This window comes from Adiantum capillus-veneris, chromosome 11 (assembly GCF_014529385.1).
Source record: "Adiantum capillus-veneris isolate H3 chromosome 11, ASM1452938v2, whole genome shotgun sequence".
Lineage (NCBI taxonomy): Eukaryota > Viridiplantae > Streptophyta > Polypodiopsida > Polypodiales > Pteridaceae > Adiantum > Adiantum capillus-veneris.
Window position 1 is genome coordinate 157,570,623 of NC_140941.1, and position 72,089 is coordinate 157,642,711.

The following is a 72,089-nucleotide window of genomic DNA, read 5'->3' on the forward strand; positions in this document are numbered from 1 at the left end:
GATCTGCTTAGTGAAGCAACCATGTCAAGCGGGCATGCTCGACCTCATTGCACGTGCAACGGTCTTAAAGAAGACCAGGGTTTTTGAGCCTCAAATGTTGATGGAATTTAAAGAGATATATCCATCAGCAATACTAGTTACTTCATGGGATAAATGTAAGTCTCATTATAACATTACAGATGAGATTTACAAATCTCTCTTCACGAGTTATACGCAATGGCTAAATCTCCTACTACAAAAAGGAAAGGAGAAAGATCCAATTCCTGCGATCACTAGGGGATATGTGCAGTAGATCATTGCACAAAATAATGGCACTTCTAGTTTGCAATTCATTCTACCATGGGCAATCAAGTGTGCTGGAAAGAATTTGGAAAGCATTGAGTTTCTCTACAGTGAGAATAGCTCTAAAATTCGTGTTGATGTTTGCATCATAGACACAACACACAAAAGTCTTACATCTAGTGGTTGGAGTGTTGCCCAATTTGGTAAAGTAATTGATGGAGTATGTGGGGTAGCACATCAACCATAAGAGTTTTTAATTGCCGGCTTAGTCAAGTATCAGCATGCTGCTTCCCTAGAGAAGGCAATTTCTGAAAAAGCTAAATGGTATGAAATGCATGTTCTACCTTTGAGCTCCTTAATGGGATCAGAGACCATCCAAACATGTGCTCTTCGCAAAGTAATTTTTGGGGTTTGGCATTTTTCAGTCAAGGAGAGCAGTACACCAACTACTCTAGTGTTAAAGAGTCACTCTCGGAGCCAATGCATACTCTCTGCATCAATGACGACGAGTATGATGCTATGACCACGGCCAAATCCTTTTTTGTACGTCGTGCAATCAAATGCATCTGTCTCAAAGAAGATGATCAAGTGATAGACATCTTCTCATTAGGCTATGGGACTAAAGAGGCACTACAACAATAGAGAAAGGTGATATCAGTTGCATGTAGTAGTGATCAAATGACGCAATTGGAATCTCTTTGCCATTCCATAGTGGAAGAAGACCTTGATCTTAGAAGGTGGGCACATGTGGATAACACAGAGAAAGTCAATGCCAAGGATTCAGAGGAAGAAGAATTGAAGAACCATTGGATGCAAGTGCTGAGGCCATTCTAGAAATTCTACAGGAAACAGGTTAAGCTATCCACCCATGATATTACATTACTGATATTTAGATTATTATTGTTGTCATTTTATTTTATTTGTCCCATCTCAAATCTGTCCATGATTTTAAAAACATTGATGTTTGGCTCGTTATTTTTCTCAATTTATTTTCTTTGAAAAAATGTGAACTTGTGAGTTTGAGTTTTTTCACAATAAATGAATTAGATTCAAGTGTATGATATTATATGGACATGTTGTGGTAAATAGAATTCTACATTTATATATGGTCATAAGATATATATTATGCATAAGATATATATTATGTAATACTTTAAAGTTAATTGATCATATGAGGTTTGGGAAGAATACCCTATGACTTGAGGATCATAGAGTTCTTTGTAGACATGACACCCTATGGCCCTAGGGCCATAGAATCCCCCAAAAGAAAATGGGATACCCTACAGCCTTACGGATGTAGGGTGATTACACCGAGTCTCTAAAAGGGCACATAAGCATCTGGGTTACTCTATAGCCTTAGGCCCATAGGGTGTCAACATAGAATCCCCCAAAAGCATTTGGCTACCCTACAATCTTACGGATATAGGGTGATTACATAGAGTCTTTAAAAGGGAACATAAGCATTTGGGCTAGTCTACAGCCTTAAAGCCATAGGGTGTCAACACAGCTATCCTACAATCTTATGTATATAGAGTGATTACATAAAGTCTCTAAATGGACACATGAGTATTTGGGCTATTCTATAAGGAAACATAAGTTATCCAAGAGCATTTGGGATACCCTAAGGCCTTAGGGCCATAGGGTGGTGACACAGAATCTCCATAGGGGCACTTAAACCACCCCATGGATGCAAATCACCTAGCTCTTATGGACACATCTTATAAAACATCACATGACACTCTATGGCCTTTAGACCATAGGTTGGTTATTCTAAGGTCACCTAAAGACTCTTTAAGTGTTTCAAGAACATTTTTCTTTGGCCTTATATCTTGTGTCCATATACATTAGGGACACATATTTCTTATCTTGTAATTAAGGTTTAATATTCTATTGAGAATGAAATAAGCTAGAAAAAACTAAAAAGTATTTAGTTCTCAAAATTCCAAAATGAGAGTTTGAACAATTGATGTATGATCATTTTTTGTTGGGTGTAAGTTCTTCTATTGTGAATTGATGGTGTAAGCGTTTGAATTGTTGGGTGTAAGTTCTTCTATTGTGAATTGATGGTGTAAGCGTTTGAAATAATTATTTTTGTATTGCAACTAACTAGATTAACATATTCTCTTTGAAATAATTATCTTTGTATTGCAACTAATTAGATTAAACATATATTCGACATTTTGTTGTAAATTCCAATTATTTGCTTAGATAGTAAACATTGAATATAAATGGTTATTGAAGCATTTGTCCTTTGGATTATGTGAAGATCTAGTTCAAAGATTTTATTCAAAGATATAAAGTGCAGGTATTTCGTTCCAAACTATGATTTTGTTTCTCTTCTAGATGATGCAGAGAATTGGAATTTATATCTTGATTTTTTGTCAATAGAGGGAAGCTAGGACTAGTAGAATTTTTTAGCGTGTCATGTAGCAATCGGAACATTGTATCAAGGTTTATTGCAAAGAAATGATTGTATAATATATAACCATTGTTTAAATTTGTAAATTGGAAGTAGAAGGCAATGCAAGTTCCAAAACATGTGCAGTGCTATAAGGAGAATCCAGCACAAATACTTTTGCCCCTCAGGATTTGTAAATCAAAGTGCATGGTGAGCCAGACCTTCCATCCACCAACAAATCAATACATTTGTGAATTAAAGTACTTGCAAATTTGATTTAAATGTTTGAATATTATGATGATATTTGAAAGCAAAGACCCCTTCAACTGTGTGGCAAAGCAACAAATGTATGATGTATGATAATGATTCAATTTTGTATATTGGATTGCATATTTATCACAGTATTAACTTACACATTTTTCTAGCATAGAGGACACCCTATGGCCCTAGGACCATAGGATGCCATCATATCCATGTAAAATTTCTCTTTTACCATAGAGAACATCTTATGGATCTAGGGTCATAAGACGCCAACATAGTGCATAAATGGCTTCTTATAAGTATACACGTAAACATAGTGCATAGAGGGAATTTTACTAGCATAAAGACCGCCCTATGGCCTTGGGGCCATAGGGTGCCAGAATTCTCACACACATGATACCTTGGTCACTATCTGGCCCTTGGACCATATGATAGTAGCATAGAGGACACCCTATAGCCCTAGGGTTTCCTTCTATCCCTAGGGCCATACACTGCCAACATATAGTATACATGGTTTCTTCATAGAGCAAACCTTTTAGCCCTAGGCAATAGAGTGGAAACCTAGACCATATAATGTATCCTACTAGCATAGAAGGCACCCTATGACCTTGAGGCCAAAGAGTACCAATTTAGGGCATAAAGGGTCTCTTCCTAGGTTGAAGGGCACCTTGTGGCCCTAGGGAGCACCCTATGGCCCTAGGGCCATAGGGTGTCAACATAGTCAAATGGGGTGTAAACTTAGAGCATAGAGGGTTTCTTACTATCATGGAGGACACCCTGTGTCCTTGGTGCCATAGGGTGCAAAAATATAGCATGGAGGGTTCTTGCTAGCATAGAGAGCACCCTATGGCCTTGGGGCCATATGATTCCAACAAAGAGCACAAACAGTTCTTTGATAGCATAGAGGATATCTTATTTCCCTGGGGCCATATGATACAAAAATAAAAGAGTCTTAAGAAGGGCACCTAGGCCACTGAATCACCATGGGGCCATAAGGTGGTCTTTGTCCGGAATGCTCCTAAAGGGTTCCTTGGCTATCCTATGGCCTTTGGGCCATAGGTTACCAACATAGAGTTTAGATGGTTTCTTACTAACATAGAGTTCACCTTGTGGCCTACGGTCTTTAGATGCTAATATAGAGTTTCAATGGTTTCATACTAAGTGTAAGGTGCACCTTATGGCCTTGGGGCCATAGAGTGTCAATGTAGAGCGCAGAGGTTTCCTTTCTAGCATAGAGGGCACCATGTGGCCTAGGAGCCATTTGATGCACCCTATGGCCCGAGGGCTGTAGGTTGCCAATGTAGACCATAGAGGTTTTCTTTCTAGCATAGAGGGAACCTTGTGGCGTAGGGGCTATTTGGTGCTCCCCTAGAGCATACAAGGTTTCTTAGTAGCATTATAAAGGGTACCTTGTGGCCCTCAAGTCTCCATAGGGTGCCAACATAGAGCATATAGGGTTTTTCTTACTAGCATAGAGGACATCCTATGGCCCCAAGGCCAAAGGGTTTCAATATTGAGCATAGAGGATTTCTTACTAGCATAGAGGGTACCTTGTGGCCCTATGTCCATAGGGTGCAAACATAGAGAATAGAGGATTTCATAATGTCATAGAGGGTATCTTGTGGCCCTAGGTCCATAGGGTGCAAACATAGAGCATAGAGGATTTGTTACTAGCACAGAGGGCACCCTATGGATAGAGTGACAATATGCAGCATAAAGGGTTTCTTACTAGTGCTCATAGAGGGCATCTTGTGTCCCTATGACAACCCATGGCCTTAGGGCCATAGGGTGACACATAAATAAAGTACCATATGGCTTTGAAGCCATATATCTATTTATATGTTGAGACCTCCCAACAATCCTAACCCTATGTCCTTGAGGCCATAAAGAGACATATTTTGGATTATCTTAAAGTCATAGAGATATCTACAAAGAGAACTGTATGGCCTGAAGGCCATAAGAAACTTAGTCAAGGAAATCATCCAATGCAAGAAGATCATGGCAATAGAAAATGAGACTTGTGCTCTAGAGCTTAAAGGCATAAATGTTTCTCCAAGTATACTTCTAGGCACCACCATCATGGACAAAGAACTAATGTAGCTAGATAAAGATTAGGAGTCTCTAGACAATAAGGAGCATAAAAATAAATTCATTGTAGATGTGTTGTCAGTTACTAAATTTGCTATTTGGGATTAGTTTTTTCTAAGAGTGTGACAAAAAAGAGTAATCAAAATGTAGATACTTTGGAATCTAAAATTAGGTGTTCTTTAAACTTGCAGTCCTTCAACAAGATATTGCGGCTGACAAAGTTTTACTCGAGATTGTTGGTATAGAGGATGCTAATGTCATTGACCCTACTGAGAAAGATTCTATCAATCTCCATGTCAACCAAAGCATTTCTGACGAAGATGACAAGAATCTACAAGCCTTTGAAGGTCAACTGCTACAACAACTGGAGATAAATTTAAAGAGTAATACAATGGAAGAAGACAGTGAAAGTTTCAGAACTTGTGCAAGGGAAGAAGAAGAATCCAATGAAAATATTCTAGTAGCCCAAGAGTTGGGAATTGGATTGCATGACACCACAATGGAAGTAGAAGGCAATGGAAGTTCCAGAACATGTGCAACGCCAGAAGGAGAATCCAACACAAATATTTTAGCACCCCAGGGTTTGGAAATCGAAGTGCATGGGAAGTCAGACCTTCCATCCACCAACAAACCAATGCTGACTATAATAGTGAGCATGTGTGGATTGTTCATGAGGAGATGCTGGCAAAAATCCAAGAAAATGAAGAGCTTAAAGTTTGGACATGAGTATATTGTTCTTAATCCAGGATGCATTGAGTTTTTAAAGGCTCTACTTAGCAATTTCAATGTAGGGATATGGTCAGCTGCTAATGACATGCATGTTGTGGACATCATCAAGATTTTAGAAAAGGAAGCTAAAGAAAAATTTCCATTCTTTATGATCTGGGAGCAAATCCAATGTCAACCATGTGTAGAATCAAGGATCACTCGCTTAGATAATCTAGGAGTAGAAGCACTTTTCAAACCGTTGGCTATTGCATCATCAAAATTTGGGCTTGATGCAAGAAGATTGCTTCTTGTAGATGATGAACCATTAAAGGGATGTGTGAATGCTGCATTGAATTGTATTTTTCCACCATCATTTAATGTTGGTGATGAAGAGTATAATATCCTCCTTGGGGAGCTGCTACCATATATCAAAGCTCTCAATCATGTTAATGACATTCGCACAGTTACAGGGTCTCATTTATATGGACAAGCACCCATTGCTCAAGGTCATGAGCTTTATAACCGTATACACAAGTTTGTTGCAGAGTGGGAGGAGAGAAATCTAATTTTTCTAGGAAAAACCTACTCCATGGGAAGGCTACCAGAAGTTTCTCGTCCTCTTCACAATGAGAAAGTTACAACATCTAGCACTAGTGGAATGTCCACTCGAAGTCAAGACAAAAAACTTTCAGCATGTGATCGAGAAAAAGTAAGGGTCTTAAAGAATATCAAATCATTATCAGCCTTGAAAGGTACAGAAGCAATCATGCTTGCCTAAAAATTGGGATACAAGGAGCCTGTGGATCAAAGTACATGAAGCCAGGAATTATATAAAGCATCTAAAAATTCAGTATGATCTCAAATAGCCCTATATCAAGAAATGATGGAGCAATGTTTTGTAACATTTTGTCATTTACAAAGATCTTTATGTACTCAGAGACTTTGTTAGAGTACTTAGGGTTTCAAGATATATGAAGATGTAAATAATTAATAGTTTTTTAAATTGTCTTTCAATACTATAAGTAACTTTTGAGTTTCATGTGCCAAATGCTCTTTTTTTAAAAAGCTTTTATAGTTGTTTGCTTTGAAATTTGAGTTCACTGTGCCATCAAGGACAATCTACATGCTCATAAGGTCAAATCTTGCTCTATAACCTTGGGGGAATTTCACTTTATGGTCTCAACACCCTATGACTCTAAGGCCATAGGGTCATAGTTTGGCATGTGTTCTTGCATAGGACTTACTAAGCGTAACCACAAATTAGCACCCTATGTCCCTAGGTCTTCAACACACTTAAGATCTCTATATTAACTTCTTTTTTTAATCATTCCAGGGCTTCTAAGAAAAAATGTTTTGCTATTAGATTATCACAAAATAGAAGGGCTCCCTTTCATATTACATCAAATATCACATTCAAACCAAGAGCAATGGTTTCATTATCTACCAACATCTTTCAAACAGGACAAAAGAACGCTTATCTTGGATTTAGAGGGTGTGCTTCTTGAAACATTTGAGCTTCAATCAAGGCCAACCTAGACCAAGTACATGTGCATTGTAGAAGATAACAATGAGGTGTATGCGGTGCGTCCAGATGCAGAGTATTTCTTAAGATTTTGCTTTGAGTTCTTTGAGGTTTGGATTTGGAGCTGCCATCGTTTACAAAAAGCTCAACACATAATCAAGACCTGTTTTCCTACACAAAGTCACAAATTCAAGATGATTATGGATAACCGGTGCTGCCAAAATTCAAATTTCATGATCGGTTACAAAAGAGCCTATCACAAAAATCTTTCGACCATGTGGAAGCTATTTGATCATTTAGATGGGGGCAACACTATAATATTTGATGATAGTCTATATCGAGTGATGTGGAATATACAAGGAACTTATATGATTTTTCCAAAGTTTTGGAACCAACCTATTGAATTGCTTCAAAGTTTTTTCAAAGATGAAATTGTTCCATGGTTATGTGGATGGTTGTATGCTAAAGACAAGAGAGACTATACCATAAGAAATTTTTTAATGTTCCATCCTGATCCTAAGACTCACTATGTAATGCAATGTTATATGTCTCAAAGGACTCAAAATCTCAAGAGAAGGAGGCCATTTTAAGTGTACTAGTTAAGTATTCTAAATAGCATCTACCAAGTATTTGGCATTGTGTACTTTTCAAAATTTAAACTTGATGGAATGTTGTGGGATATCTTGAAACATCTTTAAACTATTTTTTTAATGAAGTGCATCCTATTGTGAGGAGACTTCTCTCATTCAAGTTCTTTGGTTTCATTGTTGTGATGCTTATATGGTATTGCTAACTTTTTCTTCTTATTAATTGTCTTTATTAAGTGATCCAAACAATCAGAATGTTCTTGACATTTGGTAGTGTTACAAAACGGTGTTTTTTGAACACCCTCAATCTTGGAGATATCATAATCTTTCTAGTTAGTAATTTTTTGTACATGTGATGAAGACCATCATTTTTATGCAGCTGTCAAGTCGGTGGTAATCTTTATCTCTATACTTTATACTATTTTGACATAATCAATGTATACAATTCGTATTATTCACATCAAATGGTGTTTTTAAACACCTCCTTTTTTTGAGACACCATCTCAAAAACCTTTGAGTGAAGTTTTAAAGCATGTACTTGATGTAAAAAATCTTCATCTTAACATTGATTCTTTGGCACAAACATATATTAGGAGCTTTTATATTGTAGTTTTATGTTAAGAAATAAATTCAAAGTTAGAATTATGATGGTTTACCTAAGTAAGTGCCTCATTTAACTTTGTATAGTTAAATAAAATACCAAATGGAATTATAGGTGAAATAGATGATATCTTATGGTCTTAGGGCCACAGGATACTCTATAGTATTGTTTAGATTTTTTAATTGTTTGTGAACATAGATCATAGAGGGTTTTTCTCACTACCATAGAGGATATCCTATGGATTTGGGGCCACATGGTCTCAATATTGAGCGTAGAGGATTTCTTACTGGCATAGAGGGTACCTTGTGGCCCTAGGTCCATAGGGTGCAAACACAGAGTATAGAGGATTTCTTACTAGCACAAAGGGCACCCTATGGTCTAAGGCCATATGGTGACAACATATAGAATAAAGGGTTTCTAACTAGCATACGAGGCACACCTTGTGCGCCTGGGGACATAGAGTGCCAACATAGAGCATAGAAGGGTTTCTTATTGGCATAAACAACATCTTGTGGCCCTAAGACAACCTACAGCGTTAGGGACATAGGGTGGCACATAAATAAAGTCCCATATGGCTTTGAAGGACTGGATCTCTTTATACGTTGGGACCAGCTAACAATCCTAACCCTATGGCCTTGAGGTCATAAAGAGACATATTAAAGTCATAGACATGTCTACAGAGAGCACCATATGGCCTTAAGGCCATAGGTGCAATAGATGGCATCTCATGGTCTTATAGCCATAGGATACTATATAGTATTGTTTTGACTTTTTAAGTGTGAAATATTAGTTTGAATGTTGTTTAAATTATCGTGTATTTAAAACTTGATAGCATCCTACAAAACCATGACCAAGTATTTTGTTATACATGGATTAAGGTCACCAAATTATGGCAAGAGTGTTTAATAGTATTTTCCTTTACATATTATCTTTTTTAATTGATGTAATCAATCTATATGCTGCTTTAAAATCATATCAATTGGTTTTTTTGACACCTCATTTTTTGAGAAGCTACTTCTAGAAGCATTTGTTGAATTTTGAAAAGCACTGATGTCATACAAATCCTCTTTCCAAAAACTATAGTGGAGGTTTATTCTTAAATTTTATAGTAGAGAAATTAAAATAGACTCATACAATTATGATAATTTATCTAAATTAAAGGCAACTAGAGCTTAGAAATCATAAAATAACACAATCATAGCATACACATTTAGAATTTGGGAAATGGGATTTTCCCAAATTATCTAAAATGGTGTTACTATGTCAATCATCACAAAACCCTGCAAAACTTGCATCAAGTTGGGCGCCCTGGCCTTGAGAAAGTTCTCCTTCATGCTCGCACGCTAAAGCGCTCTCTACGTGTTGCCATCATCCCATCTCTCTCTCGATCGTGTTTGCCTCACTGCCTGCTATCTTTATTTCACATCTTTAGTTTAAAAGGCGAGCCTTAGTTTAGCCCTTCAAACTGGCCGGCCGTCCTTTGGATTATTAAGGCCACCCCTTTTAGGAGCCCATTCTCCCTCCTTTCAACATCTTTGTCCGGTCGCCATGGGCAAGCACTAAAACCTTGGCCGCCATCATCCACAATCTTCGGAATTCACCCTCAAAATCCCTCAGTTGGCTACTCTTCATTTTTGGCCGCCATTACAATTTCAAAGGTGATGCATCAACCCAATATATATATACATACATATATATATATATATATATATATATATATATATATATATATATATATATATATATATATATATATCATTCCATCCGAAGCTCTTCAACTTTGAATTATCCAAGACTCCTCAAGCTACAAGCGCACCTTGTCACCCAACATTACTCCACCAAAGATAATACTAGATGACATTTGACTGACATAACGGAAGCTGATTCTACTAATTGAATTTTATAATGAAAATTATATTATTTTGCCGATTGTTATTAACATTTCTTTTGGGACACGGGAGATTGGTTGCCGGAAAAGAATTAATTGATCCGTAGACCAACCGCTCAATTGTTCATCGTTCTCAACCAAAACTTGGTGCTCCATATTTCTTGAGTGGACGTCACCCACGGCTATCAAGCTAAGTACCCATTTATTTTTGTTTATTATTTTATTTTTTTGCATTATTTTGCGTACCATCATATACATATACACTTACATCCATTAAAAAAAAAAACACACGCCAACATGGCACATGCACCCACGATTGCTGGATAACTTTCTAATTTGCAGCAATATCTCACGTATGAACACATGCGAAGGCAAGAACTTGAAGATAAATTAATGCATTCTACATGCATCGAATCTGCATCTGCTCCAGAGCAAAAAAAGAATAGCGAAAAAGCCTTCACTTTCAAGGATTTTGATGGCACTAAGGATACTGGCATGGTTCTAGCATGGGTTAGTCAGTTAGATGACTATTTTCATGATGAAGATTTTGCCAAATGTGAAATGGTAAAGTGTAAATCAAATCACCTCACCAGTAGCGTTGCATTGTAGTGGAACGCCACCAAATAGCATGGTAGAAGACCACGTACCTGGCAAGCATTCAAAAAGTTGTTTTTACCTCAATTTTTATCCACACTTTATAAAGCTAAAGCACGACGCCAATGGGATTTAATTTGACAGGTTAAAATGAAGTTGTACAAGGCTACATTGATCATTTTGGAAAGTATTTAATTCAATTGCAAGCTATTGAACATGCCAATCGTAGGAAATTGAAGCGTAAGTATATATCTGGCTTAGCACTATAAATTGGTGTTGAGGTAGGTATGTTTGAACCAGATTCACTGTCAAAGGCTATTAACTTGACTCTTAATATGGAGAAGAAGAAAGGTGGACAACCTTCTCACGATGAAAAAATTGCTAATACTAACTGTAACAAGAGAGCTCCTTTCTCTCCTAACCTTGACAAGAACAGACATCAAAGCCATACCTTTTTCAAGAGATGCAGATTTGACAATTCTACTACAAATTCTCAATCATATGGCAATAACAACAAAAACACACAGCAGATAAGTGCCCAACTGGTCTTGCTAAGAGCAATGGCCAATCCAATGGAGTCACCCGAAATCCAAACCAAAGACGTTTCAACAACAACCGTCCCAGTGTGGTGCTACAATTAACCTCATCAAAGATGCTAATCCCAACAACGAAGTTGAAGCCAATTACGGTGAGGGATATGATCCCGAGTATGATCAGAATGACAACCCATCTTCAGGTACTCCTATATCTCCTCATACTTTGTTTAAAGTGCAAGGCACAATCAAGGGTGAAAGTGTCACCATTCGTTTAGAAGATTGCAGTAGCCATGATTTTATTTATGCATGATTGGCACAACTCTCTCTCTCTCTCTCTTTGAAATTTCTTCACCTCACAAAGTCAAAACTGTCTTTAATAATCAGTGTTCTAATTGTAAAACTCAAGTCACTGTTGAAGTTTGCATTCGTGAATTTACACAAGCACATACATTTTTGGCAACACCATTGCATGGTCTTGACATGATTTTGGGAATGCCATTCCGTCAAGAATTTAATCCATTAATTAATTATAAACATGTATCATATCTCTCACTTATAATAATCAGAATTTCTCCATCCAAGCAACACTAGCACATAAAAAAATTCCACTTCTCTCTTGCACTCAAGCCAAAAGAGCAATTCAAAAACAAGGGAAAACATATCTTGTGCTGGTAAATAAAATCTTCGCTGAAACTGAAACTTCACATAACTCCTCACATGATGATGTTTTCTCACAACTACCACATGGAATTCCACCTTCATGTCCAAAAGACCACAAAATAGATATTATATCGGGTAGTGAACCTCCTTGTAGAGCACCTTACTGTGTAAATCCGACTGCAAATAGGGAGATACAAACTTGACTTTCTTGATCGAGGACTTATAAGACCTAGTGTTAGGAAATAAGACGTAGCTAAATAGATAATTGAGTAGATTACTTAATGGAGAGAGACAGATTTATATACACAAGATTATAGAGTAGAGAGAGAGAGAGAGAGAGAGTACACACGATATACGTGGTTCACCCAATGTGGGCTACGTCCACGGGAAAGCAACCACTCAATGGCTTTAGTACTTCAAAACAAGAAGTAGTTTACAAAGGGATTATACCCTTAACAGAGCTCCCGCCTTGCTTCACTCTCACCACCTCACACTCACCTTGTTGCATCAACTTCACACTATGAAATGTGTGTAGAAATGGCCTCCTTTTATAGGCCAAAAGGGCTGCCCTCTCTTATGAGAGACAGCCATGTGTAGCCGCCCTTGTGCGAATAAGTCCAAATCGGACCCTCCAATCTGCCCATGTGTGGCCGCCCTTGAGAAGACAAGTCCGCTTTTGAATTCGGCCACCGGCCATTGACTTCCGACCACCGGTCACCGGCCAACCGACCGGTTGTTTTCCGACCACTTTCCGGCCGCCGTCCGGCCATAATATTCCGACGAAAAAGAATATTCCGGGGAAAAAAAAGTCTCGGGGGCCTCCGCCCCCGAGGCCTTTAAAGTTGCCCCTGATTCTTGTCCGTGAAAATTTTGGTTTCCGGTGAGTGATTTTCCTTCACGCACGATGGCTTCTCCTCATAATGGGGGCCTTACAAATGTGCGCTTTTACCACAGAAAATTACAAGGGTAAATCAGGCTCCATACTTAACAATCTCCCACTTGGAGACTGATCTCCAAACCAAACCTGTGACTGCTTTCCATTTTGGCTTCTTATCCTTGAATGCCGATTGAAGATGAGCAAAAGCTCAACTTCTCCTTCTTGACCACCTTTGTAAACATGTCTGCAGGATTTTCACTTGTATGCACCTTTCCTAGCTTTAGTTGTCCCTCTTCCAACAGAGTGCGTATGAAGTGATATCTCACCTCAATGTGCTTTGTCCTTGAATGAAAGGCTGAGTTCTTCGCAAGATGGATAGCACTTTGGCTATCACTGTACAAGACACAATTGTCTTATTTGAATCCAAGCTCTTCTAAGAATCTGTGAAGCCACAGAATTTCTTTGCTTGCCTCCGTCATTGCTACATACTCTGCTTCCGTGGTAGAAAGTGAAACCACTTTCTGCAGCTTTGAAGCCCAGCTTATTGTTGTGCCTCCAACCGTGAACACATAGCCAGTAGTGCTCCTTCGAGTATCTTTGTCACCTGCCATATCTGCATCAGCATACCCTTCTAGAAAAATATCAGTTCCTCCAAAATACAAAGCATTTGTTGTTGTCCCTTTTAGATACCTAAGTATCCACTTCACAGCTTGCCAATGCTCTTTACCTGGGTTGTCCATGAACCTACTCACAACTCCCACTGCATGTGCAATGTCTGGCCTTTTTCAGACCATAGCATACATTAGAGAACCTACTGCTGCAGCATATGGAACTTTAGACATATAGGCTATCTCCTATTGTGTCTTTGGACACATATCCTTCGTTAGTTTAAAATGACCAGCCAAAGGTGTAGAAACTGGTTTTGCATTTTGCATTGCAAACCTTTCTAGTACCTTCTTGATGTAATCTTCTTGAGATAGCTTTATTGTCTTCTTCGTCCTGTCCCTTGATATTTTCATACCAAGTATCCTCTTTGCAGCACCTAAATCTTTCATTGAAAAAGATTTGGACAGCTCCTCTTTTAGGTCTTTGATGTCCTGCATGTTAGCACTTGCAATCAACATGTCATCAACATACAACATTAGGATGATGAATTTCCCATCTCCCAAATTCTCCGTGTAGACGCAGTGATCCGAGTTGCATCTTGTGAATCCATGTTCCAACATCCATCGATCAAACTTCAAGTACCATTGTCTTGATGTTTGCTTTAAACCATACAAGCTCTTCTTTAATCTGCAAACCATTTTCTCCTTACCTTTTACTTCATACCCCTTTGGTTAAAGCATGTAGATTTCCTCCTCTAAGTCACCGTGAGGGAATGCCGTATTTACATCCATTTGCTCGAGATTTAGATCATGAGCAGTCACAAGGCTTAAGACAAGCCTAATTAAGTTCATTTTTACAACAGGAGAAAATATTTCATTGAAGTCAATACCTTTCTTTTGAGAAAAACCTTTTACCACAAGCCTAGACTTGTAGCTTTTCTTCCCACCTTCTTCTTCCTTTAGCTTGTACACCCATTTGTTTTGAAGTGCCCGCTTACCTTTAGGCAACTCAACCAACTTCCATGTTTGGTTGCGATGTAGTGAGTCCATCTCCACTTGCATGCTCTTCGTACATTCTTCTTTGGATTCATGTTGCATAGCTTCTTCATATGATTCCGGCTCTCCAGAATCTGAGATCAAGAGATGGTTCAAGGAAGGAAAAAACCTTTCTGGAGGTCTACTTGCTCTTGTAGATCTTCGGGGAATAGGTTGAGGCTCCTCATTTGGTTGACGTTGTTGCACATTGTCACCGTTTGCAGTCCTTGAGTCTTCACCGTCCTCAAGCTCCATGTACTCATCACTTGTTTCTTTTATTTGTTTTCTTTCCAAGTAATTTTTGTACATATTTTGTTCGTTAAAAATTACATCCCTACTCCTTAAGATTTTACCATCTTCAGGATTCCATAGGCGATACCCAAAGTCTCCTTCTCCATAGCCAATGAAGAAACACTTTTTGGACTTTGCATCTAACTTTGATCTTAGGCTTCTATCTATGTGCATGAAAGCCTCACACCCAAACACTTTGAGAAATGCATAATTCACCGGTTTACCTGTCCATGCCTCTTTTGGAACTCCCCTATCCAATGCCGTTGAGGGTGACCGATTGATTAAGTACACAGACGTACTTACAGCTTCCGCCCAAAGCTCAAGCGGTAGGCCTGCATGTAGCCTCATGCTGCGTGCTCGTTCCATGATTGTCCTGTTCATCCTTTCCGAAATCCCATTTTGTTGAGGTACCCTTGGGGTTGTCCTTTGCCTCCGAATGCCATTGCTAGCACAAAAGCTTTCAAAAGCTTGGCTGCAATATTCGCCTCCATTGTCAGATCTGAGGCATTTAACCTTGGTACCTGTTTCATTCTCCACAAAAGCTTTCCACCTTTGAAATATGGAAAATACATCGGATTTATTCTTCATGACATAAACCCATGTTTTTCTAGTCGCATCGTCTATGAATGTTACATAGTACAATGAGCCACCAAGTGATGGTGTACTTGTAGGACCCCAAACATCAGAATGAACCAACTCAAGTTTTTTATTTTTTCTTTCATTTCTTGATTTTTGAAATTTTACCCTCTTTTGTTTACCATAAACACAATCTTCACAGAACTCTAAGTCCACTTCTTTCAAACCTGGTAGAAGCTTCTTTGTTTGAAGGATTTGCATTCCTTTGGCACTCATATGCCCAAGTCGGTAATGCCACACCGCACTATCAACTTCTGTAGTTGCTGCACAAGCTGAAGTTTGCGTGCTAACAGTACACAAGTAAAGTGTACCGACTTTTTCACCCTTGGCAACCACCAAAGATCCCTTTGAGATCTTCCACCGTTTGTTTCCGAATGCAATGTTGTGACCTTCATCGTCCAATTGTCTTGTAGAGATCAAATTTTTGCGAAGAGAAGGAACATGCCTAACATCTTTAAGCTTCCATTCATTTCCGTTAGCAGTTTTGACAGAAACTGTACCTTTGCCGACAATCTCACAAGCTTCATCATCTCCCAAGTATACATACCCAAAATTACCTTTGGTGTAGTCTTGGAAATGTTGCTTGTGTGGTGTCGCATGGAATGAAGCCCCGGAATCTACTATCCAGGAATTAGACACATTGTCTAATGAGAGAATTAGAGCATCTTGCTCTACTTTACCTGCCACATTGGCCTCCGATGTTGGCTTGTTGTCTTGAGACTCTGTCTCCTTCTTCTTCTTGGACCAGCAATCCTTCTTGACGTGGCCCTTCTTGCCGCAGTTCCAACATTCAAGAACTGACTTTGTGCGTGACTTGCTCCGCCTTGAGCGATCACGACCCTTTTGGTTTTTGAAACTCTCCTTAAGCCTTCCTCTTGTTTCCACTGATAGTGCAGCACTTGATGATTCTCCTGTGCTTCTCCTTCGCATTTCCTCGCTTAGGAGAACACCCACAACATCATCAAACTTAAGAGTATTTGTGCCAGAGATAGAATTACTTACAACCATCACAAGGCTGTCCCAACTATCCGGTAGAGATGATAGTATAAGGAGAGCTCGCACTTCGTCATCGAAATTGATTTTCACTGATCGAAGTTGACTTGTGTTTGTGTTAAAGTCATTTAGGTGTTCTGCAACTGAACCATTCTCTGTCATCTTTAGATTGAACAAGCGCTTCATAAGAAATACCTTATTGGATGCCGATGGTTTCTCGTAGAAGTCGTCAAGTGACTTCATCAAGTCCTCCGTGGTCTTCATCTCCGAAACATGGAAGGCCACCGTTGACGCCAAGCTTAACCGGATTGTTCCCAGTGCCTTTCGATCAAGGACAATCCATGCTTCATCTGCCATTGTTGTGGGCTTCTTCGCAAGACCTCCTAGTGGCAAATAGAGGTCTTTCTGGTAGAGATAGTCTTCAATCTGCATCTTCCAATGTTGGTAGTTTTTGCCGTTGAACTTCTCAATCTTGAGCTTCCCTTCCTCCGCCATAACTCCCACTCAATTCAAGGAATCCTTTCCTTGAGATAATTTAGCTACGAGCAAACCTTGCTCTGATACCAGTTGTTAGGAAATAAGACGTAGATAAATAGATAATGAGTACATTACTTAATGGAGAGAGACAGATTTATTTACACGAGATTATAGAGTAGAGAGAGAGAGAGAGAGTACACACGATATACGTGGTTCACCCAATGTGGGCTACGTCCACGGGAAAGCAACCACTCAATGGCTTTAGTACTTCAAAACAAGAAGTAGTTTACAAAGGGATTATACCCTTAACGGAGCTCCCGCCTTGCTTCACTCTCACCACCTCACACTCACCTTGTTGCATCAACTTCACACTATGAAATGTGTGTAGAAATGGCCTCCTTTTATAGGCCAAAAGGGCTGCCCTCTCTTATGAGAGACAGCCATGTGTAGCCGCCCTTGTGCGAATAAGTCCAAATCGGACCCTCCAATCCGCCCATGTGTGGCCGCCCTTGAGAAGACAAGTCCGCTTTTGAATTCGGCCACCGGCCACCGGCCATTGACTTCCGACCACCGGCCACCGGCCAACCGACCGGTTGTTTTCCGACCACTTTCCGGCCGCCGTCCGGCCATAATATTCCGACGAAAAAGAATATTCCGGGGAAAAAAAAGTCTCGGGGCCCTCCGCCCCCGAGGCCTTTAAAGTTGCCCCTGATTCTTGTCCGTGAAAAGTTTGGTTTCCGGTGAGTGATTTTCCTTCACGCACAATGGCTTCTCCTCATAATGGGGGCCTTACAAATGTGCGCTTTTACCACAGAAAATTACAAGGGTAAATCAGGCTCCATACTTAACACCTAGTAGTTCACCATATGGAGCTCCATTACTTCTTATTAAGAAGAAAAATGAAACCTTTTGTATGTGTATCGACTACGGGGCTTTAAACAAGATCGCCATCAAGAATAGATTCCATATTCCTTGAGTGGATGATCTGTTAGACAAACTGAAAGGGGCAAACATTTTCAACAAAATTGACCTCAAATCAGGATATCATCAAGTCAAAATGTTTGACCAAGCTTTCTACAAAACTCGTTTCAAAACACAAATGTACCAGCCACATTCACATGCATGATGAACATAATTTTCATTGACCGTCAAGATTTTGTGATTGTATTCTTTGACGATATTCTTGTATTCATTAAATCTAAACAAGAGCATAAAGAACACTTAACCCATGTATTTGCTCTGCTTGCACACAACCATTTGCATCTGAATCCTGAAAAGAGCTCATTTTTCCAATTTGAGATTGAATATTTGGGACACATTGTATCGAGAAAGGGAATACATGTAGACCCCAAGAAAACTGAAGCCATTCACTCATTGCCTAGACCCAAAAAATTTCATGAACTTTGTTCTTTTATTGGTATATGCAGTTATTACATGAAGTTTGTACGTAACTTTGCTTACAAATCTCATTACTTCACTCTCTTGCTAAAGAAAAATTCTCCTTATACATGGTCTGACTTGCAAGAAAGCTCCTTTAATGCATTTAATAATGCTTTGCCTAATTGCACATGTGTTACAGTTGCCTGATTTTGAGCGACCATTCTTTGTGGTAGTCACCAATGCTAGTGGAAAAAGTACTGGTGTAGTTCTTGTGCAAGATAACTATCCACTTGCTTTTGAAAGTTGTAAATTCAAATCTGCTGAATCAAAGTTCAATACCTATGATAAAGAATTAAACTCTATGGTACATGCTTTAAAAATCTAAAAACATTATTTAATGGGTATTGATTTAATCATCAAAACTGATCAACAAGATATCAAGTACTTACTCTTTCAACCCTAAATAGATAATAGACATATTAAGTGGACTGCCTTCATTCAAAGTTTTCAACCCAATATTTAATATCAATCTGTTAAGAAAAATGTTGTAACTGATGTTTTGAGTCGAAGCCCCTATCTTAATAATCTATCAACCATTACGAGTACTTCATTTGATTCTCTGCCTGACACTTATGCACAAGATGATGATTTCAAAACCACATGGTTGCTTATGTTTGACAATTCTGTGCATACATTTTTGGAACTGATCGTTTTTTTTAAATAAGCATACTTCAATCCTTGTAAGAAAACACTCACAACACATCAAGCTACACTTCTATTTCTAAAAGCTATCTTTCCACATCATGGTTTGTTTAAAGTCATAATATCTAATCGAGATTCCAAATTTTGCAATGCTTTTTAGACTACTGTTTTTGAAAATCTTAAAACTACACTTGATTTTACTTCTGCATTTCATCATGAGTCTAATGGTCAAATCGAAGTCACTAATTATACTATCATTGACTTGCTAAAAGCTTATGTTTCTTCTCAATCCAAAAATGAGATGATTACCTACATATTCTATAGTTTGCATATAACAATACCACTCACACTGCCACAGCTAAATCTCCCTTTGAAATTGTGTATGGTCACTCTCTTCTTACTTCTGCTTCATGTCTTTTTTATGTTGTACTTGTGGGGCTGATGATTACTGCTAATATTTATGATGTTTATGCAAGTGTGCATTCTACCATTCAGCATTCACAAAAACTTTACACTAAGCATGCTAACAAGAACCGTAAGGCACATCAGTTTAAGAAAGAAGATTATGTTATGCTTCGCATTGAAAATCAAAAGATCAAAACTGTTGATACTTGCCACATTCACAATGCATTCCACATTAGTCTTTTAAGACCCTTTAAAGGAACCCTACCTACACACCACATTTATGGGGATCCACCTTCGCCTGTGGACCAAGAAGAACAACTCATCCCTACACAAATAGTTGATCATGAGACCACCACCACAGGCACTACCATGGTTTATAACCGCTATCTTTTGACTTTCAAAGGACGTCCTAGAGAGGATGCCAAATGGATGCCTAAAAAAAAAATTCGCAACTTCCCAGACCTTTTTCACACTTTTCATCACTCACCGTCCAATTGATTCTCTATTGAGCAACTGAGGTTATTCCTGGTGGAAGAGATGTTACAAAACTTGGCACCCTCCTAATGTATGTGATTAACTGCAATTTGGATAGCTGGCGTAATGGTTAATTATGTATTTTCTATTTGATTTTACTAATAGTGAGTTGATGATGATTTGTAGATTGAAAATTTGGGAGTTGAAAAGGAGGCGCTGGCCAATAATAACCATCTCTCGCTCATTTTACCTTTGCATAGTATTTTAGACTTTTTATTCAATAAGACGTTATGACTGCTTGTAAATAGCTCTAGTGAGAACTCACCCTTATGGGACATGCAATAAGTGATGTGCTCCAATCAAGTACTAAAGTGGACTAGATATAAAAGAGGGGCCTCCAATTAATTTGGCACCCAAAAACTCAAATAATAAATTAAATACCAAACTCCATAAGAAGGGGTGCCTAGAGTTAGGGGTTAGGATTCTACGCCATTCACTTGCAAGATTCTCTGCTCTCCTCTCTTAAACTGTGCTAAGTCATGTTGTGTTCTCTCTAATCATGTCTACATCTCTTACAATCTCTTACACTTTGTCTTTGTGGATGAGCTTGTATAGATATCTCTATCTAAAATCTCATGCTATGAATCATGCACATACTCAAGGAGATATGCTCTAGTATCTGATTAGCAAAACTGAGATATTCTCCACCCAAATATTAAATTATAAGGGTTGATTCTCCACTCCACAATATTTCAAGGTTTGAAATTATAAATATGGATAAAAGTCATTCTCTCTTTTCCTTTACTTTCAAAAGGACTTCAAAATTCTTTACTGCACTCGCCATCTTTTTCAAGGACTTCACAATTCATTTACTGCACCCTTTTCCTAAACCATAATAATGTAGAGTTAAACCTCCAGCTTTTGATACACCCATATTGTATTGTCACAAATATATATTACGACCCTCCATATATAGATATAAGTAATCAAAACATCAGACATCTATCCCTTGTAGGAAGAACTTTATGCAAAACACATTCAGAACAAATAGCTAGAGCCGAACATACAACACTTTGCATCACTTGTATCTAAGAGTGCATACTGGAGAGAGAGAGAGAGAGAGAGAGAGAGAGAGAGAGAGAGAGAGATGAAAATCCACATATAAGAAGGAAGAAAATGCAACATTGTATTTAAAAAAATTCCTTAAAATTTTGAAAAGAACTAAGATCAACCTAGAGTAATGCTCTATTACAACACATATAGCTATGCACCAAACATTTCACGATGGATTTAAAGTAATAACAAACTTCTTGATGTTGTGCTCTTTGAGTCAATTTCATATTGTAATAATAAAGCTGAAAATAAATTTCACGTGCTCTTGTAGTAATTTAAGAAGTTTGGAATCAAATGGACATCTTCCACTCTAGAAGTAGGATTAAGTACATTGTTGCAAAAACATTCAGAACTATGGAAATGAGAACAAAAATGGCATAATCACAAGATTTGACTTGAAGGAAAGAAGTGATGAATGGTGAGATTTTTGAGTCACCTTCTTTAAACACATAATTTGTGCTTCCTTGCATCATGGCCCAAAATTCTCACCTTCCACCTATTTGGCCTAAGAAAGGATGGACTCGAATGAGGCACCCAAATTCTCAATTTGGCAATATGGGGACTATGAAAGGGATTTACAAGATGAAAAGGCTGCGTGTAGCACAAAATGCGGCCAACTACTTGTTTATTTTGTCTAGGTAACATGGTAACTGGCTAAACCAGATCAATCTTGAAGAAAATGAGGACTTGAGCAATGGCTTCATGGACTGACAAAAAATGACACTAACTTAAATTGCATGGCCCCATGGTTATTGAAATCACTCAAGATTTGTGTTTTTCATGCATGATGAAGGAATGTCTGGAGTGTTTGTGCTAGCAAACTGGAAAGTCCGATGGTGGGGGAGGTAGCGTCTCACTTGGGCCGACCCCATTCAATGTTATGAAAGCCATGTTCATCCCCCATGATGTATGAATATCGAAGTGGCAATGTACAAACCACACGCCTGCATAACAAGAAAAAAAATCATCAAAACATGCCATCATGTTGCGCTTTGTAGCATTTCTTGTGCCATCTACAAGCATCATCTGAGTTGCATTTTCATACAGAGGTGGTGACCTTAGTTTGAAGTGCAATAATCCTCTAGATAACTTCCATGGACACTATTTTTCTTCAAATTGTGAAGGTTTTCTTGTTAAATGATTTTAGAAAAAATAATAAACACAAAATTCATCACACTTTTTTTGTGGAGATCAAAGAATAGTTCTCTTATGTATTATGGTTTATGACATTGAAATTAAGCTAAAAATTACTTTCAACTATGAAATTCCTTATTTTGCATGGGCAAAATAATTCACTAAGTAAAGATGATCATAGACAACATGTTTGATGGAGCAAGTTATTAGATATACATCGTTCTCAGAATAAACAAATCTACACAAATGGATTTCAATACCACTGTATACCCAAAGGTCAAACATATTAAAAAAATCAGTTATTAAATAAGAAGAAATCAGTTACCAAAAGACATCAATCTAAAAAAGAATAAATGTAAATATAAAGATACAAAAGTATGTTTTACAATGTGAATATCTCCTAACAAATTCTTCCACAAAAATATATTATAAAAGGCTACTTTATTGAGGTTTTTAGATAAGAGAGATATCCTTAAGAAACTGTCTACTTAAAACCCAACATTGGCACTAGGGAGATGCACCTAATTTGGTTTTGCGTTTGAAATAGGCACTTAAGAGTAGATGAGGTACATATTGGTATAGAGTCTGATAATGAAGCAATGATAACTTTAAGAGCGCCACACATTGTACTTGGATTAAGGAGCTACAATATGATTAATTGTCAAGGGAAGACAACTACCACATGGGAGGGGTAAGAGGTAAGTCTTCATTGAAGTGAGATTTTGACGTAACTATAGCAAATGCACACATGTATTGGGGGCCGTCGCAGGAGAGGAGAGGAGAGGAGGAGGGGGGGGGGGGGGGGGGGGGGGGGGGTGTTGGTTTGCGAATCCAATTGCACCTCTTTCAGGTGCATTTAGAGGAGGGAGGAGGGGTAACTGTTTTAGAGGGTAACTTAAAACAGTTACCCCTCCTCATGTGGAGTCCTTACAAGGTTTTTATAAAAAAGTTACGAAAGTTCATGAAAATGGCAAGTCCTTAACTTGAAAGGAAGCTGCATTTAGAATCACATAAGTATGATAATTAAAGATAGCAGCCTCAAGAAAAGTTTTCAATCACAATGATCAATCTACACCTGAAAGAGTGGCTCAAAAAACCCCTACATTTAGAAGTTTCAAATAATGCCAACTCTGAGTCTATTTATTGTGAGGCTTCATCCTTTAGTACATTTAATTAAATCTCGTTATTTTTGAGATTTTTACATGGTTCAAATAGCCCCCCCGCCCCCCCCCCCCCCCCCCCCCCTCCCTCTCATATTGTGGTTAGATGTGCTCTTATTCTTTTGTCTCACGCTAAAAGGCAGGCATGTCGATTCTCTCGCTTTCTTGGTCGCTATTGCTACCATATGCTTTTCTAGATATTATTATATCATCGATGTTTCTCGCTAGGGCAACAAAACAGCAGGGTACTGTAAGCTTTTTTGTATGCTGTGTTGTTAGCACTTTTGGGTAGGCTTGTACAATAGGCTTATACAGGCTTGATTGCTTCAACCTTTGGCCAACGCATTGCTCTTGCTTCACGCTGCTAGGGCAAACTACCGATTGCTACCATCCTATTCTCGTTAAGCTTAGATATAAGAAAAGATATAAACCTACATATGAGATATATTAGAGTTAATCGATGGTATTTGAAAGTTTTACATAAAATTCTGTAAATTTTGTAGGTTTTCTCACCTTCAAAAACTTGGCAAAATTCAAATTTTGTGTAGGGTTATAGGGTTACACTAAACGTACGCTTTTTTACCACAAGAGTGAAAGAAAAATCATTTTTACAACCTTACACAAGTAGGGCCCTCCAATTTTTCTTTAAGCTTAGGTATGAAAAAACACAAAACAAACCTACATATGAGATATATTAGAGTTAAACTGAGTGTATTTGAAAGTTTTACATCAAGTTTCTATAATTTTTAAAGATATTCTCACCTTCAAATTTAAAAATTGAGAGGTAAAAGTCAAAATTTGTATGTGGGATTACACTAACCTTAGGCTCTTTTCGAGCACTAAACCTCAAGAGTCAAAGCACTCTTCAAAGAAAATCATTTTTACATCCTTACACAAGTAGGGGAAAACAAGAAATCTATATATAAACTGTATTTGGAAATTTCATTATTGAAAATAGAAATGAATAGGTTAAATGCTATGTTGGTAAGAACCACAATGTAATAAATTGATCAAAATATATCCAAAAGCAAATTTCTTTATCTCTCTCTCTCTCTCTCTCTCTCTCTCTCTCTCTCTCAATAGACTAGTATGCTACTAATTGCATCCTACATTTTATGTGTTTCACAAGGAGATGTCATGCTTATTAGAAGAGACCTGTTATGTATACCAAAAAATTTAAAAGGAATCTTTCAATTTTTTAGCCTTTACCTTTTTTTAAGCCATCTAGGAATACCTTTTCTTAGATTTTTTTAGCTATTAGGAATACTTTGTGTGTGGTTCAACAGATCTGAAAGAAATGACACCCAAATTATGAATGGATATATGTGTAAGAAAATCCTGAGAATTTGCTACTTTTCAAGACACTGTTGTCTTGTAATAGTCTTAATTGAGTTGTGTATTAAAAACACAAGCAAAATTAGCTTACCTCGTTCAACTGATCCTTGGGTTTTATATATAGGAGGTAGATACATTGGACCTAGCCATTTATTTGGTAATCTATGTCATATCCCAAACATTAGCCTTAAAATAGGATTGACTTTTTGGATTGTTTCATTCATCTCCCTTATTTGTATATAAACACATTTGAAAAATTTATATATACACTTCTATTAGTTTTTCATAGAAATGTCTTTTTGTAAGAAATTATGCACTTAAAATTTTTCTTAATGAAATTATAAGATGGTACAAGTTTGAAACCTTGAAAATGTTTAGTTGATGGATATTGGCCTATAAATGCGTTATAGACCTTAAGTTTTTTCCCGTAGCCTCATCATGTTAATGAAAAAGGCTTTGAAATACCAAAATTTTGTTCAAGAATTTGATTTTTTTATTATAAAAAAAATCTAGTATCGTAATTAAGCTATGAAGCTTAATTTTTTACTATAATAAGTTTTTTTCTATCCATACACCTTGAAATCTATGCAAAATCTTATTTTGATGAAGTTATATTCAATTTATAAAGTTTTTGTTAAAACTGTATTAAATTTTTATGATTTTTTCATCTTAAAACTTATCAACATAACCTTAATTTGGAATTAATTTTAGAAAAAGTAAAATTAGGCTACGTTCTTCACCTCATAGCTGACCTAAGGTATGAACGTACTTTCGAGGTTTTTGTCTAGCTTCACCAAAAAATTATAACAAGTTGCTAGAAAAACGGGACTTAGTGTCTCAAAACACTTATATGTTAGATTACAAGACTAGTATTAACTGTATGTGAATTCTGACTCTTCTCCTGACAATCCAATTGCAAAAAAGACCGATAACTCCCACCATTTCACTCACGTGTGTGATCAAACTAATGAAATCAAATCATTCGCGTCAAACCTCCTTTTACAATTACTATCGTCATGTGAGGTATTTATTAAGTTTACTTTGATTAATCCCATCTTTTCGTGTGAATGGTTGAAATCAGGGCTAGAAAAAAACATTTTTCCTAACCGAAGAAAATTAGGGCAAACTTGAAACTCTCTCGATTTTTAGATCAAAATTTGAAGCTTTTGCCGATAATTACACTAAAACTTGTGAAAATTTCTCGGTTTTCTTCAAGGCAAGCTCAAAATCTAACCTGGATTTTGAAATTTCAACCGGTTAAAATACACAAGACCCCGGTTTTTTTCCAACACTGGTTGAAATCTTCCTTTGCTTTTGGTTTGTCAATGCGTCCCTTTATTTCAACATCTTAGATGTCTTCATAGTTTTTCCGTTTTATTGTTTTAGAATGCGATTGTGAGCTTTTACCTTGCTAAAAAAACAAGGCAAGTACATTTCTCATTGGATCTTATATTTTAGTTTCTTTTGGATAGTAACTTTAAGCAAATTTTATCCCCACTTTCTTTGATATTTTAGCTTCTTTTGGCATGTGTATGTTGAGAATCATTGCACATGAGTACACGTGTGCGTATACATACGCGTGCACACACACACACACACACACAAAGAGAACAAAATTAATTTTTAGACAAATTATAACTTTTTGTAATATATATTTTATTTTTCTCTTTCTCACTAGTTTAAATATAAAGTATTTCTAATGGCTTCAAAAAATATATATTCACTGCTACCTCTACCTGAATAATAAAAGGCACTCTAAAGAAAAGAAATCGTTGAAAGAATAATAAAGTAGAAAAAGAACACAAACATACGAAAATACAATAGACCATCTATTCTATATATTAAGAAGAGAGATATTCAAAGGGCCATGTGACGCAATTTCCTTTATCCAGTAGTGTGGCCCTACATCTTCGGCTAACAGTGCGCACGCAAGGGGAGAGAGAGAGAGAGGGAGGCGGCCTTCGGGGAGACGGCCGAAGGCCGCCGGCCACACTAGTCTCTTTTTACATGGACACAAAATGTCTCTTGACTTTTCATTGATTTCATGTGTCTTTTCATGTCCTAAGTGACCCTTCACATTAAGTGCATTTCCTAACCGACCTTTCACATGACACATATGCACTTAATATGTTTTGAAAAGATTGTTATTTATTCGAAACTTGGGGGACCCTAACTAAAAGGCCGGTCATTTTAAATTCTAAATTGAATTGTTACTAAACCATATAAGCATAATCATTTGAGTAATTAACTTTTAGAGCATAAAAAATAGAAGGCGAAGAGGAGTACCAGGTCAAAAACGAACAGCAGTCCGATCAGTTTTAATTTAACCTTTAGAGCAGAAAAAATTAGAAGGGGAAGGAGAGGAGTACCAGGGTTCACAGCTCGGAAGCGAACAGCAGCCCAACCGCCAAAGGGCACAGACACGGTGTTACGGTAGACGGGGTTGACGAGGTTGAAGGAGGCAGGGTCGGAGGAAGCATTGTAGGTGCCATTGCCCATGCCCACGATGTAGAAGTTCTGCCCATGCAAGTGGATGGGGTGCGACTCGAAGAAGAGTGTGGCTGTGTCCTGCCATACCACCTGCACCGTGCTGTTGAAGGGAATCACGCGCACCCGTGTCCCTGGCAGGGCCGCCTTGTTGTCCGGATTCACCGCAGTGTAGTCGTACTGAAACAATGGCACATCAGGGAAGTCCGTTGTGTACACGCCGCTGATGTTGTTGTAATAGGCCTGCACACAAGAAGATTTAGAAATTTTCTCATGTAGGAAAACGGAGTCTTTTCCAGTGTTTTCCATACAATGAATAACATCCTGAGCTTCTGCTTGAGAGGCCCCGCATACCTAGCTAGGTACGATTGGGAGCCGGTGACCCAGTGGTCCCCTGCCCCCAATCGAACCTAGCTAGGTATGCGGTGTGTCTTTCACAGAAGCTAAGTCACAATGTGAGAATTATTGTGAGAATTTGTGCGAAACTTCTTATGGCAGAGTGCAAGGGCAATTTCACAATCACATCAAAATTAACCCTCTTTTATTGCCTGATGCGCGGCATCTTCATTTTTGCGTTTTGTTATGTTATATATACTAAAAAGGAAGGTTAGAGAAATGTCACATTGGTTGTAGCCTAGTAGTATATGATAAGCTCTGATTGTAACGAAGAATCCTTATAACGAGCTGGAGTGCAGCTATCAGCTTCCCCGTTCATGACAAGAACGTCTTCAACGCGGGCATGACAACATCATTTTGACAAGAAAAGTGCCCATCCTTTAACCCTGCGCCTACATTATTCTAGGCATGTGCAAAGGATGCATGTCTTGCATCCTCTTTGATGTGAGAGAGCGTTTTTCTCACTATGTATATTACGCAAGACACGGGCTCCATGCCATTTACCTGTACAAGTGATGTGAAGCTGCTCACCTGCAAAAGGGACACGTTGGGAGAAATGAAAGTGATGTTGCTCATGCTGGATCTGATGAGAGTGCCATTGGGTCCTGCACATGTTTGGTTGGCTGGGCATGGCTGGAGCGAGTAGCCAACAGTGTGAAGCAAATCTATATCTGCAGTCTGTGGCACTTCATAGTAGTAGTACCCTAGTGAGTAATTCTTGCCCCTCAGACTGCCAAAAAAATTGTCCACATATGCAGTGTCGTTCACTGCTGGAAATGTCGGAAGCACTAACGGGGGTGATCCTACAGTTGCTCCAAAGTAATTCAGAATGGCAGTTGCTGTAATGTTGGGGTAAGGGACCACCGTTTGATTGGGCGGTGAGTAGACGGATACCGCCATGTAGTATTGCCCTATTGAGTTGTTAGTTGTCAAGAGCACATTGGTGGTCTGGCCCGGTGCAAGCACAACCACATCAGTCTCATAAGGCTCGATGTACTCTGCATCTGCTTCCACAACTGTCAGGCTGTGGTTGGCCACAGCAAAGTAAAAATGGAAGTTCATGCCCGCATTGATAAGCCTTAACATTATTCTCTCCCCTTGTACCGCATTGTACACCACAGTCCCTAAAATGTACATTGCAAAAGGTATCAATCTTGCTCACAAAATGTTCCATATTCCAAATTTTAGAAGCAGGAGTTGAGGGCTTTACCATTGGATGAGCAGTTGTAAAGGTCTCCTGGTTGCCCATTTATTGTGATGGCGTCAGAGATGTTATAACCTGCTCCTTGAGCCAAGGCTTGCGCGATGATATCCTCGGTGTTTGCATTCCACCACTCACCTACAAATGTTATGAACCAAGACAAGCGGAAGGTTAGATTGCCATAATCTCTACAGAGCTTGCACAAATATGTAAGCAAAGAAGAAAAGCTTCAAAGTGCAGAAAATTTACCGAAGATGACAGGGGGTAGTTCCAGGCGGGGCTTCTCAAATGGGTAGGCAACCTTATTTTTCTTGAGGATGATGAAGGCACCATAGACACTGGCTCTGAGCCAGCTCTGATGCGCATGCCAGAGGAGTGTGCCACGTTGGTCAATGATCTGAAATCGGTGCACATACGACCGATTGGTTTGGATGGGACATTGTGTAATGTAGGAAGGCCCATCCGCCCAACAAGACAGCAACTGCCGGACACCGTGCCTGTGTTTCAACATGTCAAGATGGGATCCTTGTCACTCACAGCTTTAGCATTGCATAACGTACACAGAAATTCACAAATTCGTATAAAAGACAAATCAATTTGTTAAAATTTTGTTGGTTTTAACAAGCTTGAGCTCAAGGAATTAGTGATGAGCAAGAGGGTAGTAAATTTATTCTATCTAGGTGGCTTACCAATGAATGGTAATGTTGTAAGGAGATAGATTTGTGACATTGACCACCACCTTGTCTCCCTCCCTCACATAGCTGGTTGGCCCTGGAAATTCTCCGTTGACGGTGAGAAGGGCCTTCGTGTTGCAAAGGCGAGTTACATTGGTGGTTTGGACCTAAAAACACAGTTGAGAGGAAGTCTTAGAAGTAAACTTAGCTGAGCATGGGGTCTTGATAATGGTTGGATTTCAAACCATTTTACAAAAGTACCGTGAAGTTGAAGTAACGAGTCCTTGCAGCAACATTGCTACAAAGGGTCCCAAAGACAAAGAGTAACACAAAATGACGAAGGTTGCAGAACAAGGTTGTCATGATGCTGTTGGTGTAGTTCTTGTGTGTGTGTGTGTGTGTGTGTGTGTGTGTTGTGGGGGGGGAGAGTGTATTGTGCGTTTATGGGGGATCCTAGCAATAAGCCTCGGTTTCAATTCATTTATACAGGAGCATACTGCAAAAGCATGTGTGTGAGTGTTTGTCGAGGGTGACACACACACACAGAGAGAGAGAGAGAGAGAGAGAGAGAGAGAGAGAGGTCTCTTTCTAGTGTTCAGTCCCGGACCAGGCTCGATCCCCTTAGCTCCCAGCTTTAGAGCAAGCGGTCAGAGTCCAGCAGGAGTCAACTGAATATCGAATCGACTTTCAGGTGATGGGGCCGGGGCCAAACAAGGTGGGGTCCAGCTAGCTAGCCTTGATGTTTCAACCAATTAAGGTTAAATTAAACAGCAGATACCAGTAATTATGATACACTGGTCTCTTTTCCCTTTTGTTGTTGGAGTGAGTGTCTCTCAGGAGTCAGCATATAATTTGACAAGGCTGTGGAACCATTGATCAGTAGGCCTAATGTAAAAGGTTTGTGATGTAGGCCTACTCTCTAAACAATTCAAGTTTCAACTCTTCTTAAAGCCGCCTCTCTCTCTCTCCCCCACCACACGGTTCAGCAATAGGCAGTGGTCGTAAAAAGTCTGTCTCAGCTTGAAATTTGGAAATTCTACAATGCGCGTTGAGAGCATGGGGAAGGGGCAAAATAGTAATGATTTTCTTTTCAAAAGCATAGGTGATTTCTGTCTAGATCTAGACATATTGCTGACCATGTCCAGCTCCCCTCGAACTCTGACCCAGTCTCACATATCCAGGTTGCTTTAAAATTCCAAGGTTGTTAGCTCATTGGATGATTGGACCTTAATTTCCAAGGTTAAAATTTGAAAAATGGACATTTAAGTTGCAAATGAAGGTCATTTTAGGGTTGCTCCCTTCCCACAAACAAGAAGGCCCTTGAATTAAATCACTGACTGTTTAAAAGGACTTGTTGGATGGCATTTTCGCGCCTACTAGTACTAGGCTCTAGCCTCTAGGGCTAGGTAGTGGTTGCTACTATAGCTAGATCTCACGAGCTCTCGTGCTGTCCTGGGCCTGACTAGTTGTAAACTGCCTTAACAGCAGAGTGACGTACCTTGAAACTATGGTGAGTTACAAACATCACACTGCACAGCCCCACTCCTAATAACCAATACAAGAAAAAAAAGAGGATCACATGAGTACTGTACTTTTCTTTTCTTTTAGGCTTGTGCATCGCTAACTTGCCAGCCCACGCCACTTTTTCTTCTCGGCTCCGAACAGTCACTACCAATAAAATTGAACGAACAGCCTTCACTCTCACTTGTCATGCACTGTACTGTGCGTGCCCACGATTCCTCACCCGTGGGCCGTGAGTTGGAAAGAGCTAGCTATAGCCGGTATATAATATATATATTGTGTAATTTGCAACAAGCTTTTGAACAAAACAAAAAACAAGAGTTGCTAACAAGCGCCAGTCAAGCCGGTTGTTGCCCACACAAATTATGGAGGCTCAGGGATAAAACAAACCAAACCCCTATATATTAGTAAGGCCGCCATTCATTATATCCTTTATTTTGTGCAAATATTGATCATATAGCGGTTTATACAGCTAAGCTAGATAAAATTTATCCATTAAATCTAAGGGCACACTAGCATCTATCCGGCTTTTGGGAATTGCGACTGGTAATTTTTAGATGGCAACCCGTTTGCCTCTGGGCACTGGGTAGACACCAATTAGGTCTAGGAGAAGGAGCAATGGACTCGTAATTTTGGAATGCCAAATTGTACTCTTCCTCGGGTGGCGAGTTTGAAACACATACATGCATAAATATAATACTATGGCCCCCCAGGGCATGACCATTAGAACCGTTTCCAAAAAGCCTGCTTGGAATCTTGGATTGATATGAGCAATCTTCATCAGGCAAAAGAAGTATTGCTTTAGAACTCACCTTTTTTGCAACACTCGGAGCAAAACAATATAAAGTTTGATTTTGCTCTCCCCCCTAAGTAGTAGACTAACAGTTTCTGCCGCCTCATTTCGGGCTTGTCTTTTTGACAAAAGCAGGCTGCAGGGTCTCCAAGCTACACGACAGCTATAGTCTGTACAGAAGAGCGGCCTACGGCAACGGTGCCCAAAAAGCGCTCAATTTGAAATATTCGCAGCAGCGCAATGGAAGCTTTGAAAGGCAGAACGCATTCCAAGTTGTGGCGATTGTAACCCCCAGGCAGCTTCAGAATCCTCAAATGCTCGCATGCATCGCCAGCATCGCGAACCTCGCCTTTTCCCACACCATCACGAAACTATTTTGGAGGCACAGTGAGGTGTTTCCGCTTTGAAAGGACATGTGCAAAGTTGAGGTGTTTCCACGTTCAAAGTATTCCAAAAAAAACTATTTTAGAGAGAGAGAGAGAGAGAGAGAGAGAGAGCTCTTTGTGCAAGGGAGAGCTGCATGCTCCCCAGGGCCCACCTCTGTCGCCCTCCCTCATCCTGCTCCTCCCCCTGGCTACCTTCGCCAGCTCCTCTTCTCTCCGCCAGCAAACTGGCCTTGTGGACACATACTATAAGCCCCCATCACACATCCGTGCCACAGGAGGTTGCAAACCTGAGGCTCATGGGCTAGAGAGAGAGAGAGAGAGAGAGAGAGAGAGAGAGAGAGAATCTCTGCCCCACAAATTTTCCTTCTACTAGTACGGCCGGCCGCCTTCAGCAGCCCCTCTCTCTCTCTCTCTCTCTCTCTCTCTCTCTCTCTCTCTTTATTGCATGCACACCAGCTACTCTCATTTTTGGAATTTAGCCTTCGAATTCATCTCGCAGATTTTGACACGTGTAGAGGGCTCTCCCTCTGCTGTTATAGAATACATGAGATTCCTGTCGCCTTCGATGGCGGTGCTGTCTACAGTAGCAAAAACAAAGAACTTACGCACAAAGCCATGAGCATATATTTCACCGATTTTGGAACTAAGGCCTTTTGTCTCGAGTTTTCACCTTCAATATTCAATCCTTGACTTAAGATGATCTATGTGCCCTTGATGACAATGTTGCTTAATATACACACATTTCATGATTGCACTTTGTGGTCATATAGTTTTCGTGCCCCTAGATCTAGAGCTCCATCTCTTTCATCATTATCCTCCCTCCAGGTGTATATATGTTTACACCACCTTTATTGCATGCTTAATTGAGTCTCATCCATCTCAAGGTACATGGATGCATCATGAGGTTGTGCATTACAATACTTGAAAAGGAACATTTATAGAATTGTATCTAGAGAGAGAAGACTTAGAGAAGAACTTTTTGTTGAGAGAAAAAAATCTGACCAAGTAAATATAGAGAAGGGAAAGGACCATGCATCACCTGAGAAAAGGTAAACGGATGAAGCTACTTTGAAATGTGAGATCAAGGGCTTCTTATCATGAGTCTTCACTACTAAGATTGACTTTTGGATAGCGAGGTTGTGAAGAAGTAACACCAAGTACTTTTAAATTGGCTTGCAAGACAAAACTACTTCAATCGTATCTTCCATGATGACTCAATGCTTGTAAATACAGAGAAGGGAAAGGACCATATTGCATCACTTGAGAAAAGGTAAACGGATGAAGCTACTTTGAAATGTGAGATCAAGAGCTTCTTATCATGATTCTTCACTACTAAGATTGACTTTTGTATAGCGAGGTTGTGAAGAAGTAATACCAAGTAATTGTAAACTGGCTTGCATGACAAAACTATTTCAATTGCATCTTCTACAATCACTCAATGCTTGTAAAGCTAACACCCTTCTCATGCCTGCTTGACCTACCTCTTGCATTAAGCTATTCAGAAGAACCTTATGTCACAGTACCCTGCCATATTCTTCAAGGTACCACCGTTCTTGCAATGCTTATGGTGGTCTCCAACTGCCATGCATATTCTTCAAGGTACCAAGGATCTTGCAAAGCCTGTGGTGGTCTCCAACTACCTGCATCAAAAACTTGAGGCAAAAAGCATTGTTGAAATGTTGTCGCAATACACAAAATCCTGCATCTCACAATCCCCCATCTCTTCCCTTGCTTTAATACCTTACCTACTATGGTGCTGCCTGTTGAAGGCTATGGAATTCTTATGCGGAAGGGAAAGCAGACCCCAAAGCTCGCTTATATCGAGGGAGGCTCAATCGAGCCCCCACATGGAGGTCAGAAACGGTCCATGCCTTGAGATGGGGGAAGATCCCATTGTTCAAGGGGTTGAATCTATCGTTTAGGTGCATGCCTCAAGTGTTGACGTCGTTCAAGGGCCATGCACGCAAGTCAAGCTCGCAGTGCACTTCATTTGAGGGCTTTTTTGTTGGCAATGCCTGCAGATCAAGGCTTTGGCAGCCACGTTCGCAGTTCAGTAGCCACGTCCAGAGGTTAGCATAGGCTTTCGCAGTAAGACGGTAGAGCCACGTCAAAGGGCCAGTGCTAAGAGGGCAAAGCCACTTAGTAGAGGAAGGGAAAAAGGCAAGGGTTTGATCATTGTGGTTGCAAGCATTTGCAGCCACATGGATCAGACTCTTGTCTTTTTAATGTAGGTTTTTGAGTGCTTGGCATGTAATTTGTCACAAATTACCTCGCAAAAAAGACAATTATATATAAAGAAAATGAAGCAATTCATCTCCACAACCTACATAACCAACTCAAATTCTGGTTTTAGCATCTTGTATTGATAAACAATCAGTCTTCGTATGGAAAGCTACAAACAGTTTTATCTTTGGAGACAATTAAACTCACAACCAAGGGTATTTTGGGAATTTTGGAAAATTTGAAGAGCATTTTGGGAATTTATGACAAAATAATGGGGGCATATTGGGAATTTTTAAAATTTGAGGGGTATTTTGGAAATTTCCTCAAATTAGAGGATTGTTATTGGTAATTTTTTCCAAAATCAAATATAATAACATTAATAACCTATGCTACCTTAGTGTGCCACAGTACAATGCCAGATAGCCATGAATCGAAGAGGTGTCGGCTACATCTCAGTAAGGATACAAAGTTCACCCCCATGAGCAAGATAGGTTGATCGCAAGGACTGATTGCTAGCAAGCCGAACATGGGTGCTAGGTAGCATATTTTAGTAGGCTACATCTGCGGGCAGCGGCAATAATGGCCGTCTCTTACTCTTTTTTTTTTGGTCGAGAGACTGTTGAACCCTCTCTCCACACATTGCCAACTCATCGATTAGAGAGAGAGAGAGAGAGAGAGAGAGAGAGAGAGAGAGAGAGAGAGAGTTTCACAGGAAATGAAAGTGTCTGGGAGGGGAAAGGGCCGTAAGGTATAGCTAGATAAGGCGCAGGAGCCAAGCGTCATAGGAAAGCTCTGCGAGAGAACATGCAGGGAACATGCAGGGAATTTCGAAGCTTGCCAGGGGAGGAGACATCAAGAGAATCAAACTGAGTATGCTCCTATTTTCTGCAAATCAAGTGGCTTCTGTGGTTGTTGGTCTGCTGCCCCAGGTTTTGGGACTCTTGGCAGTGAGTGTGCAGCTGGGCAACTTGAGCGAGAGCAAGAGCAGGTGCAAGAAGGCGGTGAGGGCAAAGAGCAGCAATATGGGAACGTTGCTTTTTGTAGGCAAGGTGTGAGATTGTGAGCCCATTGGTCAAGGGTAGCTAGTGGTGGTGGCCCGCATATTTAAGGGTGGGATGGCAATTGCAGCGCGCAACATGTGCGCTATTTGAGGGCTTGGCCGCTGCGCCCATGGCAGTGCATGTGTGCACTGTTCGAGGAATTGGTAGCGAGTTGTGCTCTCTTCGAGGGTTGCAACCCTGTGCCTTGTCGTGCGTTCTTCAGCAATCAGCCAACTCAACATGGAGTGCCATGTGGATTCCACGTGGGCTGCTCTAAGAGTTGGCTACAGGCTGTCGAAGTTGGATGCAGCTCTTGCACGGATTTGCTGCCACATGGCAGCAAACCCTCTAACTTTAATATAGATATAGATACTGCTCGCCTTGCCCTCGCACTCATGCTCTCCCACACGTAGGACAACAACGCTCTTTATAGAGCATCAAATCTCCACAAAAAGCATGTTGGACAACCCTCGTCACTATATGGCACAGCTCTAGCCAGGGGGGAATCTATGGTGGGAAAGAGAAGCGGATATCACAATGCAATCTCAACAGTCCGTCGACTCTGTGAACTAGGGGTGAACTCAAGGCCAAAATGGCACCCCGAGTTCATTCCTAGTTCACCCGTCTCGTGGGGTGTGGGTCGAACTTAGGACGTTTCGATTGCCACACGAATGTCCTACCACCACGATAGTGCGCGTCCCTGCCCATGTTGGCATGGCACATGATCACACCCTAGTTTACCCGCTCCTAGTTCACCCTTATTTCACCCCCAGTTCACCCACCCCTAGTTCACCCCCAGTTCACTACATGATCCGATGGCTGAAATTAAAGCCGCCTCGCTCCCCCAAATTTGGGCCCTAGATCCTCTCTGAGCCAGAGCCGTGCCCTATAGTGACGAGGCGAGAGAGAGAGAGAGAGAGAGAGAGAGAGAGAAGGGCCCCACCACCTTTGCAATCATCGAGGCAGAGGACATGAAACATTTGGACTCCTCAAGAGTCACCACATGGGGGAGAGAGAGCAAGCGACGACATGAGAGTCAACAATCAAATCGATGGCCTATTTTCATTTTTATCTCTCTTCCTATGAATCTTCTGGAAAATTTTAGAGGCAAATGGATTATATTTGAAGGCTTTTACACTTAGTTTCTCCAAATCCAAATGTTGTAGGTTTTCTTTACCTTACAAAGTTAACACTAGTTTGGTAACACTTTAAAGCGTTCCTTTTTTTTTTGTTGCTTTTTAAAACAATGTAGAAAGTTCTTTTATAGAAGATATCTAACAAGGTGAAGAGGCACCAAGGTCTCCTAATTTAAGGGGGAAAGAGGAAGAGTAAGTTTAAATAAATCCCTACAATCATATAGAATTTTGTTGTGTTTTAAAATTAAAGTGAATTATCTATTTTTAAAAAGTGACTCATGACTCACTTAAAATAAAATACATTAATTGAAAGATGTCCAAGATTTTCTATGCCGTCATCGCCTAACCCTCACTTCTTGCTTGTGTGTCACCAAAAACTTCTCTCGCTTGCGTATTTCCCTTCTCTACCTCTCGACATGTCCCTACAAGCTTGAAAATCGGTCTTCTATGCAAGCTTGCACCTAAGCTTTCCCCGCCATTCATGGACTTGTACCTACGGAACAATCCCCTTCCCCTATGTCATCTCCACTATGCCTATGTCGAGGAAGGACGCAAGAGAGAGAGAGAGAGAGAGAGAGAGAGAGAGAGAGAAGAGAAGAGAAGAAGAAGAAGAAGAGATTATATTCGCCTAAGTCTTATGAAGCATTCTTTGCTCGACGAAGAGAGAGAGAGAGAGAGAGAGAGAGAGAGAAGATATCCCTAATTGGGAGGCATGGCTTCCATGTGGTTTGGCTCCCCCTTCTCACTCCTCTAACTCTAAATCTCCTCAGACATCTTCTCATTATCGAAGCCACTAATGGGCCATTTTTTTCTTCTTCTAGTCGATACTCCTACTCACAAATTGTTTATATTACAAAGGACCCACTTAATTAATAAGGTGAAAGGTGCACATTGCACATCAACATTTTGAAACAAAATAAAATATAAAAGAAGTAAATAAAAAGACACATTAAAACTTTAAACAAAAGTATATTTTTAATTTTTTCGTATTATAAGAAAAGATAGACTAAATATGCATAGAAAATAATAAAACTTAGTGAAATGAATTTTGTTAAAGTCCTTCAATGAAAGCAAGGAAGTAAATTAAAAAGACACATTAACAAAAGAATATTTTAATGTTTTGGTATTATAAGAAAAGATAGATGTAATAAGCATAGAAATAATAAAACAATCTAGTGAAATGATTTTTTTGCAATCCTTAAATGAAAGGATCCTTTATCGCTACACAGTGTTTAAAAAAGTATTTTTGCCTAAGCGGTGAGTTTCCTCCTTATACAAATGCAAACTGAAAATACTATTAGAAATTTACAAAAATTTTGAACTATTTTCTAGTATATTTTATTAGGTTTTTGTTCCTTTACCATTCTTGCAACCGGCTAATCTTTATTTTCAATTGGCTCAAGGCTAAGCTCCAGTGCTCGAAAACAACCTAGGTTTAGTGTAATCCCACCTACAAATTTTGAAATTTACATAGAGCGTGGTTTGGTGGTACAAAAAAGGACCTATTTTACTTCTACCGATGAAAAAGTGGGGACTGGCAAAATTTTTATAGTTTATGTCAAAACTTTTCAAACGTTGTGTTTTTAGATTATCCTTTTGAAGATCTATCCACTGATATATAGTGTGATAGGTAGTTTTTCATGTGAAATGTAAAAATTGTAGCTCAAATATTTGTCAAAGGTGCTATCAAGGACAGTCCTTTTTGTACCACCAAAGCGTGCTTTTACTGCTCTAAATTTTATATTTGAAGGGGAGAAAACCTACAAAATTTTGAAAAAATTAGTACAATTCGATGTAAAAACCTTCAAATTCTACCAATTTACCTTTGTTGTTTCACATATGTAAGTTTGCCAAGCTTTTGGAAAAAAGTTTTTTTCAAGCACCGCTAAGCTCACACACAACTTTGTCGAACATTGACCTCTCATCATGGGATCTAACTCCTATGAGTATATTGTTTCAACTTTTGTTCTCTAGAGTCTTCTTCAAGCATGCCCAAAAGAGTAAATGCACCTTTGAAGAATAGCTTTCTATTCATAAGACTTTTGAGGCCCTAAGCCTTAGGGACACTTGTTTTACAAAGAAAACTAAACGCCCTTCACCATTTAGGGACTAAGGCCCTTCAATATGCAAAAATATTTTGATAAGCTTAATAAACTAGCTAAAGTATCTATAAAAATTATAATTGTTTATTTGTGAACATGAACTCATGAAAACCACCTGCGTAAAATAACAACATATATTTTGTCGCAGCACATGAAGGTATTTCTGTGGAAGGTAATTTGGGGTGCTCTACCGACGGGGGTGAAGATTCAAGAGAGAGGGATTGGGACAGATCGATGCTTGGGGTGCAGGTTGGCTAGCAAAGATCTGGCTCACCTATTCATGGAATGCTAGTGTGTCCAAAGGACATGGAAAATTGGTTTTTTCAAGACTGATTTATTCCTTGGAGGTAAGAATTTAGAAAGTCATGCTCTCCTCTCATCAGCACTCAAATTGTCAGGTACTTCTTCTTACATAATGTATGCCAGACAAGGAACCACCGAGTGTTCGGAAAAAATCATTTCCCAAACATACAAAATGCCTTTCCTTGAATTTGCCAAGAGGAAGATTTAGAAAATTAGGTTACTTTTTTAGGTTTTTATATTATTTTTCTCTATTTTGGGACAGAATTTCTCCTTTTCCCCTTGCGCTCAACCGACATTTTGGAAATTGAAAACGGCAAGATATTAAGCTGAGACATATTTTTCACGAACACTGCCACCGTGTGTTTGAAGGAGATCCTGAAGTGGCAAGCTTCGAAGAAATTATACAAAAAAGTAAAGTATTAATATGGACGCTCGGGCGAAAGCAAAACTCGGATGATTGGCTTAGGATTACCGATGCCTTGTACCAAGGATAAGAGGGCGGGCCGTTAGGGGTGGCTCCCCAATTAGCTGATGTAATTATGGTCTCTCAATGATGTCATGTCTCAACACGAGCATGACAAGATCTTGTAATTTTTTGGGATGATCAATATAATTCACTCACAATTATGAGTTTTGTCCAAAAAAAAAACATTTTTCTTTTTTAAATGCAACATTTAACCGCAAAAAAAAAGAACAAAACGCAAGGAATAATCCATATTAGCTATTTAGGCTCCTGCTTCACATTTTTGCAAGCTTCATGCCAAAGAAAACTGTAATTAAATAGGAAAAGTTGTTTGGACCGATATGCAACTTTTGTAAATTCAATTCTTCACCAAGTAAAACATGTCTTTCACGCAATTTTACAATTTTATGCTATCAATTCTATCAATTCATTACTTAAACACTAGTTCTGTAATTGGACACTTAAGTGTCCTGAGACACTAAAGTGTCATGTTTTCCTTCCAAGTTTTGACAATTTATTTGTCAAGTTAGAAAGAAGTTTTTTATACCTTGCTTCTATCATAGGTTGGTCATGAGGGAAAGAAAACACTCGATTTTTCTCCATGTCAAAATACAATCCATATAGATAAAATTCTCGTAAGTTCTGAGTCATGAATTTTAGTAAAATTTCAAACTGTTTTGTCCAAAAATTGTAAAATTCTTATATCTTTTTGTAGAGATGACCCTTTTTATGTTTGTAAAAGCCAAGTGTTATCATTTAATGTTACAAAACACTGGAATGCACTTTAAAGACAAGTTTTCAAGTCACAAGTAAGTTATAGATATAAAATTTCATACTTGAGCATATGTTGAATTAGAGCATAATTTTGGTCTTCCAAAGCTCTGCTCATGGAATTGGGACTATTCTAGTACAATTTGACAACTACAAATGGCTTTATATGTTGAAACCAAGTAACTACGTATTTTTTGGGCTCCTTAACTCAATTAAATCTCGTTGCTTGAACTCTATCTTGAATTTTTTATCGTGAAAAAACTCTTGAAAATCTTGAGTTCTCCATAATAACATTAAAACCAAGGTTTTAAACACCCCAATTATGTATGTACCATGTATTTCGATACATTTAGTTGATCTACATAGAAAGTTTGATATTATTTGAGATTTTGAATGCTTATGTCTCAAGAATGAAAGTATCAAGGTTCTCTCTTATGGTGTTTTGAATATTTAAAATAATCCAATAATTGTTGCATATCAAAGCCCTTTTATTTGCCACCTTGAGTCCTAGATGGAAAGGATAAGTAATGCATCACTTTCTAAAACTCACAAATACATCAAAAACATATTTTTCTTTGTATACAACGATATGCTTGAAATGGCTATATCAAACATATAAAACTTTCCATTATTTTATATACTTCCAGGTCAATTTTTTTTCACATGATACTTTCAATTCTCTATAGCAAAGTTGTGGAAAAGACACCCAAAATTTTCTACAAGGTCGTTTCATTTTTTCTTGACCTTATAAAGTTGATTTCTTAAAACCATCAATCGTAGTCTTATGAGGGTCAACTTGATGAGTATAGTTCTTGATCATGGTAGATTTTAAAATGCAAAGTTATATTTTTAAAAGACCCTCTAACTAACATATTTAAGAATATCAAGAAGGTTTTCTTAAATAAACTGTCTAATGCAAGTAACATTTAATTTAAATTTGTAAAAAAACGACACTTACGTGTCCTGTGTTGGTACCAAACTAGTGTTAAAAGTATTAATATTTGATGTTCAACTAAGTTACATTTGATAAATTATATCAAATCTTCGTAAATGTGCATGTTAAAGTTCTCATTTTAAAATTATGAGAGATTATCCTCAAAGTTGAGTCATTCATTGAGCTTTCTTTCTTTCTTTTTGCAAAACCCACAATTAGTTGGTGGATATATTATATAACCATCAACAAAAATTACAACACAAGACGTACACAATACGAGCCAGGCCATCAAGCGATTCACTATAGTATGAGATCCACAACATTCATCGAGTACGGGGGCTAAATAGGGGAGCCACCCCATTGCAGCAAGACCAAGATCAACTACCAGGCAAAGTGAGAAGAAGAGAGCTTACTATCGCAAAAGAGCGGAGTCCGAGCCTCCATCACCAAAGGGGGGTAAGGGGTGCCACCATGAGTCTCTGGCTGCCACCGAAAGCGATCATGCCCTCGATTGCTAACAAAGCACACGCCAAAACAAAACAAAATGAGTACCATTGAGCAGTGACCAGCATACCAAACACTCCCAAATCCATTGGAACAAGGCCCATACCCAACGAGGTGTGACCCACCCTCTCCAAGCCTCCAAATCAGGGTAGCCATTAAGTCAAAGGGTTTCTGCGCCAACACGAGACACTGCAAGTCCGCATCACTCGTCGACCACCATCGTATCCAAGGAGGCATGAAGCAGCCCAGTACCCAGAACTGAACAAGAAATCGGATCACGAATCCAACCACCTCCACAAATCATCCCCAACTGAACCTTGCAAGCGATTTTCAATTGCAGGAAGGGCGGGCAGTGGCACAGCCCGGGCGCAAAAAAACGGGCTTCATCTAAGACGCCCCTTCCTGCAAAGGCAGGCTGAAGCAGTCGAAAGCTCCTTCCTCGAAGCTTCCCTGCTCGCGGACCCAATCTACCCCAGCTTGGCAAACTGTGAACCTATACTGTTCAGCGCACTGCATACACTTGCCCCCAGACAACCCACCAAGGGCCCCCCAACCCAGGTGGCATTGTTGGAGTTGGCCATCATGATGTGCATGCAAAACAAGGGTGGCACCCTTAAACCTAGCCCGACGGGAAGGCAATCACATCATTGAGCTTTCTTATTCATTATTTCTTTAGCATAGTGGGCAATTCCAAATCGCTAGCCTGTCATTAGCCCCCGTGGCTCCTCTTTTTAAAAAAAAAAAACTAGCACTGACAAGCTCTAAAATTAACTATGCCGTCAAAAGCTACCCGATCTTCTCCACACGCAGTTCGTAGGTTATAGAGCTTGTTGGCCAGTATGTATGTTAATTGCGGTTCACTTGTCAGGGCACAACAAGTTGTTGATGAGCTTCCCGTCCGGGATGTCGTCGTTTGGACTGCACTTATTGCAGGATATGCCCGACATGGGAAGGGTCACGAAGCTCTGGGCTCTTTTCATCGCTTGCGAAGCGAGGGCCTCTCTCCGGATGCGGTCACCTATGCTTTGTGCCTTCAAGGCATGCGATATTATGCAAGACGTTGATCTGGGCAAACAAATTCATGACAAGATTGTTAGTCAGAGGTTGTTGGAGAAGAATGTCGTGCTTGGCAATGCATGTATGCTAATTGTGGTGTACTTTGGAAAGCATAACAAGTTATGGACAAGCTTCCCAACCGAGATGTCATCTCTTGGACTGCATTAATTGTAGGATATGCCCAACAAGGCCAGGGCCAGGAAGCTTTGAATTGTTTCCATTGTATGCGAAGTGAGGGTTTCTCTCCAAATGCAGTCACCTATGCTTGCATTTTGAAGGCATGTGGCATTATGCGAGACATTGGTATGGGCAAACAAATTCACGAGATGAGATTGTCAATCAGGGGCTGTTGAAAAGAACTGTCATGCTTGGCAATGCTTTGGTTGACATGTATGCCAAGTGTGGTGTACTTTTGAAAGCTCAACAAGTTCTTGACGAGCTTCCTGATCAAGATACGGTCTCTTGGAATGCATTCATTGCAGGTTATGCCCAACAGGGGCAGGACCAAGAAACATTGGGATGCTTCTAGCGGATGCAAAGTGTGGGCTTCTCTCTAGATGCAGTCACCTATGCTTGCATTTTGAAGGCATGTGGCACTTTGAAAGACGTCGACTCAGGAAAAAAAATTCATGATGAGCTTGTTAGTCGGGGACTGTCTTGGAGGCTTGAGTGCCAAGTGAAGCGAGGGCCTCTCTTCAGATGGAATCACCTATGCATGCATCTTCAAGATTGTGGCTCTACGCAAGATGTTGATATGGGCACACGAATTCACAACTATGTTGTTAGTTAGAGGCTCTTGATAAGAGGTGTCGTGCTTGGCACTGTCTTGGTTGATATGTATGCGAAGAGAGGTCGTAGCCTGGCCGCTAGAGGTTGTTGAAAAAAGCTCTTGTGCTCGGCACTGTCTTGGAGGCTTGAGTGCCAAGTGAAGCGACGGCCTCTCTTCAGATGGAATAACCTATGCATGCATCTTGAAGATTGTGGCTCTACGCAAGATGCTCATATGGACACATGAATTCACAACTATGTTGTTAGTCAGAGGCTCTTGATAAGAGATGTCGTGCTTGGCACTGTGTTGGTTGATATGTATGCGAAGAGAGGTCTTGTCTCAAGATGCAATCACCTACGCATGCATCTTGAAGGCATGCGGCTCCACGCAATATGCTGATATGGGCACAAAAAATCACAATTATATTGTTTGTCAGATTCTCTTGAAAAGAGATGTCGTGCTTGGCTCTGTCTTGGTTGACATGTATGCAAAGCGAGGGCCTCTCTCTAGCTACAATCACCTATGCATGCACCTTGAAGGCATGTGGCTCTACGCAAGATGCTGATATGGGCACAAAAATTCACAATTACATTGTTAGTCAGAGGCTGTTGAAAAAAGATGTCGTGCTTGGCACTATCTTGGTCAATATGTATGTCAAATGTGGTGCCCTTGAGAAAGCACAAAAAGTGATTAATGATCTTTCTGTTCGGCACTGATTGTGGGATGTGCGCAACAAGAGCAGCTCTAGAGGCTGTCGTGCTTGGTAGTGTCTTGGTCGAGATGTATGCCAAATGTGATGTGCTTGAGAAAGCACAAAAAGTGCTTGATCAGCTTCTTGTCTTGAATGTTGTCTCTTGGAATGCACTGATTGTGGGATGTGCGCAAGAAGAGAAGTGCCAAAAATCTCTAGGCTGTTGTTTTCAATAGATGCAAAGCATTAGAATGCATAGGTTGCGGGATATGCACAATAGGAGCAGGTCTAGAAATCTCTAAAATGTTTTCCACTTCCTACGCATAGTGTGGACTCTTGGAATCCACTGATTGCAATATTTTCCACAGGAGAAAACTTAGTCTATTTACACCAAATGCAGTACGAGTGCATCTTGAAGGCATGTTTCTCTACGCAAGATGCTCATATGGACACAAAAATTGAGATTGATATTGTTAGTCACGGTTTGTTGATGAAAAAAGATGTCGTGCTTGGCAATGCCTTGGTCGATATGTATGCCAGACGTGGTGCACCTGAGAAAGCACAAAAAATGCTTGAGGAGATTCTTGCAAGGAATGTCGCCTCTTTGAATGCACTGATTGTGGGATGTGCGCAATAAGAGCAGGGCCAGAAAGCTCTAGACTGTTTTCAGCGGAAGCAAACCATTGGAATGCAATGGTTGCAGGATACACACAACAGGAAGCAGATGCAAACGAAAGGCTTCTCTACAAATGCATTCACCTATGCTTGCACCTTGAAGGCCAGTGGCCTTATGCAAGCTGTTGACATGGGTGACATAATTAACGACGAGAAGATACCTGGTTTGGCGTTGTTGGTAATCCTATGTCTTGCTTGGCAGTGCTTGGTTGATATGTATGCCAAATGTGGTACTATCATGAAATATCGCCTCTTGGAATACACTGATTGTGGGATGTGTGCAACAAGAGCAGGGCCAACAAGCTCTAGGCTGTTTTCAATGGATACAAAGCATTGGAATGCATCAATCATAGGATACACACAACATGAGCAGTGCCTGAAAGCTCTAGGCTATTTTCAGCTTCCTATTCGGAGTGTGGACTCTTGGAATGTACTGATTGTGGGATTTTGCCCATAGGAGAAAACTTTAGTTTGTTTTCGCCACATGCAATCACCTACATATTCATCTTGTAGGCATGTGGCTCTATGCAAGATGCTGATATGGGAAAATTATTCACAATTATATTGTTAGTTAGAGTCTGTTAAAAAAAGATGTTGTCCTTGGCATTGTCTTGGTCTATATGAATGCTAAATGTTGCCTCTTGAAATGCACTGATTGCGGGACGTGCACAATAAGAGTAGGGCCAGAAAGTTCGAGACTGTTTTTAGCGGATGCAAAGCAAGTGTATCTCCATAAACTCAATCACCTATACTTTCTTCTTGAAGGCCATGCTTACATTTTGGGTATGTGGCTCTCACAAGTTCTCGACGAGCTTCTTGTGCGGAGTATGGACTCATCGAATGCACTGATTGCAAGATTTCCCCCAGTGTCATGGCTAGAAAGCTCTTGTCTATTTTGAACAGATGTGGCCTCTTGGAATGCATTGATTGCGGAAGGTGCGCAACAAGAGCAATACTGTCTTAGTCGATATATATGTGAAGCGAGGGCTCAAGGGATATTAGAATTCATGGTATGAATGCTAGTCAACGTTTGTTGGGAGTACTTCATGCTTGGTGGTCGTTTGATCGATATGTATACAAGATGTGGTGTCCTCACAATAGCCCAAAAACTTCTTGAAGGGTATCCTCCCTGAGGTGTCATCTCTTGTAGATAGCGGGTTAAGTGCAGGAGATGCCCAACATCGTTGATGCAAGGAAGTCCACTGGCGATAGACATTCAATCGCGCGGTGAGTAAGCATTATCATTTTTTGATTTTTGACACTGAGAATGCAGTTAATGAACGCATTGAAAATTGCACGCTGCCGTGGGAATGACACGTTCCCTCGTATTATAAAAATTGGGGAAGATTGTGCAAACTCCCCTATGCACGGAGACTTGCATGTTTTCTTTTTTTTGAAACATAAAAAATGGAACAACAAACAATGACACTGACATCTTGTATGATCATGAACATTGAGCTTGACAAAACTCTTAACACTCCTTGTGGTTTTTGGCAAGGTACCCCTCTAAAGCATTAGGATCAGTAACCAATTTCTGTGGAGGTACACCACTGAACCACAACAATCTGTATCCCAAACACTCTCAGGTAAAAAACTCTAACAATCTTTCATGAAATCTCTCTCTCTTCTCTCTCTCTCTCTCTCTCTCTCAGTTTCCAATATTTTGTTCGATCTCAATTCGATGTAACATAGCTAACGAAGCACTCTAGTTACTAGCTATATGCGTGCACGTACTTCATTTGGATGCATTTGGTGAAACTTTAAGACACTTTCATGGGTTTTTTTTATAAGAGTGTTAGTTTTCTAATAAATTTTTTAGTGCAAAATATCTAAATTGAGCTTGATATGCAAGCTACAAGTGAGTTTGAGACCTTGAAAAATGCTCAGTTGATGGGTGTTGACCTATAGATATAATATAGACCTTGAAAAATGCTTGGGTGATGGGTGTTGACCTCTCTCAACATTTGCAACGATTGGTTTTGGCTTTCTGAAAGAATTCTTAGAGATGAGTTGAGTTACACATACTTTCCTTGTTTCTAGTGATACTTTTAATATTTTCAGTGATGATTGAAACTTACCTTAAATATTATTTTGGTTTTGAAATATTGAATGGATATTTTTATTTCATTTCACATCCTTGCTTTCATTTCACATCCTTCACATGTCTTGACTTTTCTTGCATTCTGTTGTTTTAGAATGCCAAACTGAAGCGTCACATGGCATAATTCTAGTATATTCTATACATACATATATATATACATACATACATACATACATATATATATATATATATATATATAAAACGATCCACAATGTTTGGGAAAGTCCTTTTTTCCTATGTGGTCGAGTCTCCTGCATGTAAAGATGCAAATCAAAACTATTAGTAGAAATTTTCAAACCTATAGGATTTTGAACTATTTTCTCGTATATTTTATCAATTTTTTCCCTTACCATTGCTTATAACTGGCTAATCTCAATTTTTAGTTGGCTCAAGGCTAACTTGAGGCACACCCAAAATACTAGCAAAAATTTTGAAATTTGGAGGATTTTTGAACTATTTTCTCACATATTTCATCAGTTTTTCTTCCCTTTACCATGGTTTGTAACCAGCTAGTCTCGATTTTCAACCGGCTCAAGACTAAGCTAAGGCAATCCTTTTATGAACACTAATTCCAGTTTAACTCAACCTAATGATTTTATCACTTTCTTATTGTTTTAAAAAGCCACCCTGGCCCTTTTACTTGTTTTGTTTATAGCACATATTTGCTTGAAAAACAATCAAATGGACATTTCAACATACTATCTTCATTAGAATTCTATAAAATGGAATCTCTATGAGATGTCAAAAATTAAACATTTTTCACTCCCTTCGTACCCTTTGTCATCCCCTTCGCCATCTATGCTACAGCTCGGTTGCGTGCTCTGTGGACTCTCCACCCTCCCCTAACCTTCCTCTCTCTCTTTGCCCCTCCATCCCTCTCCCCCCCCCCCCTATGTGTGTGTGTGTGCGTGTCTTTGCCTTCGCCCACAGCTAGCAATGACGCGAAACTACACCCCTTCTCTTTCCCATGGTGCCCGCCAATTGAGCTGCCCCGTGCAGCCCTGCAATGAATTTCCTTGAGGCAACAATCCATGGACACAAAAACCCGCCCTCTTTGATTGAGCTCATCCTCTCCCGTGCACTGTGTATCTTGGCCTTGCTCGCGTGATTCCAACTCCCTCTGCTTCACACACTATGCCTAGAGACACACGCATCTCCACTAGCAAGAGAGACGCACAACAAAAGAATCTAGCGCTCTGTCTCCATCTGGGCCCGACACATGACGAGTTGGTTTTTGCCCTTGTCGACCTGACAAGATATATTCTCTCTCTCTCTCTCTCTCTCTCTCTCTCTCTCTCTCTCTCTCTCGCGTGCATGCACACGTGTTCACATGTCATCTCCTTGACTTTTCACTTGAAAGAGATGAGAGAATCTCTTGAGATTCCTACTAAAGAAATGGTTCCAAAATTGGACCAACATACTGCCATAAGAACTAAGTTGCACAATTTGAGCTCTTGTTAAATAAGTGTATTTCCATTCACAAATTATCAAACCTATGAAAAATCTATATTTTTAAATTAATTATAAGCAATTGATCACAAAAAGCTTAATTTTGTCCAAACACAATTTTCTTACAATGTTCATCTCATAACCTACCCAAATAATAAGCATTGCCTATCTTGTTTCTAGCTTCACTAAATAATTACTAGTATGTGACCCGCGCGTTGCTACGGCCAAGAAAATGTCTGGTCCAGTTCAGGTAAAGCTTCCCCCCCCCTAAGTTGACAACATTTGCAATTATTCTCTATGCATTTATTTCAAGGTAATGAAAACCATATCTTAATTGTTTCATAAAAAAATTAAGATTATATATAATTTGAAGTGATAATAAGGTTTTTCATCCTTTATTGTATTGCCTTAAAATCATTTATTCATTGGGGTGATATAACATCAAGTTTGAGGGACAATGAAATGTGTATAGAGAATTAAATCAACATAACTACTATAGTATGTGAACGATGCATTGGTGTGGACCAAAAGAGTATAGTATTAATGCCATTGAAACTCTTAAATTTATAGCAATACTTTAGCTCTTAATACCTTTGGATGCGTTGTCGATGATATCTTCTTGTCTCATCCAAACATAACAGAGTGTGTTGGCTATGTTCTTGTCCTTGTTGCATGACAATATGCATGACGTGAAAAAGTAACATCACCATGGACAGAACCCTCCACAAATTTCAAGAGACTCCTACCATGACCATGGTCATTCGTTGAGGATGGCAAGGTATCACTTGGCAAGTATATAGTGCATTGATAGAAAATTAGCAACGATAATGCCATGCAACCTTTTGACGTGTACACACATGTAAGTAATGACTTGGAGAGCTAGGAAGAAAAGGTAGTGTCCCTTATCCTCATAAATGAATTTTGCCAAGCAATAGAGAAAACACCAATTTCATAATAAGTGCTTAAGTTTCCATATTGAAACAATGTGTTGCAAGCATAAAATAATATCAATACATTATAATATCAATTATGTGCACCCCAAGGAGGCAAGATAGAGTGCAAAAAATTCAAGGCTCGTGAGATAGATCCCATCATGTTTCCTATCACCCAAGTGTGGTAGATTGGCTTTGTTAATTACTTCCTCCAATGTGGCAGATTGGCTCTCCCAATACTCTCTCCAAACGTGGTAGATAGGTTCTCCTAATTCACACGTAAATAGTAGTTTTATAGTTCAAAACTCATTGAAAAGTCTCTTAGCATTTTCCTTATGGCTTTCAAAATTTCCCCTCTAATGGGTTCTCCCAATGGTGCTCGAAAACATACTTCATGGCTACCTGTATAAAGGAGATGCAACATGAATAGCCTTTCTATCACCCAAATGTGCTATCACCCAAATGTGGTAGACTGGTTATCAAAGTCTCTAGCCCCAATGTGGTAGCTTGGCTCTCCCGATTCTATCTCCAGTTTTGGCGGCCATGCTGCTCCCAATTGAGAGGATAGACATAATTGATTGACCTCATTAGGAAAAATATGAACCCTCTAGGGGCCCTTTGGGATTAAGGTTAATTAGAGGCCAGCCAATAGGAAGAGGGTGGTGGACACACTCTATACCCTCAAAAAAGTAGGGGGACAAGGTAGCCTTACACCTCTTAATGGCCTCTTACCTAGTGAGAAGGTAAGGGAGGTGGCTAAGGGAAAGGGAGGGGGGGGGGGGGGGGGGGAGGGGGACCACTTTGACCTTTTTTCCCCCACTTTTTGGCCCGGATTTAAAAATACACTAAAAATTTCAAAATTTCAAATTTCAAGTTTTCCCTCCTTAAAAGGTCCCCTAACCTATTTCATGGTCAAAAAGGTATTTTTGACCTCCAAAAGTAAAAAACGTGTACTAAAAAATTTCAAAAAAGTAAATTTTTTCAAAAAATTTCAAAACATCATTTTCCACCCTCCAAAGTCTTTCCAAACCTATTCTATAGCTAAAAGTGATTTTCTCTCTCTACAAACCCTTTTCCAAGCTCTCCATAGCTGCAACAACCACATGCACCCCCTATAGTCCAACATTATCTCTCTACTAGCTTTCTCCCATCTCCATTGTAGCACCAAGCAAGCTTCTTCCCCATCTCTTCCCCTTGCCCACCACATAGTTCCACACCAAGCTAGCTCCTCTCCCTTCTCTCACCTCCATTACAGCATGAAACAAGATTCTCCTCCTTCTACTTTCATTCACTTGCACTACATGGAAACCTCTACTCCCGAAGGTGGAAAAAGCATCAACTCACATGACTTGCATACCACAAGAACAGGAGGTGTGAATAGTGCATGGGCATTGCAAGGATTCATCTCCAACATAAAGATAGAATGGTGAGAAAACTACCCTTGTAGCTTACATTCAGAGCTTAAGATCATCTCCATCTTTAAGTTTATCATGCTGGAGGAAATTAACCTCTTTATGGCTTTCAATGTTTAGGCTTCACACCTCATAACATTGGGTGGTGCTATTTTGTTGATGGCTTTGGTGCGCCATCTATAGTTTTGTAGCATGTGATTGAGTCTCACAATGTAAGTAAGTTGTGTTATCTATGGAGAGTCATCAAAGATTTTTCTTATAATTTATTATTTGTGTAGTTGTCATTAGATTATTAGAATGATATCATTTTGTACTTTATAACTTTGTGCTCACATAATCTGTTGTTTACTTACAGAGTCAACTTGTTTTGAGAGGACATGAGCAAGCAACCATGTGCAGAGATGGAAATCACCCTATTTTTGTTCCGTGAGGAACCTTTCACTACCGTGTTAAAAGATTTTGATAAGAATAGTAGGATTTTTGTAGAATCTTGAACCAATAGGTACTCTCTAGGAGCTCTTAGAAAAGCCATCCCTATAGTACTACTATCTCCCCTAGTGTCATAGACACACAAATACTCGTGTATATGAATCTCTAGATGAAAAAGACAAATACTTGTAAGAGAAGCCTAACAACAACAACATTGTCTCCATTTGTAATTATTTTTATGAGGCTGGATTCCTCTATAAATGCAATATAAATATTTCTTTTTGTTAAATGGTGTCGCACTGAGTGAGAGTATTTTATTTAGATTAATGGAGTTTCATACAGATTTGAGAAATATTGTTGATTTTTTTGGATATTCTGATTTGTCTGTAAGATGTTTGAAGTTTCAAGTCTTAATCATTCCACCATGAAGAAATTCATGCAATATTTTGATTTCAGTTTAATCACTAATGGTTATTCTTATTAAGTGGATCATAACCTTTGTTAAGATGTTCTCATTTGGGGATGTTGAATATATATCAATAGCAACATTTCAAAAGTTGAGAAAGCTAAATTATTGCTTTCTAAAATGTTATTGTTTCCATACTATTCCTATGCCAAGCTTGACTTAGAGAAATGACAACTTGAGATGGAGGTGTAGATATATAGGGGTGAATTATTATTGATTCTTGTTTCATCATATATATTATAAAGCCTTTGAGTTTCCACCTTTTTGAGTAGTGTTGACAAGTTTTTGGTATCAAACCTTCTTAAATATCCCTATTCATTCGCTATTGGTAGCTATTTATTTGGTATTGTTAAAGATCATACCAATAGCTATCACCTTGTGAACTTAATTGTTGAATTGCGGATTTGATTTTTACTATGTAGCTCATTTGGATAGAGAAAGTGTAAACATAAATTATAGATACATGCATTGTTAATATAGAAGATATGTATCACTCGAACCTATATAACTGCTAATCAAGAAACCTTTGGTCGGATACTATAACAATAGGGGTCACATGTGGTTTTAAATACCAAAGAAATGGCTTAACCAAAACATTTCCAAGAACACGAGGTGAACACAAGGAAGTAAAAATTGGCTCCTTGTTTGGTTGATTTCTAGTGCTAAATGTTCTGAGTGCACAAAATTTGTGAGGCCTTTGACCTTGCGAGTTCACTAAAGTATATGTAACATAGCACATGTGTTCAACAGAAGGGAATTTATATTCTTGTAAAGTTACAGAAACATGTCGCCAGTTCCTTGAGCCGTTCTTGCAAACAACGCCACCCAACTAGCATAGCAAGAGGTCACCTTGTAACAAAACATGTATGAATTCAACATTTGCAAGCTATATAATGAAGACACTTGTTAAGTATATGTTGTACAAATTTGCAAGTATTTCTATCTAGCTGGGAATAAACAATATAAAAATATACATTAGGATGAGACTACCACCCCTAATAAGCATGGATTTGAAGCACCTACCTGCAAGATGTAACAAAGAAGACTGTTTTAGAGGAAAAGTGGTGACACTTGGCCTCTCTAACCTGCAGCCTTTCACTATTTGTGCATAAAAGAAACCTTTGTGCCAAGCACTACAAAACAAGTAGAGGCAACACCTTAGAGTTCAAAGTTTATGATAAGAAGAACACAATCAAAAGTAAGAAGTATATTGTTACCTTGCATAAAGGGGTGTTTTATTCAAATATGTGATGGTATTGGCAAGATATTGAAGAATCGTCAACATTCATCTCACCGATGCTACGACGTTCCAGGGATGACCTCTGCTCACCCTCACGTGCGGCCTTCGATGCAAACGTTGCGAACAAGCAAATATGTATGCACACGATTTGTGATGTCCTTGAGCACCATGGTAGTTGTTGCATGAGGAAGCAAAGGATGAAAAGAGAGAGGGGGGAGGGAGAGAGAGGAACATGGGAGAAGACAAGGGGGTAGTGGGGGAGAGAGAGAGAGAGTGGAGAAGGAGGAGAGAAGGGGGCAGGGAGGGAGAGGGAGGAACATGGGAGGAGAGAAGGGGACAGTGGGAGAGAGGGAGAGAGGGGAGGAGGAGGAGAGAAGGGGTAGGGAGGGAGAGGAGAGGGCGAAAGGAGGGAGGAGGAAGAGAGAAGAAAGATTTATTTTTTTTTGGGGAGTTTTTTTTTTGAAAAATTGGACTTTTAGTGCTTGTAAGTTGAAAAAAATGTCAAAAAATACTTTTTTGATATGGATATATGTTGGGGGGGAGTTTTAAGTAAAAAATAAGTAAAAATAACTTTTTTTTAAAAAGTCAAATTTTGGCTCTTAGTGATCCACGTTTTTGATGATGTGGCCACACCTCTTTACTCCCTTCACTTTCAAAAAGCTAGAGAGAGAAGGTGACCTCTTAGGTCCACATCCTACATGTGTCTAAAAAAAAGGCTAGAAAAGCCTACTCAAAACTAGCTTCTTGAATGCCCTTGTCCCCTTAACCCTACACACCATTAGCTTTAATCCCTAAAAATTAGGATTCCTTACAAGGCCCATGCAAGGTTCATATTTCTCCTAATGTATTGATGTGTCTAGGGGCCTTACTTGTCTCATGCAAGAATTCCTTAGAACAACACAATGAGGCAATGAGCTCTATGTGTGCCAACATGGAATGAGGAATCACTTGGGCTTCCTCTTAGTGTTGGGGCTAGGGTTTGGCTCAAACTATTTTGAGCTCTCTCTACTCTCCTCTTTGGATAGATCTTTAAGGTCTCTTGGGATAGTTTCCTATGACGTTAAAAATTCTCTTCTCTTCTTCTTCTTCTTCTTCTTCCTCTCTCTCTCTCTCTCTCTCTCTCTCTCTCTCTCTCTCTCGGTGGGACATAATATTATTTTTGCATGAGTGATTGCAAGATTTTTTTGGAATATGGAGCAATTTTTGTGTGTGTATGAATCATGCATTTGCCCAACATAAGGAGATGTTCCCAAAAAGACCTAAATGAGGCAATGATATCATCCCGATGCCCTGATGATACCATATTGATGCGATTTGTCTGTTCTCACCTTTTTCCAAGAACAGTTGGTTGGTGTCGAACTCAACTCATTGGTTGTTGGCAAACAAAACTTCTAGCCTTTCTCTCTATTGCATTTGGAAGCAAATCTCTTGGTTGGAGACATTTTCCCTCTCTAGCCCCCTTCTCTCTCTCTCTCTCTCTCTCTCTCTCTCTCTCTCTCTCTCTCTCTCTCTCTCTCTCTCTCTCTCTCTCTCTCTCTCTCTCTCTCTCTCTCTCTCTCTCTCTCTCTGTCTTTGTGTCCTCGAAACACAACCAATGGAGCGCTCTCACCAGTGTTTTAAAAATTCTATTTCAAAACCCTATCCAAATTCTTTTGGTGAGTATTAAAAAAGGATATGTTGAGAAAATGGGTTAATTTTTAACATTTTTACACTATTTTCATCAAAATGTAGACAGGGTTTTTTCTTTTCGTCTTGTTCTCAAGCAACATTTTGAATTTCAAAGCTGCACAATTGCAAGGTGAGATGCATATTTCCCCAAAATTGACTCTCACCATCTCTTTCTCTCTGAATACTCCCATTGTCCTCTCTCTCTCTCTCTCTCTCTCTCTCTCTCTCTCTCTCTCTCTCTCTCTCTCTCTCTCTCTCTCTCATGCATTAATAGCAGTGCTCCAAAAAAACTTTTTCCAAAAAGTTTCCTCAAAATGTAGGCAGGGTTTTTTCTTTTCATCTTGTTCTCATGAAACATTTTGAATTTCAAAGCTGCGCAATTGCAAGGTGAGACACACTTCTTCCCAAAATTGACTCTCACCATCATTTTCTCTCCGAATACTCCCATTGTCCTCTCTCTCTCTCTCTCTCTCTCTCTCTCTCTCTCTCTCTCTCTCTCTGCCTCTGCGTGCACTCATAGCACTATAAGAGGAGTTGTGTATAACTGCTAACATTGCGCGAAAAAACAAAGAAAAAAGGAAAGAGAAAAATTTGCAGGAGCGGCTATGGACATAGTAGTGGTTTCTCAACAATAATCGCGGTAATAGTGGTGGCAATATACCCGCTACTATTACCGTGCTTGTTGCCACATGTATTACCGTGCTTATTGCCGCTACACGTCAATTCAAAAGTAAAGGTGCTCATTTGGGCCACCCAAAATTGTGCACCTTTATTTTTGACCTGCATAAAACAATGAACCATCAATTGTTTTTTGGAAGAGTATAAAAAATACCAAAGAATTGAAATTGAATTTATTTTACCTTGACAATTTAATATCCAAAAGATCAACTGCTTAAAAAAGTTACAATAAAAAGTAAATAGTTGTATATACATTGTGCCACATTGGGACTTTACAAAAGTTTGGAAAAAATATTTTTCTATTTAATCCTCATCTATCTCGTTGTCGTTCAGAGGCACGTATGTTTGATCACGTTGACTCTACATAAACCCAAACCAAATTAAACAATTATCAACAGCTCAAAACAACTGGTACAAAATTACTTGTTTAAACTTACTGCTTGTAGTGATCCAAGCGCTGCATTGAATTTCTCGCGAGAGATGTGGTTGTTTTCAAACAACCATCGCCAAGTATCAAATTTTGTATGTTGCTCTTGATGCTCCACCATCTCTCTGGTTGGTCAAGAGAGAGTGATATTTTTCTAAGTTAACAATAACAATACCAAATCACCAACTACAATCTTTATAATCACCGATCGACGTGATAATTTAATTAATCTTACATATTTATCCTTTCAAGTACCCTTGCCTCCTGAGCCATAGTGCGTGGGAGTTTGTCTTGTGAAAGCCTCGTGTGCACGTATGTCGCACGTGTCAATGCAAGGAACTTGCCGATACACTGTGTGCGAGCCACAAATGGCTCCAAGCACACAACAAGCCTAAACTAGTAAGCTCAAAGATGGCGTTGATGTGTCACTCACCGCTCTACGCTTCCTATCATGGATGATTCCTCGTCGCAAAGAAGAGGGAGACGCCGCTACGTCGCGCTCAACCGCCTCGCCGCCGTCGTGCCACGGCAATGCTCGATCGCACTCTCTCTCTCTCTCTCTCTCTCTCTCTCTCACACACACACACACACACACACACACACACACACACACACACACACACACACACACAAGGAGATGATGAAGAAGAAGAAGATGGAGATGGAGCAAGAGCACTCTTCAATTGCACAAATGAGAGAATGAGTGAATTTTAAGTTTAGTTGACTTTTATATGAGCTCGCCCCATTCACACTTGGGCGCCCATGCTTAGCCAACTAATCCCTTGAATGTTCCAATTAGAGTATGCCTCTCATCGACGATCACTCTTACCCTTTTCCTATTGGACCGATAAGCCCGGTACCTGACTCTACCAAGTAAATAATACAACGTCTGTCATAGGTGATAGGGTGTCCATGAGCCGTGAGGGTTAACATGCCCCCCCTCCTGATGTAGATTCCGTCCTCGGAAGCTATTGAGTTGCAGCTCGTTCGTCGAGGTGGAAGAGCATTTGAGGTGAATGTCCTTAGCCTTCTTCAGTCACTGCAAAATCAAACAACATTGGCATAGTAATTGCATTCTCATATACAATTAAAAAGCATATGCAGTTGTAGACAGACAATTTGATTGGTAATAGAATTTTAAACCATTTGTTAGCAATAAACATTAAATTGCAATATAATCAAACACATAAACAACTGTAAAGGTAAAAAATTAGACAAGTTTGGGGTCGCTAATTTAATGATCGAAAGGCACTAAAGATCGACTATTAATACCATGGGTAAGCTTCTCAACTTTCTCTGGTCAATTGAGTTGTTTAATCACGAGAGCCAAGTATGTCATGTCCAAGGGCTAACTAGAGGCTATACCTAGAAGACCTTGTAGTTAAGCTACGATAAAAGGAATTGCTCATGAAATCATCGCCTGCCTTATTTCCTTTTATTTGACCCCTCAAAGTCTTTTCACATTGTTTCAATTTTGATGTATGTGCTTATTTTGTATGTCGTGGATTTTTTGCCTTTCAGGGAAAAGCGCCCACACTGGGAACCTCTAGGGCTCTAGTATTATAGGCAATACATGTGAGCGAAGTACCAAATCAAGCTGAGATTTCTCTTCCAGCTTAAGATTTTACATTCTGGCACTTTGATTTTTTTGTTTGTTCGTTTTCAGCATTTTAATTTTGTAATTTTGGGGGGTTATATAACACTGTTACACCTCCCCAGGCTCATCACACTAGTAAACTCCCTTTATAATACTTAAGCTAAATGTCAATAGGGTCAAGCCCACTAGAAATCCCTATTACATTTCATACAATGCTGCCTAAATCGAATTAAGAACCTAAGTAACCATTGATTATTAGGAAGGCATTCTCCATGGTATTAAGAGAAGATCTATAACACCTAACTTGGTCAAACTAGCTTAGTCAGACTGCTTGATTTTTAAATCTAGACAAGTGATTATGACAAAAAATTACATTGAATTTAATGTTTGGTACTAAGCAAATGCGCTGAATATTATGCTACCAATCACAATCAAAGTAGACAAACATTCAAATATTATGCTACCAATCACAATCAAAGCAGACAAACATGGATGCAAAAAAGATAAGGGGCAATGCTAATGGACAAGAAAGATTTGTTTGTGTTGATGGTCACGCTCGATTTGAAGTGTGAACGAGAGAAAGATTCCATGAAGGTCCAAATCCTAACCACAACAACACATTCCTGTACACACTAAGAAACACTAAGAATACCTCTAGGATGCACATCAGTGGGAAAAGGTACCAACACTTATTGAACACAATTAAAAAACATAAGAAACCCTAAGCTAATTATTTTCACTCCCCTTAGAGAGTCAAGGGAATAGGACATTATAGAGATTGGGGGAAAACCCTAAGGCTAAACCCCTATCCTTGTCGTCGAGATAAACAAAGTCATCATCCATGAGACCATATGTGCCATCCGCGTAGTCATGTAAATCTTCTTTTTCATCATAGGTACCCATGTTTACTAAGAAGGTCACTAGACGCCTATAGTCATCTTGGTCAAATGGGTAGGCTTGTGCAATGGGAGATACACTCTCTACTAAATATGGATCAATCATGGTCAAGAGACGTATCAGTCATTCTAACTCCTCGAAATTCCTCTCACATGCTAGCGTACCTACCAAATCCCATTCACAGGCAAGCACCGAAAAGACCATGTGAAACATTTATGAAAAGTAACAAGGGTACCTCTCATCCAAGGCAGGAGTGGATGACTCTAGCATACTAGCCATATCTGTACATGCAAATAGATGATGGTTAGAGTGCAAATATTACAAGGGTCGTGTTCTTGTGCATAATGTGTTTTTATGATTTTGTGTTATGGCTCTTTCTCTTTTACTTTTTTATCTTGTTTTTGTGAGTATAAGGCTTTATATATACATTCCCTAAGATTGGAGATTAAGAGGTCAGGGAGGAAGGTTGAGAGGGAAGCAAGTGAATGATGGATGTTAGCAAACACTCCCCCCTTCCTGGGGTAGATCATACCTTTTGCAATGATGTCGTCACCCTTTGAAACCAGTTGTTCCAAGTTGTTATAGGTGAAGGCTTTAACCAATAGTTTTCGACCACCCTATGCGTTTCATCTAGTTGCAAGGGTGATAAGGTACTCTCCCATCATTTTATTTGCAACATTGTTGTAGGTGGTGAACTTACAACGGGAGGTGCAAACTCCTTCTTGCTTGTATGGATATGTACAATGGTAGGTGGAGGTTGTGTCGAAGCTTCTATTTCCGTATAGGAACTAATTGAAGAGCAAGAAGCTTCATTTGATTTTCCTGTTCCTGAGCTAGGTGGAACAAATTATTCTTTCTTTGGTACCCAAACTAGCTCTGGAGCAGGTGTGTAGCATTCCGTGATTTTCTCCTTTCTGCGATCTTCAATTTTTTTTGGAGCCATAGGATTGAGCTCACATAGGTCCGGTGACAAGTAAGAGCATAATTTACGTTTTGGCACCCAGATTTGATCATTTCCTTCATAGTAGCCTTGGGCTTCCAATAGTTTTTTAGGAATCCAACGCAACGTTTCTTTACATTTCTTGGGATGAATGGGACGTCTCTTACCAGGCTCCTGCCTTTTAGCATTGGTTATGGTCGCTAAAGAAGCTTTAGGGACCCACTTGTATGTTTTCTTTGTTATATTGGGATGGGTCTTGTGTGTCTCAAGCTTTATTTCAACTACATCAGTTGAAGCTCTAGAGAGTTGGGCTATGGGGACATATGGTTCAACCTCTTGGACATGCAATGTTTTGGGTTTTATTTCCTTAAGAGGCAATATCTTAGGGACTGTGGTTTGAGTGGCAGGGCTAAGAGTTGGTTTCTGTGTTGTGACACCCCCTGTCCCCCAATGCATTTGGTGGCTATCATCCACGTTCGTCCTAGGTTTATACTACCCTCCATAGTTCCAACAGGCATGACCAAAAAGTCTTGAGCTACAACCCCGTTGTCATATAACTGAGAGAAGTGTGCCAGATTCCAAAAACCACAGTTTTTTTCTTGTTGACACTCTTGACTTGGATAATACTCTCAGATAGAGGTGGCTTCCCTAACTGATACCACACCCCATATGATAGAAGATTATCTTTAGCACCCGTATCCAATAATGCGTTATATAGCACTTTTCCATAGGTGCTGTTGAGTGTCATAAAATGGTAACCATCTTTTTGCAACATTTGTCAGCCTACTCAACGTCCTCTTCCTCATATGTGTATATATTTTTCTACGCTATTAAGTTATCTAGAGTAAATTCCCCCTCTTCGTTTAACCTTTGTGGCAACACATACATTATACTCTTCCCAAAAATGTCACCTTAGTCATATATTTATATTACCACCCTTTTCTTTTTTGCTTTGTAAATAGAATAAGCATACAATAACCAACTATATACCCCCAAACTTTCTTACCTCTTGTGAATTAGTAGTAGAAAAATAATATATCCATCTTCCACCCCATATAGATAAATTCCCATGGAAATCAACTCTCACTTGTCTTTACCAAAGATTATGGTCCCTCTCTACAAGTCTTCGATGCCCCCTACATAGGTGGCCCAATATCTCTTAAGAATATACATATAGTTTCTCTCCTTTCAAAAGGACTCCAATTGTATATTCTTTTCACAAGAAAATAATATTGGGCCCTCCTCTATTTGTTTAAGCATCATAGCCTTTTGAAAAAGCATGATTCCCCTTGGATGCATACAAGCAAAGGGCCCATACAAGAAGACTTGGAAGCAAAAGGTTCCCTAGCCTAGTGTGGACCTTCCAAACCGAATTACTTGGTGCATGGGTGTGAAGAATAGTCCAAATTCATATCAAACATGTTGAGAAGGTCAATTTTGCCTTTTGAAGCATGTCATTCTGAGCTACAGGTAAAAAGTTATGGTCAAAATAGTGTAAATCTGTCAGATTCGCAGCAAAAGGGAACTGTAAATCAAGTAAATCAAGAGGGTGAGATCTTATTTTTCCCCCACTCATCTTCTAGAAGAGCAATGAGTGTTCAAGGTCACTTACATGTGATGGGACCAACCTAAAGATGCTTTCTAAATGCCAAGACAGACAAGTTGAGATATCCCGCAGGAGCCACCCGTAGGGCCTCATGGTGGGGCCCACCTACATTATGCACCCCTATGGAGCCTTCACGGTCTAAAATGATATTTTTGGTGAATAAATAGTCTCTTTTATGTCCAATATTCAATGAGTGGTCAAAGGACACTTAATTAGGTCTAATCACTTACTCTAATTAAGTGTAGCATAATCCCACTCCTACACAACTATAAATAGCCCCCCTTGGAGAGACTCAAGGACACACACTTATATTTTCAACTTCATGTTGTTTTCTTGATCAATAGTAGAGAAAACCCCAACTCTCCCTCTTTCACATCCTCCCTCCTAACCCTCCTCTTTGGAGGAAGTGCAACTCTATTCTCCACTCTTTTCATTCTACAATCTCTTACTCCATCAACCCAATAAATCATTTGTAGCACCTCAATAACTTGTAAATACATCATGATCTCTCTCATGGTTATGTTAATGATCATGAAATCATCTTCAAAACTTTCAAGTGTCGCAATTCGTGATGGTTAGCCAGCGTCTGCCCTCCCCTTAAAAGGTGTGCGAGAAATCAAGGAAGTGTTCTATTCTCAATTTACCATTGGTTTGTTTCTCCACACTTATTCAATTGGTCTAAAGAAATTTCTCACTCCAACTCTCTTTTGCTTCATTACATATGCATGTGGCTACCTCTCATGGTGATTTTATTTGTGTCACGGCATTGCATAGATGGAGATGAGCTCTCTATGCAAAGTGTGTTAGTTTGATGTAAGTGATTCTCTTGTGTGTTTGAGAGGCAAGTCTTGTGCGCATGATTTTTTGATGAGTGCTTGAGAGAGAAAGAGTTTGGATGTATTATGGGTGTTCTTATGGGGAGAAGGTGAATGCTATTCCACAAATTGCATATTTCATTTTGATGCACGGCATTGGGTTGCATAATCATTGATGGTGTTCAAGTGTCCAAAGTGTATATAGAGTAAGGGGGTTTTCAAAGTGTGTTGCTTGAGTGGGTGAGTGCAAGTGTTATTTTGATTGGTTTCCTTCTCCACTCCCAAAAGAAGGTGGTGCCCCAAGTAGTGTGCGTACCTCTTTACGAACATTTTGTGAGGGTAGGCCCATTGGTTTGGGTTTAGAGGCCCCATTTCAAAAAGCTCGCCCTCACTGTTTAACTCAATAGGGTATCGTAGAGGTGTCAGAGTCCAACCAATCCTCGTCAATTTCAACGTGGAATGCATGTGTGACTCCAAGGTTAGCCTCTCCTTTTTGTTTTATGTGTTTTTGTCGCTCCTTAGCCTCAGCTTGAGCTTGTATCTTCTTCAATTCTATTTGTGCCTTGGCTGCCTTTTTTGTATGGATGGCACGTAGCTCCTCTTGGCTTAAAGGATCATAGTATCTTTTAAATTTGCTCCCATTGAGGAATCCAATGCTTTCAAATCCATCAAGTGTCTCCACACGAATGGTTCCTTGTGGGGTGATCTCACATACTCTATATGGTCCTTTTCCCGCATATTTCAACTTTTTCTTTTCGTTACGCACTCCATACATAAGGACTTTATCACCAACATTGATATCTTTGTTCTTTAGATGATGGTCAAACCATTTCTTCCTCCTATCTTTCTCCACAAGTGTGTTTTGCACTGCTAATTGCCTCTCTTCATCTAGCCTTTCAAGGATATATAATTGCTCAACTAAGGGGTTACCATCCCAACCTTCTTGAGAAGCTACTCGAAGAATAGGAACGACAAACTCCCATTGCATAACCGCTTCTTGGCCATACACCATCTTGAATGGTGTGCAGTTAATGGCAACTTTGTATGCAGTACGATAACCCCATAGAGCTGATGTAAGCTTTAAATCTCAATCTGTGCGATGAGCTTCCACCGTTTTGGTCAAGATAGAGATTAAGGTCTTGTTGGTGCTCTCAGCTTGGCCATTTTCTTGTGGATAATAAGGTGTGGACTTATGGTGAGCTATCATAAAGTTGCTAGTGAGTTATTTTATTATTCCATTTATAAAATGAGTACCATTGTCACTCACAATCTCAAAGGGACAACCAGATCTTGTAATAATGTTCTCAAAGATAAACTTGTCAGTTGACCTCGCATCAGCCTTACGTGTCGCCCTGGATTCCGTCCACTTTGTCACATAGTCAGTGGCAACAATAATATATCGAGATTGAGTGCTACGAGCTGTCGGACTAATTGGGCCTACAAAGTCCAAACCCCATTTTTCAAATGGTTGAGTCACTTTAACAGGATGTAAGGGGATCTTATCCTTTCGTTATGTGATCTTGTAACGTTGACATTCATCACATCCTTTGCAAAAAGTGATGCATCCTTGAATAAGGTAGGCCACCAATAGCCCGATTGCAACACCTTTCTAGCTGTTAGCTCCCTTGAGAAATGTCCTCCGGCTATACCCATGTGGGCTTCTTGCAGTATGTATAAATACTCATCCTCACGGGCACAACGTCTAAGAATATCATCCTTCCCTAGCCTGTAGAGAGTTCCTGCAATGAGAGAGTAAGGTTCACATTCTTTTAACAGTTTTCGAGCTATGTCTTTACGAAGCTCTTTGGGTGGAAAACCATTAACTAGAAAGTTCACAATCTTCTCACTCCATTCGGATATGGTTTTGACTAGGAATAGAGAAGTATCGGACAACTCATCATCGACTCCAGTAGGGGCTTCACCATTGGGTATGCAAGACAAATGATCCGCCATGACATGTCTTTTAATAGGTCTCACCACAACGGTAAAATCAAACTCAAGGAGAATTAACAAAAATCGTGTAATTCTTCCCGTGGAACAAGGTTTATTTACTAGATACAACAAGGCTTGATGATCAACATAGAACACAAACTTGTTGGCTAGAAGGTAGTAGCGAAATTTCTTCACTTCATAAATCATATCTAAACCTTCTCACTCTATAGTGATGTAGTTTCTCTCGGCATCATTCAATTGACGACTTGCAAAGCTAATGAGGTAGTCCAATTTATGTTCTCCTGGTTGAGCTAGAACACACCCAATAGCAAAGTTTGATGCATCAAAATGCACATGGAAAATTACATTCCAATCGGGCACTCGTAGAATAGGAGCGCTAGTCAAGGTCTTTTTCAATGACTCATAAGCATAGTCACACTCTGCAGTCCATTGGAACTCAATAAGACGCTTGTACAAAGGGCGAGCTATCTCGGCAAAGTTTTAAATAAACCGTCGGTAATAACCAACATGGCCCATGAACCTTTGAACTCCTTTATAGTTTGTAGGTGGTGGCAATTTAGCAATGGCTTTAATTTTGCTTTCATCTGTGGAAATCCCATTTTTGGACACTATATGCCCTAAAATGACTCCATGTTTAACCCAAAATTGGAATTTGAAAGGGTTTAAGGAGATGCGATACAATCTACACTTCTCAAACACTTTTCGTAAGCATGATAGATGTTCTTTCCATGAGGAATAAACACAAAGGTCATCTAAGAAAGCTTCACAAAACTCCCTCAAATATTCTCTAAAAGCAGTGTTTATTAATCTTTGAAAGGTAGCAGGGGTATTGGTTAAGCCAAAAGCCATAACACGAAATGAGAACACTCCAAATTCCATTATAAAGGCTATTTTAGCTTGGTCCTCCAGGGCAATTGTGATTTGATTGTAGCCAGAGTACCCATCTAAAAAGCTATAAGCTTCCTTCTTTGCAACTCTTTCAAGCACATGTTCTGAATATGGCAAGGGGTAATGGTCCCTCCTAGTGGCGGCATTGACCTTCTTGAGATCCATGCACACTCTGAGTTTCCCATTCTTTTTTGGCACAATCACTATTGGAGAAACCCATTCTGAGTGCTCAATAGGGTATATGAATCCGCATTCCACAAGCTTTTCAATCTCTTCTTGAATGATTTTTGCATATTTAAGATTCACTAGGTAGGGTCGTTGCTGAACTGGTTTAACCATGCTATTCATGGGGATTGTGTGTTGCACCACGGAAGGTGGAACACCTTTCATATCATGATATGTCCAGGAAAATATATCCCTGAATTCCTTGAGAAGTTCTTTAAGTACACACTCCTCAGTCTCGGTCAGATCTTGGGAAATGAAAATAGGTTTAGACTCTTCTCCTGGGTCTGCTAACTCTATTTCCTTAACTATAGTTGGACCGTCATAGACTCCATTGCTCCCATTGATAGGTTTTCTTTGAGCCTTTGTATACACAACCTTATGTTCCTCTGTGGTATAGGATTTGAAATGTTCAGGTGCCGGGTGTAAGTCTGTGGAGTCCTATTGTTCTGTGGACTGTGATTTCACTTCCGATTCCTTTTGTTGTTGAGCTAACTCTCAATTTTGTCATCTCCTTACAGTACGGCTCAACCTTGGCTTCTCTTGTGCGATGTCAATGGGTTGTGGACTACACCACATAACGCTTTGAAGGTATTCACCCCAGTTATCTACCAACTTCCGATGAGCATCACATGCCTTTATATAATTAAGCCATTCTGTGTTAGATTTCTTTTCATTTATTCTAGCACGCACATTTGCGCGATATTGTCATCTCTTATATCTCTTACTCTTCTTGTTTAGTTCTTGATTACGGCCGATCTCTAGTGAAGAGTCACTAGATGAATCACTACTTGTGTCTTCTGCTCCCTTGGATAGATTGTCATCTAGGTTACCACTGGGCCCTGAATGGTTTGTCCCCACATTTGCACTAAGATTTAACTCAGATTCTTCGTCCTTATAGTCAATTTCAATTGATGATTATGACCCCAAATCGTGTGGGCTATAGTCTTATGAGGTTCTACTAGTTCCAATGCCAGTCAAACCTTCATCTTGTAGATTATCAAAAGCTATATGCATTGCTTCTAGCATATTTAAGGGTACAAGTGGTGGTATTTCATCCCCCTCAGGTGTTACCCAGGTCGTCCCCCTATTTCCCCAAGTGTCTATGGTAGCTGCTAGGTGGACCCAATCCACATTGTCCGACTCAGTCATCCCAGGTAGTGCATCCATATAAGGAGAATATTCCCCAACATCAGTGTCCACTTTATACGTGTAACAATACTGCAATGGGGCCGAGTGAACTGTGGTGTCAAATCTATAATCAATTATAAACTTGTTTCCTAGAGGATGTGCTCAACTAGTCACAAGATCCACTTGAATGACAGAATCTTGGAGCTGCAAGTAGACATGGCTTTTAGACCAGTCATGCACCATTTTTGATTCCCTCATGAAAGGACGTCCTACGATCATCTCTGATGCCATAGTGTGTTTCGAGAAATCCATAACAATGAAGATAATTCTTATTTTATGTCCAAAGGCCTTGATCTTGAGATCTTCTAGCATCCCAATAGGTTTAACAATAGACCCATTGGCCATCTTCACTACTATGGTTGTGGTCGCAAGGTGAGCTCTTCCCATAGTTTCCCAGCAACTTTTAGTCACAATGCTAACCCCAGCGCCACCATCAAGGATTCCCTTCATAGTTAATTCCTTAGTAGTGATTGGTATGGTCACTTGGATTCATCACAAGGTTCTCATCTAGGTTGGGTTGTGGATCTAAGTGTTCCTCCTCTATTGGCATCTCCCCAGCTCCATCCATCTATGCAAATTGTGGTAGCCCAAACTTCAGTTCTCCATTGAGAAATGCTCGAAGAGCTGAGACTAGGTCATGGTCTTTATATAGTTTGGACATGATGGTGGTTCTAATTTCTAAAGACATGAAATCCATCAATTTGGCAATGTTTAATGACACCTTTTGGACTTCAGTCCCTTGACGTGGGGAAGATAGGATCTCCATTTCTTCGATAGGGTTAGGTAGTCCCTCTGTAAACATTCTTTCCATCAAGAAGTGAGTACGCCCACTTTCCCATGACTTTAAGTCACTTTCTTCTTGGAAGACACTAGGTATGGCTAAGGGTCTATGGACTTGGTGAGGTTGTTGTTGCGTAGGGAACACGGTGTCTGTAATCTGGATTTTCCTAGGTGCTGATTCTAGATCCCTTTGGGTATATTCTACCAAACTCCTTAATTGCTTGAATCGCTCAATCTGCTCTATAGGGTTTGGATAAGTTCCTATCTTCTTCTTGGATCTTGGCCATTGTGGCTCATGAAGATCTTCCTTGTTGGTTTCTATCTTAGTGGTCGTTTTGGTCTCCGTGGTTTCACCTGAATCAGAATCTTCTTTAGCGTCGTTCATATATACGGAGTCGTCACCAGTCCCTATGTTGGTCTTTGAACTAGGGTCTGACTTTGCTGCTTTTTGCGATCTCTTCCTTTGTGTTTTCTTCTTTTTTTGAGATTGGGCAATTGATGCCGTGTCTCTTTCCTCAAGGATATAATTTTGTTTTTGGAGCATCGATCGTGTGAGTACATTTACTTGTACCACACGTGTAATTTGTGATGGCTCCTCGGTAACTTTAATCAAGTTTAATGGCATGATCTTTGGTGCATATTTGGATTATTTGGACATTGGGCAATCAAATGATCTATGCCACATCGATTACACGTGAGTATCGGCATTGTAGACGTGCTCGCTTGACTGGTTTGCATTAGTGTAGCGTTCTTTTGTAGCCTAATAGGACACTCAGCTACACGATGTGGACCTCCACACTCATAGCATTGAAGAGGTGGTCTCTTAGTAGTATAATTGATATTTTGCCCTCTTGCCGCAAGAGTCTCTACTTGATAGACATGTTTGACTTGTCCCCAATAGTCCTCCATGTAGTATTGTGGACTTTCTTCAAGAACATCCATCCCATAGGCAATATTAGGATCTATATCTTCCTCACAGCCTTCCAAACAAGAAATAGATGACTCACAACCCACTTGATTCACAGAAGTGATTCTCGGATGTGGCGGTTGTGGTCCTAACACTGAGGTGGTAAGGGTGTTGTTTGAACAACATTTTGGGCCCTAGGGACCATGTGTTGTGCTGTTTGTTCAAGAGGTGGGGCCGGCATCAATGCAGGCACTCGAGGTGTGTCTGTCCATGCTAAGGTTGTTCTATTGGCCATCGCGCTCTTAAATACTATGCAATCCTTAGCTTGATGACCATACCTTCCACATGCATTGCAATTCCCATTGAGTTTTACTCTAAAAGTAGGGTATTCACTAGTACTATGCGGTCCATAGCATACTGAGCACCATATTTTCTCCCTTCTTGGATACATATGATTGTTTTGCGGAGCATGATTGTCTCTAAGACTCTCTTGAATAGCCTTGGTGAGATCTGCTAAAGTCATCTTAGCTATCTTTGACTCCTTAGCAATAGGCTTTAGGGTCATTGGCAGATGCCTCGAGGCTTGTGAGATAATAGATTTAGGCTCAACAGACACTCTTTCTCCTTGAATCATTAAATTATCCTCCAATTGGATCGCATTGGTGGTGACTGCTTCCCAAATGGTGATACCTCTAATGACTAGGCCATTGTAGATATCCTCATGTCGTAATCCCCTAATGAATCTATCAAGAAATTGATTATAATTGAAGCGCTCATTTGGATTACAACGAGAATTCCAATGCTTCAAGCGACTAATAAAGTCTCTCACCGACTCTCCTTCCTCTCGTTGGGCTTTTTGGAGCTGAGAGGCTACACCCCAAAGTACTCCCTCTCATATGTATTCTTTCAAGAACAGTCTCCTAAGAGTAGGGTAAATAATTTTTTCTTCCACCCTTAGCGTTCTATACCAATCCCCAGCCTTTCCACTTAAGGTTACACTTGAAGCATTGCTCTTATGTAGGTCATTGTGTTCTCTTAGAGAATTGCATATTTTTTCGAACACTTCGATATGCTTTCTCACATCCCCGTCTCCACTAAATTTTTGTGTGAGCTTGGCTATTTGTAGTGCCTTACCTTTAGGTTATCTGTCAGGCGTGTTACGCATATTCTCAGCAATAGATCGACCAATAGCTTGAGCAAATGTTGCCAAGTCACCTAACTGAGCAGGCACCGTGGGTGAAGGTGCTCCAGAGACTACATGTGGAGTAGGTATTGGCATTGGGATTGGCGCATAGGAAGCCCTTGGGTTCCACGTTGGGTACAATGTTGTGCCATGTGGTGGCCCAAAGTTCATATGTGTGGCCCTAAGCATAGCAAATGTCGGATGTGACATGCTAATGCTAGCCGGTATGGTCCCATGGAAATAAGAACTTTGGTGTTGTGCTTGTGGAGCATAGGTTATTGAAATAATGGGAGGAGTAGGGACTACATGAGTACAAGGACCCATGGGTGTATACGATTGGTACACACTTGTAGGTACTATTGCAGGCATTGAGCTACCATGTAGTGGTGCTTTACTAACAAATGAGGTCCATGGCGTGTTTCTTGGCATACCCATCATTGGGGTAGGCATGGTAGCCGTGGTGTCATCAAGGGAAAGATGAGCTAGACTTGGAAAGGTAAAGCTATCACTTGTGGGCTCAGATTACACCGAGACCCCTGGCGAAACAACATATGGGGGATCCATTGGACTTACCGAGGGAGTCTCCATTTGAGATAAGGTTGTTGTTTAGCCTTTCCTATATCTAAGAATCTCATGAGACCTGTTAAAGGCCTATTGATACCCTTGTTCTGTCTCTCTAACTCAATGACCCTATGGATGACCTCACAAACTCTTTGTTGTTGATCCTCTACACTAGTAGCACCCATTGGGGATTGTAGGACATCTAACCAACCCACGTGATAGGTGTGACCTGTGTATAGGTCGGTCAGAGTTTTCGTTTGTAGTTCGTACTCCGAGTTCTCATTTAAGAACGCTCCATCTAGGGGGTGTCCTTTGAGCTAGATGCAATGTTGCTTTCTAGGGGTTGGCCCTTAGCGGTTGCTAAGTCAGGAGCACTTGATTGCTCTCTTAGCAAGGATATTGACATAGGGGCTTTCGCTTTTAAGTCTCTTCGTTGCTCCGCCTTGCGTAAGCTCTCGACTTCATTTTCCCTAGCCGCAATGATATATCGCTCAACCTCTTGCACTTCGGTAAGGCTTCTACCATCGGGTAATATGACCTTGGAGGGAAATAACTCTGAAGAGTCAGGAGGTGCAGTGAATGAAGTATTCATGTGCACATTCTCTAAGGTATAGGGTCTACGTTGGTCACGAATGGAGAATTTACTTCCCCACCCCCCTCATTTAGATCATTAGCTCCATGTTTGGAGCGAGTGGCTCTACTAAAGGTTTCCTTCAGGCGGCTAAGCACGCTCGGCCCGGACCGCGGGCCCGTGGCATGCATGTCTTGGCTTGAGCTATTGGGATTACGCATTGGGAAACCCTCCATGATGTCGTAGTCAGAGGAAGAGTCACTAGCCGCTATGTTTGGGTCATGGTTTGTACTACCTTGGGTCCCCGCCGAGGGCCCCGAACCTAAAGTAGGTGGATATTTAGAACTCGCGTAAGTCAAAATTCTCTCTAGTTGCTCCGTCTCTAGCACACAACCAGAGCGCAGATGCATGTTTGGTTTTTAATATTTTTAATGATTGGTTTTTTTATTAAAGTGTGTGATAGCTTGAAACGAGCGTATCACTCAAAGGGTCGCGGTGTGCTTTACAGCACAACGTTCGGACACCTGAAGCTCCGTTGGTCCTCAAAAAATCAATTTTTAGCTACGTGTGAAGCTAAAATACGTAATTCTAAAAGAGCGACTGAGGCATGAGCCTGAGCGCAAGCTTGGGCTTGGGTTTGGGAGATATTCTCGATCCCGGTCCTACCTTTAAATTTTTTTATTTTTTTATTAAAAAAATTGATTTTTTTTAAAAAAAAGGATAAGGTCGCCGCAGCCTATGCGAGAGCACACACACTTTCTACCTACCCACTTACAACTAATACACCTACTGTTACACACTAACACACTCTATTAGCTCTCAGAGATCTACTTCCTACTTACTGTACTTTGCATTACACAGAACTAACAACCTTAATACTAATTCCTTATGACAGAGGAAAAACACACTACCTTTGAAAACTCCATTAACAAAAAAATACACAGTAGCAACACAAAATCCTTCTTCTCAACACATACACCCTCCTTCCTTTCCTACAATTGAAATTTTACCACAAAAGAAGCACAGAGTGCCATTCAAGCTTAGTGTATGGCATTCCCCGACAACCGCACCAAAAATGTGCACGTATGTTACACGTGTCAATGCAAGGAACTTGCCGATACACTGTGTGCGAGCCACAAATGGCTCCAAGCACACAACAAGCCTAAACTAGTAAGCTCAAAGATGGCGTTGGTGTGTCACTCACTGCTCTACGCTTCCTGTCGTGGAGGATTCCTCGCCATGAAGAAGAGGGAGACGCCGCTATGTAGCGCTCAACTGCCTCGCCACCGTCGTGTCGCCGCAATGCTCGATCGCACACACTCTCTCTCACTCTCTCTCTCTCTCTCTCACATACACACACACACACAAGGAGATGATGAAGAATAAGAAGATGGAGATGGAGCAAGAGCACTCTTCAATTGCACAAATGAGAGAATGAGTGAATTTTAGGTTTAGTTGACTTTATATGAGCTCGCCCCATTCACACTTGGGCGCCCATGCTTAGCCAACTAATCCCTTGAATGTTCTAGTTAGAGTGCGCCTCTCATCGGCGATCACTCTTACCCTTTTCCTATTGGATCGACAAGCCTGATACCTGACTCTACCAAGTAAATAATACAACGTCCATCATAGGTGATAGGGTGTCCGTGAGCCGTGAGGGTTAACACCTCGCGTTGTTGTTTGTATGATGAGCCCGTTGTCGCAGTTTGATCGCTCTTTTCTTGAATTTCCCACTCCCACTCCACGTCTGCCATGTTGCCACCGCGGTAACTCCTCTCTGGATATCTTACCTGGTTGGCTGCTGCGCGCCGCACACTGGACTGCTTGTTTTTCTGAAATGTCTTTATGTATCCCTCCAACCATTGTTGTGAAAAACAATAATCGGGGGCATTTGAAAATCTAGCTAACAGAGCGTCCTCAATGTACCGTGCATGATTGGGCAGTTGGTCTCTAAACTTTATAAAACATTTCTTATACGTTGAATGTATAGGAATTTATAGATGGCGTTGAAATGCCTTGCTCTGTGCTATACCAAAGTCTACCTCCCTGCCATATTCAACCCTGTAGTAGCATTCATGCGTGTCTGCCACAGGTGGGTCAGTATCCTCGTCCTATGTCTGCCATAGGTGGGTCAGTATCCTCGTCCTCTGCTTTAGGGGTGGCATGCTCTGAAAGTGGGGACTCCGTTTCTCCGCCACTGACCCACTTGTGTCTGCCACAGGTGGGTCAGTATCCTCGTCCTCTGCTTTAGGGGTGGCATGCTCTGAAAGTGGGGACTCCGTTTCTCCGCCACTACCAAAACATGCAAA

General features: G+C 39.9%; 1 protein-coding gene and 1 long non-coding RNA gene across 2 annotated transcripts; both read right to left on the minus strand.

Moving 5' to 3' along the window:
- Positions 1 to 21,397: 21,397 nt before the first annotated feature.
- On the minus strand, positions 21,398 to 29,962 carry LOC147448291 (laccase-4-like). Its single transcript, XM_086524142.1, has 7 exons — positions 29,762 to 29,962; positions 29,516 to 29,667; positions 29,076 to 29,323; positions 28,836 to 28,964; positions 28,157 to 28,749; positions 27,112 to 27,472; positions 21,398 to 22,057 (listed from the first exon to the last, which is right to left on the minus strand). Exons 1-7 carry the CDS (start codon positions 29,861 to 29,863, stop codon positions 21,927 to 21,929), a joined length of 1,716 nt encoding a protein of 571 aa, XP_086380268.1. The 5' UTR covers positions 29,864 to 29,962; the 3' UTR covers positions 21,398 to 21,926.
- An 11,448-nt stretch (positions 29,963 to 41,410) lies between these two features.
- Positions 41,411 to 42,142, minus strand: LOC147448292 (uncharacterized). The gene is made up of 2 exons (XR_015189746.1): positions 41,783 to 42,142; positions 41,411 to 41,686 (listed from the first exon to the last, which is right to left on the minus strand). It is a non-coding gene; the product is annotated as an uncharacterized LOC147448292 (long non-coding RNA).
- Positions 42,143 to 72,089: the final 29,947 nt, after the last annotated feature.

Coding starts and splice junctions, on each gene's coding strand:
- LOC147448291 (XM_086524142.1), bottom strand. CDS start 29,863: ATGACAACCTTGTTCTGCAACCTTCGTCATTTTGTGTTACTCTTTGTC. Junction 29,668..29,761: donor CTCGTTACTTCAACTTCACG/GTACTTTTGTAA, acceptor CTGTGTTTTTAG/GTCCAAACCACCAATGTAAC. Junction 29,324..29,515: donor TACAACATTACCATTCATTG/GTAAGCCACCTA, acceptor GTTGAAACACAG/GCACGGTGTCCGGCAGTTGC.